General features: G+C 43.7%; 1 protein-coding gene across 7 annotated transcripts; it reads left to right on the forward strand.

Annotated features, from left to right (window-relative positions):
* The first annotated feature begins 17,012 nt into the window (after positions 1-17,012).
* Dcp1b (decapping mRNA 1B) lies at positions 17,013-60,167 on the forward strand. Of its 7 annotated transcripts, none has more exons than XR_008214641.1 (10): positions 17,013-17,181; positions 21,749-21,789; positions 25,628-25,755; positions 41,633-41,699; positions 43,555-43,690; positions 49,565-49,693; positions 51,699-52,553; positions 54,671-54,913; positions 56,993-57,363; positions 57,406-60,167. XR_008214641.1 is itself a non-coding variant. In XM_052722003.1 (10 exons), exons 4-10 carry the CDS (start codon positions 25,659-25,661, stop codon positions 57,071-57,073), a joined length of 1,608 nt encoding a protein of 535 aa, XP_052577963.1. In that variant the 5' UTR covers positions 17,082-17,181; positions 19,520-19,707; positions 21,749-21,789; positions 25,628-25,658; the 3' UTR covers positions 57,074-60,167. The 7 variants fall into 7 exon arrangements, 6 of the variants coding, with proteins under 6 accessions (XP_052577960.1, XP_052577961.1, XP_052577964.1 ...); XM_052722003.1 differs by adding an exon at positions 19,520-19,707 and having other exon boundaries at positions 17,082-17,181; positions 56,993-60,167; XM_052722000.1 differs by having other exon boundaries at positions 56,993-60,167.
* Positions 60,168-60,948: the final 781 nt, after the last annotated feature.

Raw genomic sequence — 60,948 nt, forward strand, 5'->3', positions numbered from 1 at the left:
TGTCTTGTCCTCAAGTTCTCTCTCTCCAATTCTCCTCCAAGTCTCCTTATGCCTCTCCTTATACCTCCTAGTTCCCCCCAAGTCTCTCAGGAATCCAGTTTATAAATGCAAGCAATAGCAATCCTCTGGCAGAGCAAGGTCATCAGGCTTGAATTCTTGCAGGGTCATAAAAGCAGACAAGAGTTTCCCTCAGGCAGTGACCATCAGGCTTTCTTTTACAACCCACAAAGGGAGTGGTAAAGGAGGAGGTCAACTGAGAGCTAATATTGGTTAGTATATCAAAAAGGAATTTATGTACTCAATCTACATTCCTAGAAGTGGTTAGGTAAGAAGTTAGGAGTCTATAATGTTAGTAAGGCTGTATAAGATAAGGAGGGTCTCACCTTAAATTGTGCAAAAAATTAAGCTATCCACCTGACCTAGGAGACAGGTGTTGTTTCCATAAAGGTGTTACTTTAGTTCAGGAGATCATTTGGCTTTGGATGCTTGATGGGAATTTTAGATAAATACACTGTTAGGGGTTCTTGGAAGCACACAAGAAAATCATTTTAGGAACCAGCTAATATATATACAAAAGCTAAAATATCACCAAGACTTCTTAAGCCATGGCTTAACTTTTGGAAAAGTCCTTGACTTTTCCAAGTAGTAGCTTTTGTGATAGTAGCTGGGTTCCATTACATTTTCCTGTGGCTTGCAGCACCCTAGCCTCAGGTCCAAGAAGATAGGGGCTCCTGGAGCTCCATCTGTGGCTCAGTCAGCATTTCTTACAGCCTCTAGGAGAGAGAACTTGGGACTGTGATAAGCTAACACTGTCTCGTTTTGTGATGTTTTATCGCTAACTGAAGCAAAAGTCACACCATTCCTTTGTTAGCAAAGGACTGCATATGGCTCCACAGACAGTATGCCATGTTGGTTCTACCGGATGGTGACTTTCCATCTTAAGGTGAGGGGACAGAGTATACCAGATGCAACCAGCCTTTCCTAGACTGACCTAGGCTTCTACTCACTGCCTTGGAGTGGCAGGTGTGAAGAAGTGGACAGTCCAGTCTGTTCTCTGAGGAAGGGAACAAGAGAAAGCTAGGCAGGTGAAACCAAAGCAGTCCAAGCAGGTACTCATCATGTAGGGAGACACTGGGGCTAGACCTGAAGTCTCTGAGAAGAAACTCCCCCTAATTCCAGATGCTTCTGAGACATCCTTTCCTAGTCTAATGTGTCCCAACACCAGTGGGGACCACGGTGCCTTTAAGATGGCACCTATGACATTACTCAGACAAGTCTCTAGATCCTCTATGAGGCCTACGTCCCAAACCAGATGGGAAGAGTCTAACATCACGGAATAACTAGGCCCAGCCTGTGGCCGTCAGGACTTCTCCACTGTGGTCTGGGCACAAAGATAGGATACAGTGTCTTCATTGTGTTACCCTCCACAATTCATGTCGAGTAACTGAAGCCTCTCGTGCTTCTGCTGTTCTCCCAGGGAACCCCAAACTTTTGACAAAGCCCCCACCTCAACTTTATCATGATTACCTGTTCATATGTGAGTGTCTAAAGAGGTGCTGAGCTACAAGAGGGTAGGTAGGGTTGTACCTATGTCACTCACAGAAGTATTCGCCACTCCCAGCCTGGCATCCTTCCCAACATAAAGCCGTAGCATCGGACAAGCAGGCAATTAAACAGAGAGGTTACCTGGCATACAAGTAACTACTTCCTCTTTCACAGAGGAATGACCAGGATGGGTTTCCCTCTCAATTTAGATTAAACACAGCCCATTTATATTAAAAAAAAAAAAGATATTTGCCTTCCTGACAGCTCCTATCTTCTTTTATAAGTCCATACAATTCTTCAGAAAAGCAAATAAACTCAAACAGCAGTGTCTGAGATTTTTAATAGGCACATTAATGCCAGAGGTCTTAGCAATAGCCCTGCCAGTACCCTGGGCCTTGGGGTGGAGTTTCAGCCACCACTCTTGGAAGTCTCCATTACACAGCCAGGGTCAAAGTACTAACTGGGAGAGAATAGTTTAGTATCACCCGGAAATGTGGGAACACTCTGCCCTTTCATCCTCACACCACCTCAAAGAAGACAAAGAACAATACCTCCATCAGACGTTACCTGTCGAGAAAGCTCAGCTGCCTCCAGACGCTCCTCCTTGGAAAGCCTCATATTTTATGACTATATCAAAACACTTAAAGTGTGCCAAAGAGCTCTTTCAGCAATCCTCACAATAGCCACAAAAATAAATGTTGTTGTCTTCTTATCGCAGATAAGAACTAGTGTGGTTTCTACATTCCTTCCACGAGAGCAGAGCCAAAAACTCCTGAGGCTGTGTCCCCACCAACAGCCGTACCTCCAAATTCAGCCACCACCATTCCTGAAAATGCCAGAGTCTTGCGGCAACACATTGATGCAGATCATTATTTTGTACTTTTTGTGTCACACTCCCTGACCCAGGGTACCTAAGGATGTCACAGACACAGCAGAGCCTGGAGATGGTAATCATAGAAAACCACAACCATTAATAAACTAAGAATATGGTGTGGAGCAATGCCTCGGCACATTACCTTTGTATATTTCAAATACTATCAATAAACTGCTCATTTTTATTCTGGAAGCCATGCTGCCCTCTTGCCCAGGATATAAATCTTGCTATTATCGAGGGCAGTGGTCCACAGCTTAATGAGTGTGGAGACCTAGCTTTGTAGTGGGCTCTTACATTCTAAACACTTCACAGATGTTGTGCCTCTTAGTTCTCATAACAGCTCACGAAGTTGGCACTATCAATAGCTCTGTTTTATACTGAGGAAACTGAGGGCCAGTGTTTGCAGAGCCCTCCCCAGGTTACACAACTGGGAGATAGAGCCAAGATTTAGACGTGGGTCCCTTAGGGTTCGAAGATCGTTTGTGGAGATTGTCTCCAAAGAAGAACATTAAACTCTATGAGTAAATTCTCTGTAGTTTGAGGAGCTTGAAGGAATTCCAAACCCCAGACCAATCAGTCAACTGAGGTAACTCAGAAATATTTCTGGTCAGTAAGGTATCTCCCAATCACAAGACCCAAAATAGCAGTAACTTAAATGGTACTAGAGTAGAAATACAGGGCAGACAAATGGCAGCATCTCGGCCGGGCAGTGGTGGCGCACGCCTTTAATTCCAGCACTCAGGAGGCAGAGGCAGGTGGATCTCTGTGAGTTCAAGGCCAGCCTGGTCTACAGAGCGAGATCCAGGAAAGGTGCAATGCTACACAGAGAAACCCTGTCTCAAAAAAAAAAATTACAGCATCTCTCCAGGGAGGATCTAGACTCGCCTGTCCTGGAACTCAATCATAGCAAACACAACCTTCTCTTACCACCAGTCGTGTCCCTGCCCACACTTCCTCCTCTCCAAATTCTGGTACTTGCGTATGTATCAAGCTAAATTTCTAATTTCATATTGTGGGGTTTTTGTTTGTTTGTTTTACATGTGAGCTAGTCTTTGTCATCTCAATTAGATTTTAAATTCCTTGAGAATAGAAACTGGGAATTTATTTTGTCACCCTTTCTGATATATTATTTGTTCAGAATACACACAGATTGTATGTCTACTGGGAAGGTACAATATTATCAGCATAATGTCTTCATTGATTTGTTTAAGTGATAGAGACCAAAAACTTCTTCTGTAAAGGCCCAGATAATAAATGTCATTGTTGTGAGGTGAAAGCAGGCATAGACAACACAGTGCTGTGACTGTGTCCCCGTAAAATTTGAATTACAAAACAGAAAAAAGCCAGATTTGGTCTGTGGGCTCTTATAAGGTGAACCCAACATAGACTATTGATAATGGGCTTAGAGGACTAACCAGGGACATAGTCTCCACTCACAATGTATCAGGCAGATTTTCTACCTGCCTGTTAGCCCTTTGGCCCCCAAATTCTCAATGTTTTCAGGTCCTAACTTCAGATAAAACATGTCATTTTTTAAAGCCTCTCGCCTTGGACTTAAGATCAGTTCAATACAATCTTTCCACCTCCTCTTCTGAAAAGAAGCCTGAGCCCTGAGGGGAGGGGTAAAGATAACCCACTTAAGACTGCATGCTCCAAAGTCTCTCACTCTTTGCACATTGTCTCGTTGTGAATCTCTTCATTAATTCCCATCTACTGCAAGAAGAAGCTTCTCTGATGAGGGCTGAACTATGCTCTGATCTATGGGTATAGGGATGTATCATTAGGAGTCATTTTATTGTTATGTTCCTTTAGGAAAATAGTAATAGTAGGTTCTCTCCTAGGCCCATGGCCCATCTAGTCTCAGGTTTTCAACTACTTTAGCAGTGTCAGGTATGGGTCCTATCTGATGAACTGCACCTTAAATCTGATCAAAAGTGGTTGGTTACATTTATAAAATCTGTGCCACTATTACACCAATGTGCTGTGAGATGTCTTTCTGTATGCTGTGAATATGTGTTGCTCTGATTGGTTGATAAATAAAGCTGTATTGGCCTATGGCAAGTCAGCTTAGAGGCAGGCAGGAAATACAAGCAGATAGGCAGGAAGAAGAAAGGCAGAAGAGAAGAGACACGAGCCAGCCACCCAAGGAGCAACATGTAATGGGACACAGGTAAAGCCACAGAACACATGGTGATACATAGATTAATAGTTATGGGTTAATTTAAGATGTAAGAGCTAGCTAGCAAGAGGCCTGCCATAGAGTATACAGTTTGTAAATAATATAAGATTCTGTGTAAGATTCTGTGTGTTTACTTGGGTCTGAGCAACTGTGGGACCAGGCGGGACACAGGAAAACTTCTGACTACACCAGTGTATCTTGCAGGCAGGTCTCTGTTGTAGATTGCAGGGTTTGTATGTAAAAGAGGAGGTAGAAAGATTGTAAGAGCTTGAGGTAGTAGATGACTCTAAGTAAACAGTGTCTTTCAGATAAAACAGGACTGATACACATATGAACTCACACAGACTATGACAAAATGAACAAGATCTGTACAGGTTCAAAACAAAGTCCCAGCACCGAGAAGAGGAAGTAGACACAAAATCCCTAACCAATAAACTATTGGCAATTGATATATACTGGGAAAATCAGTTTTCTCCAATGGAGTGACACTGTGTATCAACCACACTCTTGGTTCCCTGTGCCTAGGAGTAATTGGCCAACACAAAACAAAGTTCCATGTTCTTTGTGGGTTTTTTCCTAGTTGTTGTTGGTGTGTGTGTGTGTGTGTGTGTGTGTGTGTGTGTGTGTGTGTGTGTGTGTTATTTTGATTTGGTATGTTTGTCTTCTTGATCTTCTTCATGTATTTTTTTGTCTGTTTTTATTTTTGTTTTTGTTTTTTTCTTTTTTGAAAGAGAGAACATGAAGTTGATGGATAGGGTGGTGAGAAAGATCTAGGAGGTTGGGGAAGGGATTATATTATGAAAATATAATCAAAATATATGAAAAAATTTTAAAGTAAAATGTATTTAAGAGTTCAGTTCAGTACATACAATTCTGTAAGTTCAATTTCCTTCAGTCTGTACACATCCATTTAAAAAGAGAGAGATTAAGTGTCAGAGAAAGCTACCACAGTAGGCTGTTACTGCATGTGGTAATTAGGAAACTTGCCCACAGTCTCTGCTACTCTTTCCTAATGCTCTTACAGATTGCAGGCCAGTTGGAATATGTGCTCACCTGGATTGACCATCTGGAGAGGAGGTGGGTCTCTCTGTCGTCAGCCACTCAGTGCATGGCAAAAGTAAACATTTCTTCCTCTCCACAGTATCTGTTTTCCTTGAGAATAAGGGAACACTTTTTTTTGTGTGGGGGGGGGGAGTTCAAGACAGGGTCTCTCTGTATAGCTTTGTGCCTATCCTGGAACTCACTCTGTAGCCCAGGCTGAACTCACAGCGATCTGCCTGCCTCTGCCTCCCGAGTGCTGGGATTAAAGTTGTACACCACCACCGCAAAAAGTAAAAGAAGAGTGTCTCTTCTTGTCCAAAGCCCACAGCTTCAGTTCTGGATGGCAGTAAGACATCTTTAACAGGTTGCTGTCTTAACCTGATTTCACTGCTCACAGAAAGTGAGCAGATTGTTCGGCCTTGTTTCTAGACTTGGATACACGTCTGTAAAAATTTGATATGCATTTGATATGCTCAGAAGGCATGTAATAGGAAACCACAGAATTGGAAGCTGGGAAGCAGACATTGAACTTTTTTATCTGCTGTGGATATCGCTCTGTATAAATAAACACTGATTGGCCAATAGCCAGACAGGAAGTATAGGCGGGACTAACAGAGAGGAGAATTGAGGAAACAGGAAGGGAAGGGGGAGATTGCCTGGAGCTGCCACCAGGACAAGAAAGATGTAAGGTACCAATAAGCCACGAGCCAAGTGGCAAAGTATAGATTAATACAAATGGGCTAAATATAAGAGTAAGAGCTAGACAATGATAGGCCTGAGCTAATGGCCAAGCAGTTTAAATAATGTAAGAGTCTGTGTGTTTATTTTATAAGTGGGCTCTGGGATTGGCGGGACTTGGTAGGAGCTGGAGAGAAATTCTCCAGCTACATTTATCCCACACAGAAACAAGCTGACATGCCCAGAACTGTATTTACTCAAACCAGATAGTCATTTGGAAGATCCCTACATGGTGCTATAATAACAAAGCAGTGTAAAGAACAGTTTAGTAACAACCTTCCATCCAGGACAAGACTCCTACATGCAAAACCAGCCACGTCCTCAATGACATGACACATGTGATTTCTCAGGCACAGCAGGCTACCTGGAGACATATTCCATTAGTTCCTCCATGGTACACTAAGCAAAAGGCAGGAAGACGTGTCTCCTGAGGTCTCAGCTACCACCCCCCTTTCCACACCATTTCCTCCTTCTTGGTAATCAAGTAGCTAGTCAACTGAAACCAAAACCAAGAGTATGAATTGCCACCATTTTGTATTACCATTTCAAGACAATTATCTCTTCCTGTAGAATTAAAGATACTTCCTCACACCTCAGAACTCAAAGGATGTTATGGTAGAGATTCTGTGCCCCACCAAATCTTCACTTTACTCCCTAAGCATGGCATTAAAACTGTTGGAGTTTATGAGGCTGGTGAAGAGGCCAAGGGATATTCAAACAGAGTCTGTGGCCAGCAAGATGGATCAGCAAGGAGAGGTTCTTCCGCACAAGTGTGACTGCCTGTGTTCCGTCCAAGGATGGATCTCAGATCTTAAGGTAGCAGAAAAGAATGGACTCCCAGGAGATGTCCCCTGACCTCCACACTGCTTGTGAGTTTCTGTACTTACACAGACACAGACACACACACACACACACACACACACACACACACACACACACACTGTGGGGAGGAGAATAAATATAAATAAACAAGCAAATTTTAAAGAAAGTGTGTGTGTGTCTGGTTTCTCCACCCTACTGCTTACATCTTCAACCCTTCTCCAGCTTAGGTTAGCAGAGGTCTAGTCTAGAGAGCTGCTGAGACTGACTAGACAAGTTCTGGCCCTTTCACAGGTTACCTCCTTCCCTGCCCGAAGTCCACCTAACAAGTCTCTTTCTTCCTCGAATCCCTAGTTTTCACCTCGCTTCTGTCGCTTTTCTCTGATATGCCTTCCAAATGACTAGCTCCTAGTGCTCAGGGATCACTGCAGAAGAGGGGTGGAAATGTTCTAAGAGCCAGAGGATCAGGGAGTGTGCTGTGAGGTTGTGTCTCCTAGAAAGATCAGACAAGTTACACCCACGAAGCTTCACCAACATGGCTGTGTGGTGGTATTGTGTTCCCCAAAATATTATGCACCCTAATAAACTTATCTGGTGTCAGAGACAGAACAGCCACTAGATACAAAGGCTAGAAAATGGTGGCACTCATACCTTTAATCCTAGCACTCCAGAGGTAGAAATCCATCTGGATCTCTGTGAGTTCAAGGCCACATTGGAAACGGCCAGGCATGGTGACACATGCCTTTAATCCCAGAAAGCAAGCCTTTAATCCCAGGGAGTGGTAGTAGAAAGCAGAAAAGTATATAAGCCGTGAGGACCAGAAACTAGAAGCATTTCGCTGGTTAAGCTTTCAGGCTTCTAGCAGCACAGTTCATCTGAGAGCCATTCGGATATGAGGACACAGAGGCTTCCAGTCTGAGGAAACAAGACCAGCTGAGAAATTGGCCAGGTGAGGTTAGCTGTGGTTTGTTCTGTCTCTCTGACTATCCAGCATTTCACCCCAATAACTTGCCTCAGGTTTGATTTTATTAATAAGACTCTTTGAGATTCCTGCTACATGGCTGCCTAAACTAGACCTGAACAAGGACACCACCAATGGCCATGCTGACATAGAAGGGGAAATCCCATGGGGCCTCAACCCTAGACACAGAACTACAGGCAGCTAAGGAATGCTGAGAGCAGGGGAAATCACCTTCTCCAGGGAAGAGCACACCAACTGGTTCTCCAATAGCAAATGTTTGGCCCTGAAAACATGTACATACAAGTAATACCATACAGAAGACACAGGTTGTACTCGTATATCTAGAAATACATGTACTTATCAGTAATTAAAGAAAAAGCAGCCATGCATTTCAGAGAGAGCAAGGGGGTACATGGGGAGAGGTTGGAGGGAGGAAAGGGAGGTGAGAAATGAGGTAATTACATTATAATCTCAAATGTTTTTTAATGAAAGGAAGAGATTAAACTATGCTTTCTTTTGAAGGGTGGGTTGCGTTCTGCTGTGCTAAGCTGCCTAAGAAATAAGTGAGCCACGCATTGAAAACAACCAATAACCCATTTCTTCAAACTGTTTCTCTCTCTACCATTGTTTGGAATAAAATTCCCAGCAGGCTGGGGTAAAGCTACTTTATAATACCCAGTTCTCAAAGCAGTCTTGAATCGCCTCTTTTCCACTACAGCCTAACTTACAGGTCAACTACAGAACAAAGAAGAGAACAAGAAAGCAGGTTGTGTATTTGTATTTTTAAATTATTATGAAAAATAAGGCTGGTCACATTTGTATGCAAACATTCATACATGCTACAAAGACCATTTTTTTGTATATTGTATTTGCAAGCACATTTTGCATTTTGTATTTACAGTTACCTTGTTGAATTATGTGGCCAATTTTGTCCTGTCATCACACTAGTATAAATATCCCAGACACAGACAGTCTCTTTCATCATTCTACATACTTATTTTGAATTGCAGTATCTAACCCCATAGAACAAAGTTCTGGCACATATTTCTATCATAATGTCAATTACAAAATAATCATGAGCCCTGAAGGCACGCTGTTAGCCTGCAGCATCAGGCTGAGGACTATGGGGACACTGTGGAATCCTGCCGTTCTGTGGAGCTGATGGAAGCAGAAGGGATACGGATTAAAAAACCTTTGTCTGTTCGAAGTTGTCCTTTGCCGATCTTAAACCTACAGTATAGACAGGAGCAGTGATAAACCAATTCTAAACACACAGATTATTCCAACAGAAATGCACAGACTCCTGGCACCACCCTGGGAGACCAGACTTCGGGCATTTAGGGGCAACAAAGAGAAAGAATGATATTCTGTGGGCCAGAGAGATGAGCAACCTGCCAATGCTGAAGTCATTTCAACCTCATTTGTGCTTTTCTCTTGCCAAGTGTGGTTTCTGATCTTTAGGGCTTAAAAATTATTTGAAAAAAAATTATAAGTAAAAATAAACAAAAACCCTTTCCATCTCTCCTTATATCCCTTATAATTTAACTCTGAAAGATCAGAATTCACTACTGTGTGCTCCTTTATCTCAGCTTGGATTTGAATATGCTGTAAATCCAGGGCTCTTTAAAAACAGATGTTTAATGTCGAAAGTCAACTGATTCAGGTTTTGTTCAATAGGGTGAGCATTTTCTAAATTTCCATTATGCACAAGGCTTGGAGCAAGTGGTGCAGAGACAACAAAGGGCATAAAAAAACAAACCTATGAAATAAAAATGTTATTATATAAAACTAGTAGTTATTTGCTCCATCTGCTTATTTGTAAAGAAACTCTAAGCAAGGTTTGTGCAAGTGCAAAAACGGCCTTAAGCTTTCTGTAATGATTCTCTTTTATCGTGGTAATTCCTATCGTAGCCTCTTTAGAATTAGAATTATATATATATATCATGTAAATATGTTAATAGCTCTAATTCAGGGCCTGCTAAGTTAAGTGCCACAAGAAAAGTGACAATGGAGGACATGCGGCTTTCAAAGGCAGGAAGAGTTCTGCAGAGAAGCAGGCAGTGTGTGAGCATTCTGGGGAAAGGTCATTCAAGGGGAAGGTGAGGAACACAGATGGGAATGTGTGAGGTACTCGGGTGCAAACTGCCAAGCACAGGGCTGTTGAACAGAGATGGGGTGCCACCTTCATTAATCCCAGCACCAGACAAAGACAAGAAACAAATCCTTCACTAAGATTTACCTGTGTGAATCTGTAAGCAGGTGGCAGGATGCTCTTTTTATCTCTCGTGAGCTCAGGCCTGGGAACAGCATGGTGCTGAACAAGTCATGGAGACGGAATGGATAGATTTCATGCAGTGTGCTCTCTGTAGGAACCCTGTGACTGTGGCCATCTTGGTCACTCAGGTGATAAGGCCTGGATGTTTTTATGAATATTTCTGGTATGATAATGCAATGATTCTTAACTGGTGGGTCGGGGCGGGGGGGGGGTGTCGAACAACCCTTTCATGGGGGTTGCCTAAGACCACTCACTGGAAAACATATGAAGTAGCAACAAAATAATGTTATGGTTGGGGGTCACCACAACATGAGGGACTGTATTAAAGGGCCGCAGCATTAGGAAGGTTGAGAACCACTGCCATATTGGCTCCTGTATTGCCTGACTTCTCTGTTGAGCTCAGAGCAGTCTGTTCTTTGGAAAGCAGGATTTATTCATCTCACTTTCAACATGGAAAGACTGAAAAATTAAGAGACAAATGGTCTGTTGGGCGATGGAGAAAAGCTAAGGAAAAACACTGTCCTCAGTGAGGAAAACACACCAGAATCTGTGTGCTCCTCCAAGTGAACAGAAGCAGAAGAACTGAGGAAGGGCTCCGGAGTTGACCAGGAAACTCTACTTTGCCCATACGACAAATAAAACTTTGCTGCCCAGTGCTATCCTCCAAGGAAAACAGCCACGGTTTCAAGAGTGTTTCAAGGTGCACCTACTTGTGAGAGTCCATCAGCTGGGCCTGTGGACTACTGACATTCCCTCCAGGTAGAAGGGTCAGGGTAGATCACTGGACCTCCACCTACTCACATTCAGCCATTGCTCACAGTCATTTACATGCAATTTTGTCCTAGTGCGTATGGCCTTAGGGTCTAGTGAAGGGACTATAGCATACAGACAGGGGATGAATAAGTGAGAGGGCTTCATCTAGTTGACAATGAGGATGACCCAACAGCATCAATGCTGGGTAACAACTTTGCAATGTTACTGCTTCAGGGTCACCCACGCTCCTGCCAGTAACCCCTCGCCTGTGTTCTGTAACCAAGCCCAGTAAACTCATTGGTTCTCCAAGGTGGACTTTGGCAGACTCAAACTTTGGCCTATTGTTGGGACCTTAGGAGTAGGATGTAGATGTTGTTTGTCTCCAAGAGGAAGGAAGTTTAGTGACAAGCTTACTTTTAGAAGCATGTGACCAGAAGCACACAGCTGAGTAGAATCAGCAGTGAGTTAATGGGCTAACCTGAGACAGTGTCTAGTCAGCTTTGTTTGGCTGCTGAAAGGGAATAAAAGGCCATAAGGACCAAATAATGTGTAGACAACATAGTTTCATTCTTCTCAAACTGCAAGTCACAGTCCTTCAGTGGATCATGAAATCAGCTTTACAGAGTCACAGCCAACATGTTTAAATGAAAACAGTGTATGTGTGTGTGTGTGTGTGTGTGTGTGTGTGTGTGTGTGTGTGTGTCCAGCTATCTAACTCTATATGTATTTATTTATAACAGTTAATATTAGTGATGGTTGGTTTTGATGTCAATTTGCCACAAATTACAATCACCTGAGTAGGGAGCCTCACCTGAAGAAATTTCCTGATTGCCTTGGTTGATTAATCGATTGATTGGTGTGGAAAGATCTGCCCCAAGTGTGGGCAGCACCTTCTAAATGCAGCCCAGATAAAAAGAGGGTGTGGCAGAAGGAGATTACTCCTTTTTCTTGCTGGCCTCCCCTATTCCCATAGAGTTGATTTGCTGTGGTAGTGCTATGAGAACCAGTGTTTCCAGGCTTCCATTGTTGAGTAAGGAACAGCGGCTGCCCAGGTACCCAGGTATTCAGTGCCATATTGGGACCCATGAGGCAGTCAGCTCCGTGCACTGAGCAACCACCAGGTTCTCAGCCTTCCAAGTGTGAGACAACTGTTATTACTGCTTCATGTAATCTGACTTAATAAATCACACACACACACACACACACACACACACACACACACACACGCACACACACATGCACACACGCACTCATCCTGTCCTATCAGTTCTATCCCTCTAGAGAACTAATACAATATTATTTCATGAAATTTTTAGCTCATATCAGATACCAGTTATCTCAACTTCCTTTCCTGTGACTATGACAAAAGAAACTCAAGGGGAAGAGGGTTTAGTTCACTTCACAGTTCAAAGATAAATCAAGGCACCAGGAGGCTGGAGTAGTCCGTTATAGCTCACATAAAGTCAGGGAGCAGAGAGAAATGAAGATTTACCATCTCCATCTTCTGTAGTCCAGGATCTCAGCCTGACGGAATAATACCACCTGACGGCTCTTCTCACCCCAACTTACCTCATCAAGCTAATTCCCCAGCTGACTAACCTAGCTAACAGTGCACAGGTGTGCTCAGAAGTGACTCTCCTGGGTGATTCTAAAACCTGTCAAGTAGACAATTAACACTAACCTTTACACTAATATATGAATGTACATCCTGGGTTAGACTGCCAATGAGCCTCAGGCCCAGTTTTAAAATGTCTGGAAGGTCCTGCTGTACTCTCCTGCACTGGGAGGCTAAACTTATATTTGATAGGGCTGACAATTCAAAATAGAGTTTAACCAAGAATGTCAATAAAAAGAAAATTGTGGGGCTGGAGAGATGGCTCAGTGGTTAAGAGCACTGGCTGTTCTTCCAAAGGTCCTGAGTTCAATTCCCAGCAACCACATGGTGGCTCACAACCATCTGTGATGAGATCATGCAGGCAGAATACTGTATACATAATAAATAAATAAATCTTTTAAAAAAAGAAAATTATAACTATAAAGATTATATTGTCATTATTACCTTGAGAGGCCACTTATGCTCCTATTTCTGCCAATTAGGTCAGAATTCATAAATGTGGGTTTAGGGTTTCTTAATGCAAAACAAATGGTTTATATCAGTGGTTCTCAACCCTTTAGTCTCAAGACTTAATACTTTATAAATTAAGAATTCTCTCCAAGAAGTTATGCCATTGTACTGTGACTAAAGCTGTTAACTGCAAAGAATTCATTCATTTGTAATAAAGGTAGAATGGTTTGGCGAGATGGTTCAGTGGAAAAAAAGTGTTAACCACACAGCTTGGAGGACCTGAGTTCAGATCCCCAGAATCACACAGTCGGATGTGGAAATGCCTCTCTGTAATCCCAGCACTCTGATGGTGAGATGGGAAGCAGAGGCAGAAAAATCCCTAGTAACTTGTGGGCAAGCTAGCCTAGTGTATACAGTGGTGAACAAGCTAGCCTGGTGTATGCAGTGGTGACAAGCTAGCCTGGTGTATACAGTGGTGAACAAGCTAGCCTAGTGTATACAGTTGTGAACAAACTAGCCTGGTGTATACAATGGTGAACAAGCTAGCCTGTTGTATGCAGTGGTGAACAAGCTAGCCTGGTGTATGCAGTGGTGAACAAGCTAGCCTGGTGTATGCAGTGGTGAACAAGCTAGCCTGGTGTATGCAGTGGTGAACAAGCTAGCCTGGTGTATGCAGTGGTGACAAGCTATCCTGGTGTATACAGTGGTGAACCAGAAATCGTGCCTACAACAAGGTAGAAGGCAAGGGCTGACAGTGAGGTTGTCCTTTGATCTATACATGCGGGCCATGCACAATCCCATGTCTGTGCTCACACACACTTACACACATGAACAGGCACACATACACACTACACACACAGCATACACACACACACACACACACACACACACACACACACACACACACCATACTAATTTAAAGCGTTCTTTTTAGTTTGTGGGTATTTGTGTATGTACATTCACTGCACACCTGGTGCTTAGAGGCCAGAAAAAGGCTTGAGATCCCCTGCAATTGGAGACAGAGACTGTTGTGAGCCTCTAAATGTAGATGCCTGAAATCAGACACAAGTCCTCTGCAAAAGCAAAAGTGAGCTCAACTGCATGCCAGCCCCATGCCTTCATTTGTCTCTGCATCCCAAGCGCTTGTATTAAAGGCATTGCTATAAATTTTTAAAAATAAAAACAAGGGCCCTAGCTCAGAGAGAGACCCCATCTCAAAAGACAAGGCAGCAAGCAGTGAAGGAAGGTACCCAATGTCAGCCTTTGCCTTCCCCACACATTCATTTGTACCTGCACACACACATGTGAATACATAATCACACTTAAACAAGTACATGAAAAATAGTAAGCTGGGGGTGGTTGTGAGATGGAGACAGGAGGATCAAGAGTGCAAGGTCAACCTTGGCGATAGAGTGAGTCTTAGGTTAGCGCTGGCTACATAAGCCCATCTTTAAAAAACACAAAATAAAACAAACATAAAGCTATTAAATAAGATATGAGTCACAAAAAATAATTATCTTCTCATAACAAAATGAGACATTTTTTAAAATTATCTTTCATGTCTGGCCTACTAGACAATGAAATTGTATTCGTTTCTACCTACAATCTGCGGCCATATATATCTTCTTTCACATATATGAACAAGCCCTGGCCTCCGAGGCAATGTAACTGTACAAGGGATACACCATTAATGCCATTTTCAGGTAACTATGAGTATTCTTTGATGACTGTCTTAGATAGGGTTTCTATTGCTGTGAAGAGACACCGTGACCACGACAATTCTTATAAAGGAGAACATTTAATTGGATTATCTTACATTTTCAGAGGTTTAGTCCATTATCATCACGGCAGGAAGCAAGGCAGAATGCAAGCAGCCATGGTGCTGGAGCTGAGAGCCCTTACTTACATTTTGATCCAAAGACAACAGGAAGTGAACTGAGACACTGGGTGGTATCTTCAGTATACATGAGACCTCAAAGCTGGCCTCCACAGTGACACACTTCCTTCAACAAGACCACACCTATTCCAACAAAACATACCTCCTAATAGTGCCACTCCCTTTGGGGGCCATTTTCTTTCAGATCACCACCATGATTTATCAAAAATTGACAAATTGCAGTTTCTTGAAGGTTAGTTATTTGGAATCCCATCTATCAACTTTTCATATTTTGTGGCATATTGAAATCTATTGGTCTGCCTTGACCTTGAATGGATCTCTTACCCTATACATGATTTTGTGACACAATTTTATTATCTGAAAAACATTGAGTCACTGAGCTAAGAGAGAGATATCTTTCAAATGTCAACAGTTTCCATTAGATGGCAATTTTTTAAAGTGCACTCATTAGTATCACCATTGATCTCATCAGAAAAGATTTAAGTATTGACACTGTCAAGGTCCTAGCCCGTTTCTTAAAATTAATCTCAGAAATTATCATTGGCAACAATAAGTATCCCTTGTTTTCTTGGAAGTGACAGGAAAATCTTACTTTTGAAAAAGGCTGCCCAGAGCCAGGTGGTGGTGGCACACACCTTTAATCAGAAGCAGGCGGATCTCTGAATTTGAGGCCAGCCCAGTCTACAGAGTAAGTTCCAGGACAGCCAGAGCTACTCAGAGAAACCCTGTCTTGAAAAAATAATATAAATACTTTTTTTTTTTTTTTTTGGTTTTTCGAGACAGGGTTTCTCTGTGTAGCTTTGCGCCTTTCCTGGAACTCGCTTGGAGACCAGGCTGGCCTCGAACTCACAGAGATCCGCCTGGCTCTGCCTCCCGAGTGCTGGGATTAAAGGCGTGCGCCACCACCACTTTTTTTTTAAAGAAGCCTTTCCAGTATCTATCTGAATAACCAGTGCGTCCATCTTACTTTCGTGTTAAACTAATGTACTGTGGAAGTAAAAATAAACCCCTTGGGCTGGGTGGTGCACACCCCGGTAATCCTAGTACTGGAGACCCTAAGGCAGGAGTAGGGGTAGGTTGAAACCCGCCATCACTACATAGCTAGACTCTGTCTCAAGAAACAAGCCTCCTCCCAAAGCCAACAAAGACCAACAATGCAACCACAAATTCAGCCCAACTCAAACACAGAACATTTTTCCTAGAGGCAAATATGGCCTGCAACGGCTCTGTTTTACCCACACTTTCTACTCCCCCCCCCCCATTATTTTAAAAAGCATGCCCGGGGAATGAATTTTAACAAAATTAGTAATTTTATCAAGTGGCACCTGGCTTTAGCTGCTTGTCAGGTTTTCCAGTGAATGCACAGCAGCAAAAATACACTGACTGGTGGGACACTTTGGGGCCTGCCTTGGTTCAGTGTCTGTGCACCGTCTTCAGTGTGCACACATCACACAGGTCTCAGCATTGTCATGGACAGTCCTAATATTGCAGGCTTCTGAGAGCCTCAAGGAATCCCTCATGGATTTTGGGGTGCACCCTTTAAGGATCCCCAGAGTTCTTTTTTTTGGAGTTATTATGTTTGATTGGGTTTGGTATCGAAGGGCCAAAGAAGAGCTATGCCAAGGCGTGGACCACATCCAAGAAGGAAATGTACACTACTCAAAAGCTCCTGTAGGAAGAAATAGCAGGAAAAAAACCCGCTCCAGAAAGCAGGCCTGGGCTTCTCGTTGCCAAGGCGACGATCCTCTGGGAGAAGGCCCGGCCGTCGATTGGCGAAGCCTAGCCTGGGTCCCCAAGAGCCGGAAAATCGCCCAACTGCGGTCGCTCGCTCGGCGGTCGATTGAGGGGGCTTCCTGGAGGCCCGGCAAGAGGGCGGGTGGGAAGATGGCGGCCGCGGCTGCTGGCGGGCCGCCTGGGAAGGGACACGATATCAGCCTGGCGGCCCTGCGACGCCACGACCCCTACATTAGTCGCATCGTGGATGTGGCCAGCCAGGTGGCTCTGTACACTTTCTTCCATCGGGCCAACAAGTGGGTGCGTGCGGGCGCGCGGACGGCGGGGCGGGGCGGGGACGGGGCGGGGGCTGCAGGGCATGGATGCAGGGCGGGCGGGGCCCGATCCCGGTGCTGGGCGGTCTGCGCGACCCACCGCCCAGGTAGGGAAGACGGATAAAGGTGTGGGCGGCACCGCTAAGAGCCCGGCCCCAGGCCTCGAGGCCGACAACAGAAGCGCTCCGGCAGCTGAGGGCGGAGCGGAGCCCCAAGTCCAGCCTCGCCGAGGTGGAGATGCCAGAGTCAGAAATGTAGGGCAGGGAACCCCCTAAGAGCACGCTTGGGGGAATCAAGAGGAAATGGGTATGCGTGGGACGCTCCGGACTTTGATGCAGAGTCCATGGTTGGTAGCCTAACCATTTCAGTGCATTTCAAAAGACCGAACCCCAGCCTACAGTAGTAACTGGATGAAGTTTAGTTTCCCTCACATCTAGAATGGAATTGGAACGGGAGACAAATAAGTTCCGGCCCAGGTATTGATTCATAGAATTTATAAACCATACCTTTGCATATAAAGGTGCCATTTCCCCCTTTTTTTGTGACTTTTGTACCAAATATTATTCACCAGTATACAACCATTGGTCTTAATACGGTTCAGTGGGGTATGAAGAACAGCTTACAAGGATTTCAAATGATTTTTTTTTCTGTGTTCGCCAAGTCCGAAACAAACATCAAAATTTATGCAAGGAAAACTTTGATTATTGAGGAAATTCAGCTTTAGGTAGGCTGTTATAAGAACGATCCGGAAACCAGAAACAAAAAGGATGAAGACGGAAATGGAGATGGAGCTTGGGACAGCACCTGGTTCCATACCCAGCACTCCTGGAAAAAGGCCAGGAATTATTAAGATAGTTGCAAAGAATATTTGTCTGTTCTCCTAGTAGCCAAACCCGAAGGAGAAATGTGCAGAGTTCTAATGTTCAGGGTTCTGAGTATTCCTGGCTCGATTAACTAAGGCTGCTTTTCACGGTCACCAGAGGAAATTACCATTTGGGTCTTTAAATAGGTGCTTTACTTCTCTCTAGAGCAGTGGTTTCCAACTTTCCCAATGCTGCGCCCCTTTAATACAGTTCCTCATGCTGTGGTGACCCCCAACCATAAAATTATTTTCGTTGCTAATTCATAACTGTAATTTTGCTACGGTTATGACCGTAATGAAAATAATTTTGGAGATAGATGTGTGTCAGGTCGCAACCACGTCTCTAGAGCTGCATAATGTTATTTGGAAGTAATTCTGTAGTATAGAGTAGGGCCCAATAAAAGTTAATGGTGTAAGTTGACTCAGCGGGAGGCTCCGTACAGAAGATCAGAAGCTGTTCAAATGTACAGTGGAGCATGCCCCCTTGGGTGGCCCGCTTCCTAAAGCCCCTTCACAGTTCTGTATGACAGAGACCTTTAAAAGGTCTTTTTACCTTACCTAAGCGTACCAGATACTCAGCGAGGTCCGGCATCAGAGGTGTCCCAATGCATTATTTACAGGAGTTTTGTTTTCCTGCCTCCTGGATTTGTTTTCTCCAGATGGGGCATAATTCATTCAGTAAAAGGTCATTCTTTCAAAGTACTAATCTTCTAGGCTGTGTGGTTGCCTGGCAAAGGAGAAAGACCTAGTTCAACAACAGAGCAGTCAGTGGGGACAATCAGATTGTCCCTGCTGTTCCCCTGTGCTATCACTCCGATCTCTGGAGGGGAGCCTTTCGAATGTCAGCTTAATCAGAAGTGTAAGAATATTCTTAAGAATGAAAGAGAAAGTATTGCAAGAAGGCAGGTTGGGTATGAGCAGAGGAGTCCTCCTTACATTAGAAATCAACGTCAGGTGAGGAATGGCGGGTGCAGAGGATGAGTTCCTGTAAAAAAAAGATCAAGGTACTGCAGATAGAGCACAGTGGTAGAGCATGTGCTTAGCATGTGCACAGCTCTGGTTTTATCCCCAAGGCACACACATACTCACACAAAGGATTAAGAGTTTTGCCATGACTAGAATAGGAATTTTAGAATGATATTTACTCCTTTTTGCCAGGAAAGACTCCTTCCCTGAAATACTCTATGTGTCGACAAAAGACTATTGCTGGTACTGTTTTTACTTTGCAGTCAGACCATGTGTTCTCAACTGGATTTGATTACCACCCTCCCCGCACACACACACACACACCCTGGTGACATTTGACAGTATCAGGAAACTTTGAGGATGAGGGTGTTGGTGATGAGGGCATTGCCAAATGCCTTGCAGTGAGCAGGCGTTGTATAGCGAGTCCTGAACATGAGCAAGGTGAAGCTGGCGCCATGGTTTAGAACCACAGGTGTCCCTTGTTTCTGGTTAACAGCCCTGAGGTCCCTGTGCAGCACAGTAGCGGTTGAGAGGGGCGATTGAGAGGACGGTGCCACAGATTGGAGCTCTGGATAAGACCTAGACGTCGGGAAAGAGACAAGCTGCCTGGATAAGACCTAGACGGCGGGAAAGAGACAAGCTGCCGAGGTGGCTTTGCTGTCACGTGTGCAGTGGAGAGAGAAAGTAGACCCACTTTTTATTATCTTAGAATATTCCGTAAAATAGAAATTGCTTTCAATTGTTCCAGATGTAGCAATGTATTTACTTCTAATAATTTATGAAACAGCATTATTTATACTCTTCATTATTTCAAACACTGAACTGTGTGTGTGTGTGTGTGACACCTTTATTTTTAGAGTTTAGGCTAAAATACTCCAGAACTGTGTACTTACATTTTTACTTGAAGGATTTGAGGAGAGCTCCTGTTTTACTATTTGCCATACCCTAAATTCACTGCTTTGTACAGAAAGTAAAAAAAAACAACAACAACAAAAAACAAAACAAAACAAAACAAAAACAAAACCAGTTTGAGCCAGCACAGCTCCAACAGCAAATACCTTTCCAGAGCTCCTTTTAGCCAAGTGAGAGCTCTTAAAATGTTTTGTTTTGTTTTAATTGAAAGACTTGAGTTGAGGGTGAGACAGGAAAGTCAGTGAATTATCTCAGTGTGAGCTGGCAGAAACCTCACTCCTGCCTCATATTGTAATCACTGAGCCATAGTTCCTTCCCATGAGCAACTCCAAACACAACTCAAGTTTGAGAATTGTTTTTGTGAGTTATAGTTACAATTCTGATTTTGGATTATTCTAAACTAAAATAAGGGATTAAAGTTTTTTGGTTTTGAAGTAAAGAAAATTTTTGTTGCGGCAAAAAAATCAGTTGGAAGCAGTTAGCATATATGTGCTGATAATATGAATGATCTGATTTGCATTCCAAGGAGAACAGGCCCAGGTCAAATACTGCAGAGTCGGAAACTGTTTGGTCTTGGTCCCTGCACAAGGAGCCTGGCCGTGTGTGCGCAGAGGTCCCTGCACGTCTCTGCTTCAGTTCCCGTCAGTGTGACTCAGAGTACCAGATGCTTGACCTGGACAGCTTCCTTTTAAAGTGTTGTCGAGTACCTAAGCACTACCAGCTATGCCAGTTCAGCTCTGAAGGGGTGTGCGCCGAGGCCTAGGAATGTGCATTTCTAAGGGCTCCCACATGACGATGCTGCTTCTCATCTGGAGACTTCTCTCCAAAACCCACTGCACTAAGTCTCTGAGAAAACAGCTGTACTCAGGTAGATTACTTGAAAAGATCATGCTTTCGATTCTGTGCCTTTAAAAAAACATCATTCTAACTTTACATCTTTTTCTTAAAGTGTATATCTTGCATCCAAATTATACAGTACTTAGTTTTAAATAATTTGAGTAATAAATATTTTAAAATATTGGGGCCTTAAATAGGATACTAGAATGCTAAAATTAAGTGATGTAAATACCAAAAGCACATATTAAATTCTGAGTTACAATAATCTGATTACTAGTTAAACAGAAGAGCCGCGTGTGCATTGTGTGGGTGAGCAGGATCCCTCCTGTCTTGGAGATGTGGAAGGGATGCCAAAGAAGTCAAGCTCTCCCTATAACTGGACTACCTCAGATTTTCTCTGGCAGTTCTTGAGTCCTAACTTGGTAATATTTCTGTGTAATGTTATTTCAAGTCTTTGGCCAAAGTGACTCTGCACATTTCATGCCAAGAAGGTATTTGTTCACTTGAAGACTCTAGCATAATCCTTGTCTGTCTAGCAGTCAGAGCACAGGTTTTGACAGATCACCTGGTCTCCTAGTGACACAATATGACAATGAACACAAGATGAAGTGAAGGGTAATGACGGACAGGTAACAGTTAATTTGACAGCTTGTGGGCATGCAGTTAGGTGGATGGAGGAGAAGGCTACACACTTACCATCTCCTTCTGATGAAGTCTGGAACACACTTCTCCACTCCAGCCAGGCGGGCCACTCCGTGTGTGTTTGGGAAAGAGAAGAGTGACCAAGTGCTGCTCACTCAGCAGGCCCTGGTCATGTCAAACCCATGCCTCCCCTTCCTGGTAGCCCCTCTGTTGTGTCCCGGCACTTCGCCTACTTGAAATTGCATGTGGTTTCCTGGTATTCTGTAAGAAGTTCATGCTTTCTGCCAGAGAATGAAGAGAGAATACATATGGTATGTGTTTGCTTTATTTTTAGGAGAAGACTGATGTGGAAGGAACCTTATTTGTTTATACAAGGTAAGAATATTTTATTTTTAAAAAAAACCATTTTTGAAATAATGTTTTAGCTTAGTTTTGTCATATATTAAAGGGCAGTTTTATTTCAAAGAAGTACAACAACCAAATCTATCTGAAATTACTAGTTGGCAAGAGGAATAAAATAACATATAATGTGACCTGGTACATTCTGATGGTACTAATTTCAGGATGTATTTCCAACTTAAATCTTAATATTTGGTTTAGCGGTACATATCCATCGTCTGATTCCAGTGAATGGCACACAGTTTGGGAACACTATGCGCTGCCAAGAGATTAGAGGTCCACTGTTAGCTAAATTAGGCAGTGGTTGGAAAGGGCTGTGTGGCTCACCTTCCCTCACCCTTAACTGCTTAAAAAAGCATGCCCCAGGGTTGAATCTGTCTCTCAGTCTTCCATTGTCTAGTTAATAATGTTTCAGAATTAATTTCATTAATAAGCTCATGCTTTTAATAATTTCTTTTTTATCAATACCATTAGCATCACACATGCACGCAGACACACAGTATATATATTGTCTTAATGACTACATTTTATTCATGCAAATTTCCACATAAGTATCTTACTTGAATTCTGTTACCTAGGGGGAGTACATAGATGAAATACAAAACTAGTATACACCCTGATTGAGGTAACAATTTTACTGGAGGAAAAAGTATACAAACATATTTACCCATATTCAAGTTTAAGATAAACACAATGCAAGATAAACCACCCCAAGAACTGGTGGCTGTAAAAGCTGCACTGGGCTGCTGTGCTTGTGGGAGCATTGCAGAATGACAGGTCTTGGGTTGGGCTTCAGGGCAGGAAGTCCCAACAGAAAGAAAGGCAAAAGTAGACACAGCCTCCTGTTTAAAGGGACAGTGGGGATTTGCTCTGGTGTAGAGGGTTTATATTAGCCTAAGTGATGCCATTAGCATAGAATGGCAGACTAAGGATTCTGAAGTTTATTTTTCCAGCAGTAGGGAGTAACTGAAGGCTTGTGAACATGAGGATGCTTAATAAGCTGTGAGAAAATGTGTGGAGAGTCAGTGTGTCAGCATCATGAGGAGGCACTTGTTCTAAAAGAAACTGGAGTTGGGCAGGATGTTAGGAGGATGACTGCAATGAAGTAGCTTGGCGTTGGGACCAAATTAACTGAAGCTGAAATGGAAGTGCATGGCTAGAGAGCACGGTGACATTGACACATAAGCCTCTAGGTACATGGCGGTGACTGATCTGAATGACAAAATCTTTAGTAGAACCGAAGCAGCCCGGGTGGTGGGGGTGGTCAAGGATCTGGGGCCTTCAACTTGATCTCTTCGTGAAGTTCACCCCCCGACACCCAGGCCTTTGCTCTTCAGGGTTTTGAAGTAACACTTTTGCAATCGTCTCGTTGAGTTCAGGTTAAGGAATCTTGGCACTTGGTCATCTTTGGAGAGTTTGGCATTGTCTAAGAGGAGTATCAAAGGGAAATAGATATGCAATTGATGGTTGAATTTAAGGCCCATAGGGCCATAGACAGCAGAACTAGAATAGCCTTAAGAGGCCAGTGGGGGCGTAGTACAGGAACAGTGGAGGGAGGGTGTCAGCTGCCCTGTCATCAAGGGGGAGGGCGTGCAAAGGATGAATGGCTAGCCAGGCTACAGGCAACAAGTAAGTCAGATGTTTGGGGTTCTGAATCTCCAAGAGTATTAGCATATTAGTCCGTGTTATATTCCAGATCATTCCAGAAGCACCCAGTGGATTTGTTCAGCATGAGTACTCCAGAAAGAAAAACTAAAGCACAATGTGTATTCTTTCTCATTTCTGAGAAGGATTATTTTGAGGAGAGAGATAGATTAATATATATTAGTGATGGTTTTAAAGACTTTTCTGCTGAATTATACATTTATTTTCTCTTTTGTACCCAAACCAAATATAGCTTTGTATTTTCGGGTATTTTATTTTTGAGATGGTGTCTCATGTAGACCAGGTTGGCCTCAAACTAACTAACCATATAGCAAAAGATAGCTTTGAACTTGTGAATTACAGCCATGTGCCAGTTTTATGTAATGCTGGGAATGGAACCCAGGGCTTTGAGCATGCTAGGCAACTACTCTACCCACTGAACTACAACCCAGCACTTAAGTACTTCTTAATGTACTCCACATTGCTAACAGAATGATAAGTTACACCATTGAACTGAGAAAAATAATCCTTCCCTGTTTCTTTATCTGGTTCCCCAAACTGTCTCATTGAGATAACCTCTGCAGCTTCCTCCCCTTCCACACAGGCATGGGTGCCTGGTCTAGAGAGGTCTTTTTCCCAGTGTGGAATGACAGCAGTTTGAGCTAAGTTAACAAAGCTGTCTATGGTACACCTGTGCTTGTCTTTCAGAAGTGTTTAGTGTACCTGACATCTTTGTTTCTGGGCCTGTTGAATAAACTGTGCTGTAGTCCCATACCGTTTATGCCATAAGATGTTATGCTATTGAAATACATGAAGATATTTCATCCCGCATCAAGAAGTATTTCTCCTGCCTCCCCATGTCTTCCTCTTTGTGATAGAGTTCGTGGAGACATAGTCACTAGAATTTCTGAATTTCATGTCCAGGGCCCTCTGTCAGTCTTCCAAGTGCATTTTCCTCTCCTCTTAAGTTTAAATAGAAATGACTGTTTGGGGAATTGAGGCTATGCCTGTCAGTGCTTTACCTCTTTGTAGAATAAGCTCATCAAAGATTGCCTTCCATCAATTCAAAGGTTGGGGCTTTAAAAATAAAATCCTTTAAGTGGTAAAGTAGCAATGTTGTACTTTATCAGTATAAAGGAGTTAAAAGAGAAATAAAACTGATTTTCTTCCTGTTTGTTACTGCTAACCCCAGCAGCCTAGCTTAACTTGAATGAATGAGTGCTGCTTGCTTTTGTTAAATGAGGATGTTGTACTTAGGTGTCACCAGAAGTTTCTTGGTTGAATTATGATGTGGCTGTCACCTCAGCACAGGCAAATGGACACATGATTGTTAGTTTACACTGTGTATAACATGGGTCCCTGTGCCTGACAGATGGGGCATTCAAGATTTATTGAATGAATGAAAAATGAAACTCACTAAAGGTCACTTTTTCACTGAGAGAAGTTTTATAGTAGCTTGTCCAGGAAGCGGTTGGCTTTGTATTGAAGAGAATGCAGCGTCCGCCCTGCAGGCTGTTACATGACCTTAGTTTGTACCTCGTCTCACAGGTTCGTTGACAGAGTTGCCTCATTTTCCTGAAGTTCTCAATTCCAAACTAGCATTTACACTTTCAATGAAAATTATCTTTTTGTAATGATGTATATGCTTTTAATTCTGAAACCCTTTGAAAGTATCTAGGTTTTGTAAAGATTTATTTGTGTATTTTATGTATTTGAGTGCTCTGTCTTCATGCACACCAGAAAAGAGAATCAGATCCCATTACAGATGTTGTGAGCCACCACATGGTTTCTGGGAATTGAGCTCAGAAACTCTAAAAAAGCAGTCAAGTGCTCTTAACCACTGAGCCAACCCTCCAGCCCCTGCCACTGAGATTTTTAAAAGCAATTACCGTCTTTGTCTTAAAGGAATGTACAGTATAGGCAGGGAGATAAGATATACACACGAAATATGCACAGCCTCGCGTACAGTTAAAAACAATGACCTTAAGGACAGTCTGTGGTGCATAGATGTTGGTATGAGATCCCAGGAGTAAAGCAGTGGTGCTTCCTATGTGTGCAGACTGCTTGTGAGAAACAATGTACACAGCAAAGTTAACAGACACGTCAGAATGTGGCTATACTGCAGGTATGCTATGCTTAGCAATGTCTTTCCCTGCTCCGTGATTTCCAGGTCTGCCTCTCCAAAGCACGGATTCACCATTATGAATAGGCTCAGCATGGAAAACAGAACAGAACCCATTACTAAAGACCTGGACTTCCAGCTCCAGGACCCTTTCCTTCTCTACAGAAATGCCACATGTGAGTCTCTCAATACAGTGGTAGTCATTATTTCTGAAGTCCAGCCAAATGTTGAAAGCTGTGTTTAGTATCAACAGCTAGGGGGTTAGCATTTATTAGCTTGGAAGTGACTTTTTTCTTAGAAAAGTTCAAGTGAGAGTTTCCTTAAGCCCTGTCTTGAGCAGCTCTTCTGCCTATAGAATGAACCAGTCATTGACTTCAATCCTAATCAGGAATTGGGGGAGGTGAGTACTTGGTCAGGAGACAGGAGAGGGACAAATGGGTGGCATCACTGAACACAGAATTAATTAATAATTTGGTAGGTGCCAGTTTTCCCTCATGTGTCACCCCTGACCAAGCACAGTAAAGAGTGATTGAGGAAGAGGGTCTGTATTTTTGAATATGTAATCATTAAAAAATCAAAGTCCAAGGAATTTTGTTCTTTTGAGTCTCTTAACTGTTTGTAATGGTGAGATAGTGGTAGGTAACTGAATGGTCCTTGATGGACTTGAGATGAAGTAGCAGTTGCTTGTATAGAATTCTGTCCTCATCTCAACCTTGGGTCTTATCTGACACCTGTGTCAGACTAGAGAGAGACCAATGAAGCTGTCAGCTTCAGGGCATCTTCACCATAGGACCATACTGCTTGAAAGGTAAGTATGCACCTGCTCTTCGGCTTTGTGGGTAACTTTCAAAGAGACTTTGCAATCTAGTAATGGTTTCAACTCTTTGAGTTTAAGATACAGGAAGTTGATACTAGGGAGATGGTTCAATTGGTAAAGAGCTTGAAACATGAGGACCTGAGTTCAACACGCTAGCGTGAGCATACACACACACACACACACACACACACACACACACACACACACACGCAAAGCCAGGGGTTGCTGTGTATATTTGTAATTCCAGTGCTGGGAGGCATAGTCAAATGAGTCCCCAGAGCTTGCTGACCTGCCAGGCTAGCTGAGACTGGGAGCTTTAGGTTCAGTGAGAGACCCTACCTCAAAAACTAAGGCAGCCAACAAAATGATACAGCAGGCAAAGACCTTTGCTGCCAAGCCTGACAGCATAAGTTTGATCCCTGGAATCCACATAAAGAGTTGTCCTCTGACCTACACACACACACACACACACACACACACACACACACACACACACACACACACACACGCATACAACACACAAACACAAAAGAGGCTAAGGAGATGGCTTGGTATTTAAAGTGTTTACACACATGGGACCTGAGTCTGGATCCCTAGCACCCAAATACTAGTCCAGTGTGGTGATATGTGTCTGTTGCCCCAGTACTGGGGGGCAGAGACAGACAGGTCCTGGGTCTTGTGCCCATTCAGTCTAGCCTAAATGGTTAGCTGCAGGTTCAGTGAGAGAACCTGTCTTTAAAAAAAAAAAAAGTGGAAATGTAGAGGAAGGCATCTGACATCGGCCTCTAGCCTCTATACACTCCTGCATTGGTGAGCACACTTGAACACATGTGCACACACATACACTACACACCTCCTTACACACACAGAACTTGCCTGCTGTATACTACTCAAAATTTTAATAATGTGATTCAAGTAATACTCAGTGATAATCCCAGTGAATAGTTTAAAACTAAATGTAATGAGCCGGGCGGTGGAAGCGCATGCCTTTAATCCCAGCACTGGGGAGGCAGAGCCAGGTGGATCTCTGTGAGTTTGAGGCCAGCCTCGTCTACAGAATGAGATCCAGGACAGGCACCAAAACTACACAGAGAAACCCTGCCTCAAAAAACAAAACAAAACAAACTAAACTAAATGTAACACTACATTAAATATGATGCTATATTTAATTGTACATAATTAGATTGTCATGATAAATGTCTAATCCTTAAATATTTATGAGAAAAAAAGAGCTATTAAAACTGCAACAATGAAAAAAAAACCTGCAACATGACTTACCAGTAGTATGCCCTATGAAAAGAAAGGTTTTGCAATATTTTTAAAAAATGGTTTGTTGCTGTTTCTTCACTGTGTGCTTACAGTTATGTCAAAATTTACATTCTTTCTTTAAAGCATATCATTTGGCTAAGGAGCTATCTCAGTTAGTAAAGTGTGTGCTGTGTAAACATTATCACCTGAGTTTGATTCCCCAGAACCCACTGAAAAAGCTGGGTGTAGTGATGTGTGTGTGAAATCCTAGGAAGCTGGGACAGGAGGCTCCCTGGGGCTCACTGGCCAGTCAGCCTAGCTTGTAAGGTGGTGAGCTCCAAGCCAGAGAGCCAGTCTCAAAAAACAAGGTGGCCAGCTTCTTAGAAAAAATGACACTAGCTCCAGGACACCCAGGGGTACACAGAGAAACCCTGAAGACGCTAACAGTAGATGTCTGGCTCGGACACACCAAAACACTATGTCCTGTGTCAAATTAGCTTATTGAAATGCTAATAATGAAGCCACAAAAATGAGTGTAGATAGATGGCTCTGCAGTTTAAGAGCATTGGCTGTTTTTCCACAAGTCCCAGGTTCAATTCCCAGCACCCACATGGCAGCTCACAACTGTCTATAACTACAGTTTCCGGGGATCCAACACCCTCTTCTAGCCTCCATATGGACCAGACATGAAGTGGTGTGTGTGTGTGTGTGTGTGTGTGTGTGTGTGTGTGTGTGTGTGTGTGTGTATGTATGTAAAATAAACCTTTAAAAGTGAATATAGAATAAATGAGTACTAGTGACCTATCTTAATCATTCCTGGTCACTCTTATTTTTGGACAAATAATTGATCTAGTCACTATAGATATTTTGAGTTCTTATATATTGCATTATGTCATAGACAATACCAAAAATAGAAAATTTCTTTAATACATTGATTTTAAAAAATACCTTTCCTATGTCTCCCAGGGCCTGTGTGACAGAAAATGCTGTGTGGAGTTAGTGAGCACACAGGAAGCTAGGTATGTCCAGGACAGTGATGAACAGCCACCTGGGACTGTTGACCTTGAAGTGTAGCTTGTCTGAAGGAACAGGATTGTGTGTTTAAAGCACACATTTTCAGAGTCTTAGCACAAAAAGGGAGAAAGAAAGAATTTTTAGAAATCTTATAATTTTATATTGATTAGCATTTTGAAATGATACTATTTTGGATAATAGGGCTAAATAAAGTGTGTTATTAAATTTACCTTTACCTGCTTTTTTGTCATTTCTAATGTAAAATATCAGGCATGGTTCGTACCTGTGGGTCTTGTACTGATGAGCCAGCTCTGTTCTCACTGGCATTTTACAGATGAGAAAAGCGAAGTTTGGGGAAGTGAGAGCAGCCCAGCATGTGTAGCTACAGCCTGACCCTGGCTGCTATTCCACACCCTTGCTCTGCCTCCCCTGCAGTTAAGCATGACTGTGAATGGAAGTCAGTCTTTGGAATGAATGTGTGCTTGTTTCTAACAAGCCCTTATACAGAAAAATGAAATCAGTTGAGCAGAGATTTGAAGGCAATGTCTTGGCCCTCTCCTGCATTCATTTTGCTCCATTTTGTTCTCCTCGACATTGGGTGCTGATTGCCTTTGAGTCCAGTTGTTTGATCTTGGCTTATTTATCAGAGTTTCTCAGTCTCTGACATCCAGTCCACAGAAGGTTTATCATGTCGGCCATCAGGGTCTGGGTACCTCTCAAATGTTTCTTACAGCTCAGATGATTATGTGCAGTTGTATATGGCTTTCTAATCCTCTGATAATGCCCCTTTGGCCAGGCAGCCTCGCTTCATGCAAGGTTGTTTTCATGGTGACTGCCTCCTTGGGGTCCATATGTACCTCCAGAGGCCCTTGGCCTTCTGCTAGCCGCACAGCTCATGAGTAATATCTGCCATTGCAGTAGAGTAGAGCTGGACTGCTTCATGGTGAGTTTTCTCAGATAATTTTTTTAGACTCATCAGAGGAAGAAAAAAGTCAATTAGGTGAATCTAGAAGAGCAAAATAAGAAAATAGAAAAAAAAATCCCAAACTCTCTTCATTTAATTAGTAAAAAAAAAAATTTGATAAATAATTTTGAATTTTAATCAAACAGATAATAAATTACTTTATTGTAGAAAAAGGTTTATAATCTGAGCTTTATTGGAGTTTATTGAATGATATTTGACCTAAGTGAGCTTTCATGTGTGTGTGTGTGTGTGACATATGGATGTGCAGGGCTGTACACCTGTGAATGTATGCAGAGACCAGAGGAAGATGTCAGAAATCTTCCTCTATTTTTTCTGCCCTCTTCCTTTGAGACAGGGTCTCTCACTGTACTGGAAGCTTGCTGTTTTCTTTAGGATGGCTGGCCCACCAGCTCCTGGAATGTGCCTGTCTTTAATACCTCCCCTCCTCCCTCCTTGGGTTATATTCATGCACAGCCATGCACAGCTTTTTAAAATAAGATGTAAAAAGCAAATAAGATAGTTATTAAATCAGAAGTGAAATTGTGTGCATTCATTCATTCAACAAACATTTACTAACTGCTAGGCACTGTATTGGATTTTATATGGGTTATCCTATGAAATTCTTGTAACTTTTTCTTGGAAATTCTCTGTTTTCTGTTTTATCAATGAGGATAATGGGTATGGAGAGACAGCTCAGCAGCTAAGAGCACTAGCTGCTCTTCTAGAGGACCTAGTTAATTCCCAGTACCCACATGGTGGCTCACAGTAGTCTGTAACTTCAAGGGGCTCCAACTTTCTCTTCTGGCGTCTGTGGGCACCAGGCATACAAGTGGTGCACAGATCCACATGGAGGCAAAACAGCCATACACTTACATTTTTAAAAATTATAAAAAGTCCAAAATATTTTGAATGCTGAAATGACAGTCTAAAGGTTTAGATTTGAGATTTTCAGTTCTTCTCAGCTGGGCTAAGATCAAGTGTAGATTTTGGGTTTTCAGGTTGGAGATGAGTAACAGGTTCTAACAAATGTTCTAACATGAAAAAACAAAACAAAACTGAAATCTGAGAAACTCTGGTCTCAAGTATTTCCCATAAGGAGCATACAGCCACACTACCAGCGTGAGTCCAGCATTAATTCAGAAATGTAAAAAAAAAGATCTATGCTCTGAAAAATCTCCCCTCCCTTCTCTCCCCCTCTGATCCCTTCTGCCTTCTCCCCTCTCTCCCCTCCTCCCACTTCTTCTCCCCCTCTTCTTTCCCTCTCCTTTGAACCTCAGGGCCTTGGGTGTGATGGACAAGCACCGTCACACTTAACCACATCCCAGCCCCTTGTTAAACGTCTCTTGTATTAACCACCTAGTAATGCTCATGTGCTAGGGTTAGGAAGTCCGAGAGCCAGTGAGACCCACGTCTGCCCTTAGCATCTGCAGTGATTCTTTGTTTTTGTCACAGAATTTACCTTTTAAATAGCCAGTTTTCTAGCAGAGATGCAATTTTCTAACTTCTTTTTTACAGTCCTTTTCCCAACACAATATATAATAAGTAATCAATAGTTTTAAAATAGAATTTCAAGCATTTTCTTGATGGCTGTTATAAAGAACATATTTAATTTATTCCAGAGCTTCAGCTAAATTGTACCTGTATATATAAAAATAAATAACAGCAGTATGAAAGTCAAATTGACAAATAAAGGTTGGGCATAATTTGGAAGGAGCATTGCTCACTATACTTAGGATGTGTTCTGAAAAACCTTTGCTCTGCCATTATACTACCATAAATCAATAAGTTACTATGTAGGCATGAGTAGTAAGTTTCAGGTCCCTTGTGGACAGACTGTATCTTATATTTTAATTGTGTTCTGTGATTCCACATGGGCCTAGAAAATAAATGGATCAGGATAAGGAATAGACATGCACAGTAGACTAGAAGTAATTCCCAGATCATTTGTACCAATGCCAGAATTGGTGGTGTGTGTGGGGGGGTGATGTCTAATGATTTTGTCTCGAGTTCTAATCATCAGTGTGCTTAAAATAAAGCTTTGAAGATATTCTGCTTGGAGTGATTGATTTATAATAGCCACAAGGTTGTCCATCGTTCAGAAATTTTCCCTATTCCCCACCTCACAGTCAGTGTGACAGTCCTGCCTCTCAGACTCATACAAAGCAGTGACCAAGGCTGAACTGTGTGATTCCCTCATGGATCTGGGCTTTTCCTTGGGTTTTGTTTTGTTGTTTTAGACAGGGTTTCCCTGTCTAACCCTGGCTGGAACCTGCTATGTAGGCCATGCTGGCCTGAAACTCACAGAGATCCACCTTCCTCTACCTCTCGGATGGCATTTAGCCTTCTTAAGCCTCCTAGATTTCAAAATATTTAGAGGAATAAAAGTCTTCTAGCTCAGCAGGTTCTAATGCCCTGAGATTTGATACCTCTAACCTTAGAATCACTCAGACAGTTAGTATAAAAAACAGCTGACAGGGTAAAAGCAAAGCCTATGGGAACGCACTGCAGAGCAAGTGAACGCCTCATTATCTGCCCATAGACAACTGAGCTTATGTTGTCCATTATAGGATATCCACTGGTATATTGATATTCTCGAGTAGTACATTTTTAATTTTTAGATTTATTTATTTTAATGTGTATGAATGTCTTGCCTGCGTGTATGTCTGTGCACCATGTGCAAGCCTGGTATGTACAGAGGTCAGAAGAGGGCTTTGGATCACAGATGGTTGTGAGCCACCATGAGGGTGTTGGGAAATGAACCTGGGTCCTCTGTAAGAGCAATAAGTGCTCTTAGCCACTGAGCCATCTCTCCAGCCCTCTCAAGTAGTAATTTCTAATCCTGTTGGGGCCATAGAATCTGGTGATTCTTCTTCACTTCTCTCCCTTTCTCCCTCCCATCCTCCCTCCCTCCCTCCCTCCTGCCCTCCTCCTTCCCCTCTTCAGGTATGTTTTTGATTGCCTTCCATGTACCAGGCTTTGGGCTCCATCCTCGGAATGTCTATGCACACCATTTTACAGACTTAAATTCTAGGAATGCAAATGAGCTCCTCAAACCATTGAAGGGCAACACACATCTTTAAAGTAATTAGATAGCTAAAAGTCCTTGACATTCTTTTTAGACAGAAACTTGATATTTGCAAGAATAACAATAGCATGCTTTTCTCTTCCAGACCTGCCCAGTAAGTAATATAAGATCCTCATGGGAAACTCATCCAAGCCACAAATAACGCAGAGCAGGAGACAAAGACCTTGACTTTTCACATTCACTCTGAACAGGCATCTATACAAATTGAGGCTCTTATTGTATGTGGTAGGTGTGATTGCTGCCCTTGGTAACCTTTAAGGCCTCTAGTGTGCTTCTTGATAAGAGAGGAAGAAGGTCTCTGAAAGTCAAAACTTATTATATGGTCAGTGTCTTATTTAGGGTGTCTATTGCCGTGAAGAGACACCATGACCATGACAACTCTTATAAAGAAAAATACTTAATTGAGGTGGCAGCTTACAGTTCAGAGGTTCAGTCCATTATCATCATGGCAGGGAGCATGTCTGCATGCAGGCAGACATGGTGCTGGAGAAGTAGCTGAGAGTCCTGCATCTTACAGGCAACAGGCAATCAACTGACACACTGGGCGGTATCCTGAGCATAGGAAACCTCAAAGCCCACCCCCACAGTGACACATTTCCTCCAACAAGACCACACCTCCCATTAGTGCCACTCCCTATGAGGGCCGTTTTCTTTCAGACCACCCCACTGAGTGAATCTCAGTTTGTGTGAAAAGCTGGCTTCTTTGTTATGGCCCTGTGCACAGAGAGCTGACACGCTGTAACAAGTGATTAAGGATTGCACACCTCCTACAACTCGAGTGATAAAACTTGTCACTCTAGCCTTAAATCCGGAATTACCGCTGATTCTGTTAGTACTCTGCTCATGCTGAAAGGATCTAAACTAAAGGAGACGACTTATGTAAAAACTGGCATTCTGTCAGTTACAGAAAGCTCCAGAAGACGTCAGGTAAGGCAGTATTTCACTTTGAGTACTGGCTGTCATGATTTTGGTTTCCACGCATCGTAGCTCCTGAAACAGGTTCCCATCAGCACCCCACACCACCTGGGCAAGCCATACTCCTTTCCCAGAGCACCCAGCCTAAGGATGGTGCACTTCCACTGTAGAATGTTAGGGCACTCACGGGTGGGACTTTTGCGAATTTAATTTACACACACACACACACACACACACACACACACACACACACATCTTGAAGCTCACCCAGTGGAATAATATTGGCGTGCTTGGGTAAGGAAGAATCTGTGAGGCACAGTGATACATTACAGGTAATATGCAGCTACTGTGGAGTAAAATCTAAGAAATCACTTCTGCTTTGTCCTCAGCCATACAGATGCAAGATTCTTGGCATTACAAGGAAATAAGCATTCACATAGTGATGATGTTTCCATTCATATGCTGCATTTGTGGCTTGTGGTTGTACAGTCTTTTATATTTTGTTTGAGAGAGCCAAATTTGCTGTGATAAAAAGCCTAAATCTTGGCAGAGAAAAACTGTATTCCAGAACATTCCCCTCCATGCTTTCTGAGAGAAGCCTTGTTCACTCGCCCTGCCTCAACATACAGGGAGTAGGCAGGATAGCAGCACAGTGTTGGTGTACATTTTGCATTCTATTTTTATACTGCTGGTTTTTGTTCAAAAATCCTAAGATAGTTTCAGATAATCATGTTCTGGAATCAAGGTTAGTTGATTCCAGAAGGAATCTTAGGTTAAGGGTCCAGGAGGAAGAGTGTAATTAGGCCATGAGCTGGTATTGGAATCATTCCGTACACAACCCCTAGTTCTCTTCTCGGACCAGAACCGAAACATGACTTGTTTTCAACATGAAGAGCTTTGGGAACACTCAGTATCTCCTGTGTCCACAGCAGATAAAGGTCAGAATGACTGAAGTACAGAGCCCCTGGTTCACTCCTCTCCTCACTGGCTACAGAGCCTCTGCCCCAAACCTTAGCAGCTTCTTAGTGATCTGCTTCAGTGAAGCTGCTCTGTCCTCATCAAACGCTGCCTTAAATCATCTGACTCAAATATGAGGAAGTCTGTGCTTTGGGGGCTTTCGTTTTGAGGAGAACAATTTTTGACCTATAAAAATGTTGTTTTATGTTTAGCTCTAAGCATCGCAAACTCTAATTATGGGACAGGATTTATTTCCCTTTGTTGATGCTCATTTATGATAATAGCATTTCAGAGTGTTGTTGGAATAATTAAGGTAACTTAGGTGCTTATAAGCTCAAGGTTACGTTATCACAGGTGACTAGCATGTGAGAATCATAATTGTTTGCTGCACCGAGTCCTGTGATCATCTGTAAGGAAGAGAAATGTGTTCTTTGTCTCCCAGTTGCCGATGGGAGTAGTAGTCAGGCAAGCAGAATGATGGGGTAGAAGTGTTGTGATCATAAACACTCGTAAAATAAGTACATTAGTGTCTGCCGAGCGCCAAGTCAATGGAATACGTGGTTTCTGGAAACTCACATCTGAATGGCCAAGTCCTAGCACTGAGACTTATACCTAAGACTGTGAAATACTTGAAGCAAAGTCGGCTCTCAGCAACGTTAGAAGAATATACAGGTCTTAGGCGAACAGCTGCCTGCTGTCTGGTAGAGTGGATCATTTGGCAGAGGACTCCAGCCTATCTGGTCCATGATGGTTAATTAAGCCAGAACTGATACTAACTGTGGCAAGGGTTATCGGTAACAGCCTTTGGCTAGAGACACTTGCCGACTGACTGCACGTGCTGCTGTCTGTGTGCGTTGTTGGAGTCCTCCCGGAGCTGTGGTCTGATGCAGGGAGGAGATGTGTAAATGTGTAAGTAGTAGAACGTTTTCAGTACAAGGGTACCCAAAAAGACTGGGGGCGAAGAACCCACCGAAGTTTATCCCAGGACGAGTGCACACAGTGGGACTCAAGGGTAGATAGGAGCTCAGAGATGCAGAGGAGCGTCTTAGGGCATCCATTTGATATTTGTGGCCCAGATTTTGAAATTTACCAGCAAAATTATGAACTAAATGGAGATAAACAAGTGGTCAGCCAAACAGATTGTTCCTGTTTCTATTACTATTAATCTAGGGTTTTCCTGATTCTTAATTTTCTTTTTTTTTTTTTTTTTTTTTTGGCATTTCTTTACTCTGTTGAACTTCTTAGAGTAAATAAAGTAACTTTCCCCTGAGAGAAATAAAATGAGGAATTTAGTGTACGGTGAAGATTGCTTTGACTTTGACAGGATGTCAAGTGTCCCCAGTGAGGAGGACAGTGACTCTGAGATCGGGAAGTCTAATGACACATGTGATCTTTGTTATAAATGAAACTTTCTAAAAGCAGAATACATCTTTTACTTTTAAAGTAACACGTTCTCATTGATGATTGGAAATGCATATTGATTCAAATTAACATACTGCTTTGGCTGTCAGGTTTGGAGCTATTTAGTTTTAATGGCATCAGCATTCTAAAACAGTTGGTTTATTTGGAATGGACAGTTTGTTTTTACGGCTCAGGTTTTCTCCTCTTTGCTCCCAGTGCCATTAAATAGCAACCGCTTCTCGTCAGCTGTGAACCTTCCAGTATCCCAAGATCATGGGATCAGGACTGCTGATTTGTGAGGTGCAGTAAAACTATGTCATATGAAAAGAACCAGACCCAGGGCCAAAGATAACAATGCTATGTAGCTGCTCTGGGGCCAGTGAAGATTTTGTTTTACAAGACGTGTCCGTGTTTGGTCAGTAAAGCCAGAGCGGAAGGTGAATGAAAGAACATTACTTTAAAGGCATGAAAGAGCATGCCAAAAGGAAGCAGAGTTTTGTAGAACAGGACTGATGCAGAGCCTGCCAGCCATGGCCTCGCTTCCCCATCTATGGAGCCAGGACACAGCCCTCAGGTGCCACTCTAGACATTGCAACTGATGCAAGTCTCTCCAGCTTCCCTCCCTCCCCCAGAGTCATTTCCTTCCTAATTCTGAAAGTCCTGGCCAACTCTGATTTAAAAAATACAAATTTCAGGTAATCCACAAAGTAAGATGACTATGAGGTCAAGGCCAGCCTGGACTACATAGCGAGTAGCTTTCCAGCGTAGGCTACATAGCAAAACCCCGTCTCAGAGCAGAGGGCTGGTGGGATGGCTCATTAGGTGAAGGTACTGTTGTCAGGATTGCTGACCTGAGTTCAATCCCCAGAGCATGCACATCTGAAGGAGAGAACTGACTCTGGCTGGTTGTCCTCTGACCTCCACGCACACGCGGTGGCACCTTCGTGCCCACACACATATACACACAAATAAACAAAATGTGATCAAATCCAGACAAACCCAAACACAGACTGAATCCAGTCTTTCGTAGCCAAGCTTGGAAATCAAATCAAAGCATGTAAACGTTTTTTTGAGACTTTGTGTATCATATTTGGAGAACTGTCAGGAGCATATTTTAGAGAAAATAAGTAAAACTGGGAAAGTCATTTGGCTGGCTCATGGAACCTGGTGTGGCCACAGAGGCTCCTGGGAGGGGGAGTCCCTGAGCTGCACACTCCTCATGACTGCAGCTCCTTCGTGAGTGACTTTCTCCTTCTAAAATGTGTTAAGACTTTCAGATGGGTGGGTACTATATGTGCTTCTGCTGGCCTCTAGGAAGCAGACATCTTCAGCATGGCCAGATAACAGCTTGAACTGGGTAAATGGGACAGTAAAAAAAAACAAAAAACAAAAAAACGTGTTTGAACCAAGTCCACCAAACAGGTGTTTACACCAATTATACACTGGGGTAGAGATTACTTTTCCACTCATTTGAGGAAGACCAGAGCCTAAGTGGGGTCTGAAGAAACTTACATTTTTTTTTTTTTTTTAGTTATTTTCAAATGCCCATAGTTTGCAGAACTGATTTCTGCCAGGTTCCCAGTAAAGAGAGAACTGAGAGCTTTCATGGGCAAACGAATGGCCCGACCCTTTTACAGGAGTAAGTGAAGAGGAGGAAGAAAAAAAGGAGAGAGGGAGGGAGGGAAAGGAGGAGACTTTTGGATGAGAAAGCCTAATCAAACCGGAGCTCCCATTTAAAGTTTGCTGTACATCCCTTAACGCATTTATATACCGCTCACTAGCTATGTAGGTATATGCTATCTTTTAAAATTTTAGCCCAAATCCTTATTAAATGGTTTTGAGTTGAAAAGTACTTGGCATGAAATAGAGAATGAATGGTAAATGTCTCAAAGGGTCATATTAAATAAAAACATTTATTAGGAGCATAAACAGGATGAGGCGGGTCCTATTTTCATTCATCCAGAATGAACTGCTGTGCTCTACTAATGGGAGCCAGTGGGTGCAAGTGAAAATGCGCATTTAAGTGACATTTGATACTGCCTCTAATAACCATTTAATTGGCCCATTGAGACTTGATTGGCTTTCAGGCTTCCTGCTGAAGAAACTAAAGAATTGGTGTCATCATCAAGAGCAGTCAGCTTGCTCACCCTTGTCTGTGTGTTCCCACAAAACCCAGACATGGACTAATGTGGACATTTTGCACTCCTCAATCTCTTAAGGAGTTGGAAGCACAACGGGAGACAGGTATTTTACCACAGAAAGGCTGTTTTCTGTGGAGAACCGTTCAAGCATGGCATCAGGAAAGGGCAGTTCAAGCTGAACTTCCCCACAGTGTGGTGAGAAGTCCCAATAAAACAAGGGATTGCCTAGACATTTGGGAGCATGTGCTGGAGAACCTTCTAGGATCCTCCTTCCTAGTGGCGCTCTCAACATGCTTCCCTTCTCTCTGCTCCGCTCTGGGTTTCTTACCTCCAGGAGAGATGTAGAAACAGTTGAGTTGAGCTTCATGTACCACCTTGCCCTTGAACTTGCCCTCTGTTTCCTCAGACAGGTGACTGGAAAGCGGCTGGTATGGGGGTGTGGACGGCTGAACGAAGGCGCGAATCATGGTGACTTCCAGTTGGGTGCTAACAGCTAATTCCACAACTAAACAGTCATCCCTCTTGTAGTTTTCCTTGTACTCTAGAAACTCAGAACTGCTTTCTGGGGCCACCTCTGAGGGCCATAAAGCGCATAGGGGCCTAGCACTCAGCCTGGAATTCAGGCGTTTACTTTCAGGTTAGAGCTCTAAAAGCACACTCCTTTCTTGGTTCTTCTCTGCCGAACCCTTCTGCCTTTGCGGCTGCCTTCAGATCTGTGCAGAGACAAGCCCTTCCCCCGTGGAGCCCTTGGATGGAAATGTGAAGCAAATGGCTTCTGTCAGCCTGTCAGCTCATCACCTCCTGAAGGCCTGATGAGTCCTGGTCTTTGTATATCACCACGAGCTGTCTGGCACAGCCTCTTGTGTGGACGGATGATAGGCCTGGTGGGGGTGGAGGCCTGGGCCCACGACGCGGAGAACTTGAGCTGGAATGTGGACGTCCATGGATTCACAGTGCCGCTGAGCTGCAAAACTATTTTAAGGAGAGGGAAGCACAGGCCCGGTCCTCTATCTTGGTGCTCCTTTTAGTAGCCAGGAATGCTGGTAAATTTCTGTTTTATCTTCCTCTCCCCTTGCCTATTTAAACCTTATGTTCAAGCTAAATATTAACCGGGTAAAGAGTTGTTTCAAATGATCCCATGTGAATGTTAAAAACCATGTTGCCTCAGGTAAATCTTCATGAGGTACTAGATAACGGCAAACCCAGTATTTCCTTCATAGTGCTTTAACGGTTGAGGGTTTTCTGGTTTTCTGTCCGAAACCTGTTTGTCAGTGTCTCGTGGTGATGAAGACGTCAGAAGGGTTTTGTTCGAGCCAACAGTTTCCTTGGCATCCTGCCCTCGTGGAACTGTAGTTCTGTGTATCAAGTGTCACACCGGAGGAAGAGTGGCACCTGGAGTGCTTGTTAGTGTAGTCCCAGTAAGACGCCCATTGCCATCTTCTCTGCCACTGGGCTTTAGTGTCTGATTGCACCATGAGTTCCTGACTTGCCATTTGGGAAAACTTAGTCTCAAAAAAGGCAAGATTTCACTGCAGCAAATGGTCCTATTATAACTGAGACCTATTAGAACTGAGACAAAGAAGCCAGGCTCATGGGGCTGAGTGCCAGTGAGCCATGTAGATTCCTCTTCCTCACAGACTGAGTGCTAGTGATCCATGGCGATTCCTCACGGACTGAGTACTAGTGATCTGTGTAGATTCCTCATGGGTTCTGAGTGCTAGTAATCTATGTAGATTCCTCACGGACTAAGTACTAGTGATCCGTATAGATTCCTTATGGAGTGAGTACTAGTGATCCGTGTAGATTCCTCATGGGGACTGAGTGCCAGTGATCCAGCCTGACTTACAAGGACAAGAGGACAGGAGTCTAGGGGGTCTGAGTGGGGAGCGACTTCTGGTAGGTGGGAAGTAGCCTGGAACCTCAGTTTCCAGAATCACATTTAATCTTGACACAAAGGTTTTATTTTGGTGTGAAAGCATACAGCACATTGATTTGAGAACACTGATGTTCTCAATATTCTTAGGTTTGTCATAGTGCTGTGGATGGGTGTGTGTGTTTCTGTCTCAGAGAGTGCCCTGGATGAGAAAACCTGAGGTGTCATCTCCTTGCCCCTTCCATATGTAGGTGTCTGAGGTAAACGTTCTGCGTGCATGGGCTAGAGAGATGTCTTGGGGTAAGAGCACTTTCTGCTTTTCTAGAGGACCAGATTTGGTTCCTAGCACCCACATCTGGAAGCTCAGCTACCTGCAACTCCAGTGCCAATGGATCTGACACCCTTTCTGGACGGACACACACACACACACACACACACACACACACACACACACACACACACAAATAAATCTTTTTTTCAGAAGATTCTGTCTGTACTCAGTCAGTATAAAAATGAAGTTTAATGTCTCAACTTTTGGCAAGTTAGTGATTTGGATTCATAAAGCTTTTTTTTTTTATATATCTGCTTAAAATAGCATTAAAAAGACATTTCCTGTGCCTTTGGATATTTATATCAGTACTGCCCTGGGGCAGACAGTTCATGTCTGCACATGGTGAGATGAATGAACAGAAAAAGATGTTTTTAGACAATCAATAGCTATCTTCATACAAAATAATTAAATGCTTTGAAAGTTCATATTTTTTGAATTTTTTGTTTTCCTTTAAAATACTTTTTGCTAATTTTCATTCCTCTATCATAATATTGCTGCTGTTTTCAATGTCCATGTAGTTGATGTATTATTTATAGGATTATTTGCATATATTACCAGGACCTCAACTAGATATTTACAAATGTATCCTGCAACTATTTTAGCCTCCACTACAAAAGTGATGGAGCTAGATACATACTAAATTTAATAGATAACTTATTTGAAAATTATTAAATGAATCAATCACAGTTATACTACATTTCTGTTCATTGCTAAATGGTTACACCATAGTCGTACCTAACCTTCCAACATTTGTAAATTTTCTATATGGACATTTTAAAATGAAATTTATTTTTAAAATATATTTTTTCTAGTTCCCTATCCTAATAACTCACTGCCAATTTTTCAGTTAACATATTCTTTGGAGAAGGAGCGGGAAGGAGGTTTCTAGGCATAATTTGAGCATCAGGTTTCTGAATATTTAAAAATAAAGATGAAATGTGTTTATGAAATGTGCAAATGGAATATAGAAACAATGAAGTCTCAAAGCCAAGAAGTTTAGAAATCCTGGTCTCGTTTTCAATCTGTAGCCACTTGTGTAAGAAGCATTTACCAACTGCCTGTCGAGCTAGAGGCTGCACCGTTAGGGAAGCAGGCTTCAGTGTGTGCACAAACTCCTCAGCACTTCCAGTATAGATGCTTTCCTTTGACATGCAACTCCAGTGACTGGCTTCATTTATTTAGTAATAAATCGAACAAATTCATTCCACAACTAACTATTATATATGTTCCTCTAAGATAGAAAGGGAATTTCTTTCATTGTGTGACTTTGAAGATGCTTATGGCTTGTTTGATGTGTTTTTTCCCAGTGTCCATTTATGGAATTTGGTTTTATGATAAGGAAGAGTGCCAAAGAATTGCAAAACTGATGAAAAAGTAAGTATTAAAAGGCCGAGTGTCTCCTAGTACCGGGCCTTTGACTCACATTTCCAAGTGTGTGGAGCAACACTAACTTTACCAGGAAGTGTTTCTCAGCCATCATCTTCAACGGGACCCCAAAAACACTGGATGCTGCTTACTAAATGAAAACGGAGAAAGAAACGGCTTCTGTGTTTCTCTAGGTCCACTGTCTGCATGACGTGCCTTGTTCTGCCCCGAGTGCTGTGGGTGGTTCGGTCCATGGGGGGTTTCTTTGGTGTTTTCTTCATTTGTAAATAAGTAGTATTTTCTCTGGATGTGTCCATCAGTAAAAAGAACATGCAGAGTCATCCTGAAAGGGTGCCCCCGAGGCTTTAATACTCCACTTCCTGCCTACCCTTTAACAGCTTCCTAAACTGTGTTCAGGACTCAGAATCCCCAGTGCCTCAAACACCAAGTGCTTAAAATTGTCTTTAGTTCTCCTCTGTGGGAAGGTCAGAATCCGTGTTAGTTTAGCAGTCAGTGCTCTCTCTCGCTCTCGCTCCCCCCCCCCCCCCCCCCCCCCCCCCCCCCCCCCCCGTTGTCTCTTTCTCACTTGCTGGTTCTGAGCTGCTTCTACATTGCCATCCAACCTTCCTCCTCTCAGCTTCCCTAGTTTGCATCGAAACGAGGCCCAGGTGAGGCTGGTGGACTCTGCCCAGTTATAGGCTTGGCTCTTCAGTTTTGCTGCTGTTTATGCAAATAGCCAAGAGCCTCAGGTTGAAGTGAGTTCATGAAGCTGGGTCTCTGCCTAGGCTAGCTGCCCCACCCCGGATGTGATGTTCTGTCTGTAAAGAACCAGTATTCATTTCTAAATCCAGGGGCACTGAAATGAAAAAGTGACCCTCCTCCCAAGGGAATGAGAACCAGGGAACACATTCTTATAAATAAAATTGACTCCTGAAATTCTCACTTGTGAGAGCTAATTTTAGGCCACCCTCTCAAGTCCCAGATGGTGATTAAGTGTGTTCAAACTGGTATTTACCACCATAACAACTAGTTCCTTAAACATTTCATGTTGTTGTAAATTGTTCAAGGGATAATAACAGCGGGCTTCATATGGATTGAAAATACCCCACGGCTCAGCCAAGAGGCCACGGTAAAGCTGGTAGCATTCTGCAGTGACTGCCTAACAGTGCAGGCAGGAAAATGATTGTTACTAGCAATGAGCAGTTGATTAGTAAGGATTCAGATCCCTTCTCTAGTTAGAATAAAATCTCTTGGTAACTTCACAGGTCTTGCTTTACCGTTAACTTCATGGCTTTACCAAAAGAATTTGGGCTGAAATTCAAAGCAAGCCAAAGAAGAGTTTTGTTTTGTTTTTTAATGTTTCCACGCAGCATTTAGGACCGTGTGGTCAGTGTTAGGATGTGACCTTTTTGGTACCTCCAAATTGCCAGAAAGCTGCCAGATCTGAGGTGGTCCTCTCCACCTTGCATGACCTTGAGGTATTTGGGAAGGAGGGGGATCTCTCTGTCATGCCTGTCATTCCTGTTGAATGTCTGTTCTTTGGAAGGCTTCCTCCATGTCAGCGACAGTTCTGCTGCTACAGTGTAAAAGCAGCTGTGGCTGATGTGCCTAACAGTGAGCAGTCTGTTATTCTCTTTACAAAAACAGGTTGGGTAGGCTGCCACCCACAGGTCATAGCTTGCTGACTCATACCCTGGATTTGCATATGTGGCCAGTTGACTCAAGACCTCATCTCTCATTCTCTGTTTCAAATGCCTGAGCAGTCTTTCTAAGATGGCTCTAATGGGATGAAAACCCTTGGGAGAGAACTGGAGTGATGGCATTGGTTTGGACTAGTTCCCGGATATTTCCCTTGTTTTCCTAGCCTCACTCAGTGTGAACAGTTGAAAGCCTGTCATGGAGCTGGAGCAGGATCCTCCCCAGTGACCCTGAGTTCAGGAGAGGGCAGAGAAGTAGATATCTTACAGATGCTCACCAAGGCCAAAGATGAGTACACCAAGGTGAGTCTCTCTCTGTTCTTCCTATGGTCGCACTTAACCACAGTGACAAGATCATCACTGAGAAAGACTTAAGGATCTTTGAAAGCCAATTGGGGCAAATCAAGATCTCTTTGCTTTTAGTAGACTGTAGACTCTTTTCTGCAGTGACTTAAAAGATAGCCTAAGAAATCAATAGCCTTCCTACAAACATCGTATTCGGTTAGAGGACTTACTACCCTTACAGTGGTAACATGCAGATAAATCATGTCTTCATTGGTGGGGCAGGCCTGCAATCCCAGAATTTGGAAGCTGAAGCAGGGGATGGTAAGTTTCAGACCAGCCTGGACTACATACTGAGACTTGTCTCAAAAACTCAAAGCATGGGCCCAGCAACAGGGCCCAGTGGGTAAGGGCACCTGCCACCAAACCTCATGACCTGAGCTTGATCCTTAGGACCCACATGGTAGAAGGAGAGAGCCGACTTCCACAGGTTGTCCTCTTTTGACCTCCATACATGTGCTGTGGTACCCCTCCCCGGTGAATAAATAAAAGATAATAAAAATTGTAAATCAAAATAAAAAGCATAAAAGTAGACTTGAAGAGACGGAAGTGTGTGTCCTGTTCTTAGCTAAGGAGTAAGAAGACTGGATGTAAAGTTGTCATTCTCCTTCAGCCTCTAAGTCTGAGGTGATTTCTAAAGAAATACTGCTGTTTTCTTTTCTTCTCCTTCTCCTGGAACAGACAAGCTGACTGTAGGGGAAATAGACAACTCCCCAGCGTAGTGGGGAGGGGGGAGAGGCTGTAAAAACCAGCAGTATCGACTGGAGGTAGAATAGGGGCCATGAAGCAGGCTCTGCTTGATGCTAAAAATTGGTTATGAATGTGTAGGGTACTGTAGATTGTTGGTATTCATACATAGTAGCCAGATAGGCCAACAGGATAGCTGAAGCCAGAATTAGATGCAATTATAGATCCAGTTTATGATATGATAAATAACTGTTTCAGGTCAGTTTTATGAATGGATTCTTTGTGTTTTTGTTTGTTTGTTAGTTTTTCGAGACAGGGTTTCTCTGTGTAGTTTTGATACCTTTCCTGGAACTCGGTCTATAGACCAGGCTGTCCTCGAACTCACAGAGATGCACCTGCCTCTGCCTCCCGAGTGCTGGGATTAAAGGCGTGCACCATCGCCCAGCTGAATGAATGGATTCTTAAGTAACAGTGCTGAGGCACCTGGTACTCATTTGGAAAAGTACAGAATTCAAACTGTGCCTCAAACCACAGCCCAAGATAAATCTCAAATGTTAGAAAATTCAAGTTCCGGAGGAAAACTTATTTGGATATCTTTGCAATCTAGGAAAAAAGAATCCTTCTTAACTGTGCCTTAAAACTCAAAACCAGTTAATTTCAACTATATAGAAAATTAACATTTTGCAAACTTCAAAAAAATAAAAAACAACAACAAAACAAAACAAAAACCTGGACAGTAGTGGCTCACACCTTTAATCCCAGCACTCAGAGGCAGAGGCAGGTGGATCTCTGTGAGTTCAAGGACAGCCTAGTCTACCGATGGAGTTCCAGAACAGCCAGAGCTGTTACACAAAGAAACCATGTCTACAAAAACAAAAAACAAAAAAAATGAAATGTAACAACTGAGAAGAAATATTCACACCTAAAAACTAGGAACTGGGTTAAGTCCCCTAAAAATTGAAATATAAAAGATTAACACTCTCTAGAGAAATGGGCAAAATAAAATAAAAATTAAGGAAAAAATAATCTTAGAATTTGGAAAATGAGTAAAAAAAATATAAGGAAATGTAACTGAATATTACATTGTGGCATCATTAGGAAAATCATGACTTCAAGCCACAATGTTTGAACTAAACAGTCTTTGCAGATTATACTTCAAGGGTGAAAAGAACAACAAATTAGAAGCTTAATTCAGTGGTCTTATTATTAGTAGGAATATTGACCTTATAATTTTTCAGCTGTTACAGATTCAATAATTGAGAAATTACATTAGTGTGTCTAGAACCAATCCTTGACATAAGAGAAGAAAATCAAACTAAGTTGAAGTTGGCATCTTAAGTGGAGACATCAAACTTAGTTCATGTTTTGTTTCTTATCTATGGAAACAAAAACTGAAAGCTCCTAGCTCCCTGAAAAGACTCATAAATGATTGACAGCCAGTAGCAGTTAGCACCCTCGTTGCCCAGGGTCATTTCCTCCTAAAAAGTGTCAGAGTGCCAGTGGCGCACGCCTTTAATCCCAGCACTCGGGAGGCAGAGCCAAGCAGATCTCTGTGAGTTCGAGGCCACCCTGGTCTACAGAGCAAGATCCAGGACAGGAACCAAAACTACATGGAGAAACCCTGTCTCAAAAAAAAAAAAAAAACAACAAAAAAAGTGTCAGAGCTCTTTGACGAAGTTCCTGATTGTGGGGCAAATGGGATCCTACTCAGTGGCCACTGCTGGCAGCTTACGAGAGCACCAACCAGAACACAGCAGCAGTGTGGACTGAGTGCAGGACATATAATCATGAATCATGTGGATCATGGTGATGGGTGGGAGAGACAGTGTGGACGAAATTCAACCAAACCCAAACTGGTAATGGCCTTTCCTTTGAAAGTGCTCAGACACCAGTTCCTGCCTCTGACACTGATATTTGGGGTGTGTGTGTGTGTGTGTGTGTGTGTGTGTGTGTGTGTGCGTGTGCAGTCACAGACAAGCCACAGTTCACATGTGGAGGTCAGAGGACAGCTTTCAGAAGTCAGCTCCCTCTTTCTGTCATGTAGGCTGTGGGTTCTAGGAACAAACTCAGGTCATTGGAGGTCCAGGAATTAAACTCAGGTTCCAGGCCCCTTTTTCTCACTAGCCATCTCATAGGCCTCACACTGGTAATAGTCTATCTCTAATCTTGCTATGTGAACTCTTGGACTCTTCCAACTTTCCATTACATGGTCTTCTTGGTATTCTATAAGCATTTGAAACTGACTTCTGCTTCCTGAAGGTGCCTTCCTGCCTTTCCTCCCCTTCCTCACCCACCCAGACAAGGTCAGACTTTGAAGGTCCATTTCAAGTCCTTCCTGTCACATGAGTCATGCCTGACCTCCCCCGAGCCCCAGCTAATGTAAATGTTAGTTAGCGTCAGTCACATAGAGAGGCCATCTCCTGTCAGCTGTTGCCTGTCATGTATGCATGTAGGCAGGCGTTTTAACATACACAGACAAGGTACAGATCATCAGTAGAATGGGTCTGGTATGATGAAGTGGAAAATGGAAACAGTAATAAAGGACAAGGATTTTCCCCTCAGAATTCTTCTTGTGAAGAGTATCTCCATTTTTGGACATGTTTAAGAAGACATAGTGGAGTTGGTATGAAAGAATTTCATGTCTCTTGATAAGGATTAAATGAAAACTTCTGAGATCCCTTCTGTCTCTGGAATCTGGTGGGGAATTCAGTCTGATTTTTAAATTAATTTTTTAATTTAATTGAAAAGTAAAATTTGTATAAATTAAGGCACACAACATGATGTTTTGATACCTATATACATTGTGGAATGGCTAAATCAAGCTAATTAATGTATGTATTACATACATAGCATTTTTGTGGTGAGAACATTAAAATCTACTCTGAGTGCCTTTCATATATGCAGTTTTTAGCTGTAGTCACTGTGATGTGCGGTAGGTCCTTTGGCTTTCTCCTGTCTGATGTCTTATGAACATGCTCACAATAGCCTGTACCCTAAGCCTCTGCTAGCCACCATTCTCTCTGCCCTTGTGAGTTCTTCTTTTCTAGATCCACGTGTAAGTGACGTTGTGTGGGATTTGCTGTTCTGTGACGTGTTGACTTCACTGAACACATTTTCCTCGGCTTTTATCCTTGTGATCACAAACGGCAGGCTACTTTTTTCTTTCTTGAAAATTGAATATCGTGTGTGTGTGTGTGTGTGTGTGTGTGTGTGTGTGTGTGATTTATCCATTGCTCTGTTGACACACATTTAATTGATCCATGTTTTTGCTGTTAATAAATGGTCCTGCAGTGAACAGGGAAGTACAAATGTCTCTTGGACATACGGCTTCATACTCTCTAGTTATGTGCCCAGTAGTTGGATTGGTAGGTCTTCTGGTAGTTATGTTTTTTTATTTTCTTAGGAACTTTGGTACTGTTTTCTGCAGATTGCCAGCAATACTGTACCAGGATTCCCTTTGCTCCATAGCCCCATCAACACTTTACTATCTTTTGTAAAATTATTTTTATTTTATGTGTATGCACCATGTGTGTGCCTGGTGCCCATAGAAGTCAGAGAGGGCATCAGATCTCCTGGAACTAGTGTTATGGATGGTTGTGAGTGCTGGGAACAAACCTGTGTTCTCTGGGAGAGCAACAAGTGTTTCTAACCTCTGAGCCAACTCTCCAGCCCCTCTTTTGCCTTTTTGAGCTTAAGTATTCTACCTGGAATGATGTGAGGTCTCATTGTAACTTTGATTAGCATTTCCCTATGATTAGGGTTGTCATTTTGAGTCCAGACTGGGCTATATAGCAAGGCCCTGTCTCAAAAAGAAAAGGGAGAAAAGATCGAAGGAGTAATGTATAATGGCAGGCAAAGCTACCTCAGTGTATAGGAAAGCAGGGGCGGGGGTGGGGGGGGTCTGTTTTCTTTGTTTAAAATAAAGAGTCATTCTGTAGAATTAACACACCTCTTTGTAAGTGGTAAGAGGGGCTAGCGACTCCTCTGGCCAGCACTTTCTAAGTCGGTGTCTTGTGTGGCTTTGCCTTGCCTTACTTGCCTTGCTCTTAGGAAGACAGCAGTTGACCCATGCAGCAACACCACCAATCACTGTCACTCACTTGACAAGAATGTAAAAATAACACTTTATGACTTAAAAGCAATTCCGCACTCTATTCAGTACTAATGCCTAATGGCCAAAAAATTGACAGGACTCTTGGAAAATGTAGTTAGACCTTTGTGTGGTTGATTTGACAGACAGGTGCACACAGTGGCACCCAAGCCCAGGCCTGTGTCTTAGAATAAGAGATTATGCCCCAATAACTAGAAAACCCTTGAGAACTGTGGGCTCCTGAGATGACATGGTGCCTGTCACTCATGCTTTGTCAGATGTGACGACTGTTTCCAGGCAGGAGGCATTGACTGGTCAGCTGAAGCAAATGCTACAGAGAGAAGGCCCTGTGTATTGTTCTACTTGATGTTTTAACAAAATGAACCACAGCCTTATTGCCAGGCTTTTGTCATGAATCCTACTGTTGGCGATGGCACGGTTGGTTAGGTTAACAGGTGATAATGAGTCAGGATTTGAAATGATGAGGCTTGTCTCGTCTGTTTATGAAATTCTAATCTGTAGTGAGTGGCTCAGAACACTTCATTTAAATTATCCTGTTTATGCAAGAAGTCATCTATTAAATAAAGGTGGTGTTAGCAATTTTTAAATCAGTGGTTTGAGACAGCATTACTTTTTAGTTTGTGGACCAAGCAGGTTTAGATGCTTGGGTTAAGTATTTGTAGCAGCTCCCTGTATTCTACTCTGTATTATTTCTGTGATTGCTCACTATCAAAACCTATTAGACTGCTTGTTTGGAAACTATTTCTTCTTAAGCAAACATATAGCCTTCCAACTATCCACGAGCATGTGGGTCCTTAGGGCTAACTGATGTAGGTGGTAATATTTTAGGACACTGAATTACACACACCAAAAAAATTGTAGTTGATTCTACCCAAATATAGTTCCCATCAGAAAAGTAGAAGAGATTATCCTTCATGCATGAAAACTTATTTAAAGACTAGCCATCTACCAATTAGATAAGCAAGAAAGGCTGTAAACACACTAGAGCTTCTTTTATTTCCATCAAAAATGAAGTATTTGGTTTTTTTCCATTCCAGTGTAAGACCTGCTCTGAGCCCAAACAGATAACCAGTTCTTCTGCCATCTGTGACAACCCTAAGCTTATCAAACCTGTCCCTGTGAGACCCAGTGGCAGCCAGAGGCTACAAGAACCCCCTCCCAACAAGGTATGAGTGGACTGTTTTTTTTTGTTTTGTTCAAAACATAGTTTTCATCTTTTGGAATTAAAATATAATTCTATCACTTTCTCCCTCTCTTCCCTCCAACCCTCCCTTGTAAACGCCCTTTGCCTTCTCTCAAATTCATGGCCATTATTTCTTTAATTCCTAAATATTATATGTTCCTAAATATAGAAATAAAACCTGTTCAGTACAGGTTATTTGTTACATATATGTGTACGGTGTTACTCGTATGTACATGTTTTCAGGGCTTACCATTTGGTATTGGAGAACCAGTTAGTGTGCTCTTTCCTGGGGGATACTATTTCTCCTATTCTCAGCATTTCTTAGTTCCTATAGTTCTTCGTCTAGGAAGGAGGCTCCATGAAATCTCCCCTTCCATGTCAGCATGCCTTCTGTTGGGTGTCATGGTCCTTTATTCACAATAGCTAGGAAAAGGAAACATCCTAATGTCCTTCAACTGATGAATGGATAATGAAAATGTGGTACATATACGCTATGAAATACTGTTCAGCTGTAAAGAAAACTGAAATTATGAAATTTTTAGATAAATGTGTAAAACTAGAAAAGATAATATTGAGTGAGGTAACCCAGACCCAGAAAGACAAATGGTATATGTTCTCTCTCATCTGAGGCTCCTAGACCCAGATCTCCCAATATGAGATTATAGCCTGGAGTCACTACACAAACCAGGGAAATCCTCTGCTTTCATCTATGGCCTCTGGGATTCTCAAAGAGCTTTACCCGTGCACTGCAGGGGAGGGCCTGGCCCTGCTGAAGGATACCTAAGGTCGGTGGAGAAAGGCAGGGTCTTGCTGCACTGTGCATCTGAACTATGGAGCACGGGTTCTCTTCCTCAGGGATTGTCCAGGTGACCACACGCTGTGCTTGTGTGCTTCGAAGATCCTACACTGTTCAAAGAACAAGTGTCAGGGGAGACAGAAGCATACACCTTCTGGGAGAGGTCCCTCCTCAGGCCACTGGAGGAGCAGCCATCATAACAGTACAATAAAACGTGACATTTCTCAGCATCACTGTGTCCCCTGAGCAATGCCAGGCTCTGGGCGTGCGTCAGAGTGCCTGTTCTGGATTAGCTCTGGGCCAGGGAGTAGTGGAAGGCCCACAGGCCTGGGGCGGTATGTGTGTTGTGTGCTATGCACAGCAGTACAGCGGAGACAAAATTTGCTGATCAGCAGGCCCATTGTTGATTGTAAAAGAAACGTATCTGTTCTTTCATCATAGTTATTCCTAAGTAAAGAGATGTTTTGCAGGGAATTAATTTAAATCAGTTCTGAAAATGAGCATGAGCCAAAGACAGAAAATGACTTGACGAATGAAAATCTTGTTTTGAATTTTTCAAAAAAGAAGTATTTTCTAACTTATTTTAGCTTTTCATTAGTTTCCATGAGAATTTCTCTTATTTGAGTAGATAAACCAAGATACATTGACTTTAGAGTGGGAAGGAGGACCAGCTCAGGGGCAGGAGTGGTGTAGCAGCCAGGCATTGTATACGCCTGGTCCTTGCACGTTAGATTAAAATACTCATTTCTTTCTAGCCTGGCTCTCTCTAATTCTGTGAAAAGCTGCCAGGAACCTGGGGCTCTTACGTCCTGCTTATTTCCAGTACAGTTTGTTCTCAGCAACCCTAGATGGACCCTGGCTGTAGAGATGGGTTTCCATGAAGTATGTGCAGTCTTATACTATAGAGTGTAATTTTGTCCTCTAATCTGGGAGCTGCAGACCCCTCAAGGATCACATGCATGTCTTATCAAGTGACCAGATACTATGATGTAACAACAGCCTTGGGGGCAGGGAGGAGAATGCTGTGAAGATATTAGACATTTCAGAGGTCTCGGGCTTTTCAGGTTGATAAATTTCACCCGTCACTGATCCTTTGTAAATAGAACTCATCAGTTAACTGAGTTCTGCTTCACAGCCCCCCTGCCATAACCAAACTATGTGAACCTATTTGTGGCTATCTTTTCTCCCCCAGACCTTGGACCCTGAGCCCCAACACTTATCTTTGACAGCTCTATTTGGGAAACAAGACAAAGCTCCCTGTCACGAAATTCTGAAACCCTCCCGGCCCTTTGCCCACCACCACCACCACCACCACCACCACCACCACTACCACCAGCAAGAGCAGCTTCCAGTTCATCAAGGAGTTGGATGCTTCCTGTCCTATGAAGAACCCAGAATGCTGTCACTGCCTGTGGAGAAGCAACTTTGCCCAGCCATTCAGAAACTCATGGTGGGGAGCACAGGGCTGCACCCACTGCCACAGCACCCTGAGCAGTGGCCCTGTGAAAGTGGCAGCCCCAGTCCTGCAGAGGCAGTTCTCCCTGCCCCTGTCCAGCTGGGGTCCCCCTGGAACGGTGGGACTACACACTGTTCACAGAGCACTTGCAGAAACCACAAGCTATTCGAGCAGCTTCAAGGTGCCTCAGGGGCAGCGCATAAATATAAGCCCTGTGCACCTGCCAGCCCGGCTGTGGCCACTCAGGTGGCTCCGTGCCACAGCGTGGCCCAGTCACAGCTGGTGTATTTCAGTGGCCCTCTTCCTCCCCCCACACCAGGACATCAAGTTCTCAGGAAGGAGCAGTGTGCACTACCAGCACAAACACTGCCCCTCTCTGGCAGCCAGGAGAACAGCCCCAGTGTGCTCCCTACTCAGGAGCTGCTAAGAAAGCTCCAGGTGGTACATCAGGAGCAACAGCTACAGGTGGCCTCCCGGCCAGCCCTGGCAGCCAGGTTCCCCGTGTCAGCCCAGAGCCCAGGGACAGAAAAGCCTTTGGAAGCCTGGGCCAACAAGACAGGCAGCATGGACAAACAGGCTCCTGTAATGCAGGTAAATACGTCCTGGGAGAACGATGCTATAGTAGTGCAGTAGGATTTACTCTGCTACAGGGAACGTGTGTCACGTGAGCTTCCATTTAAACAGCTACCCAAAGCCCCCTCAGTGTGTCTCTTTGTCTTTCACCTTGCCTTTCTGTCTGGAAAGAGAAGCTTCTCTCTGCTTACAGTCTGGTGTCCTCTGCCATTTAGAGGTGGCGTGTAAAGTTAAATCTTTACCATGTCATGAAGCCTGAAGAGCAGCCCAGATGTGGGAAAACACCTAGTCTTTGACTATGAAGAAGACCATGGCAGTTGGCTCTAACATTTTAAACATCTGGCTGATTCTCGGCCTTCATCCTGTGGGTGGTTATTGCTTGCTTGTTGGCTCCATGTGTGATTGTAGGTGTTTCCTACGTGTTAGTAGCCACTTCCTGACATAGTGGTGGAGAAAGCGGACTCCGCATCCCACAGCCGGCAACCGTGTGGGTTCCTGAAGTAAACAGACACAGCAGTAAAGATGCTGCTGTTTTATTACCTTCTAGGTGATCGTATTATGAGGACAGGCAGAAACAAGTGTACCACCCACAAACTGCCGGAGAAGGCAGCACAGTGTCATTTCTGGACTTAGTGTGTCTTTCTGGGAGACAGCTGTCTGTACCCATCAGCAACTGGGACCGTCGGAAGCCGGGGTCTGTGGATTGTCTGCCTGTAGTGGCATCTGAGGGTCCGGCATAGAGTCCCTGAAACCGTGCTGACGTTAAAGATCGGATAGTTACCCTTACTCACTTTATATATATGACACTGTTGGTCTTTCTCACATGTTTTAGCACACAGTAGCTCCTCAGAAATTCTTCCCATTTTTTAAAGCAAAGGCCCAGGGCACAAACCGTGTGTGTTCAGGAGTGTGACCCGAGTCAAGGTGTTCGTTTTGAATAAATCCCAGATGCAGGTGCTTTCTGTTGCCAACTGGGGCTTTGTCCTCCTTCTTACAGCAGGGCAGAGTGTTGACCCCTTTGTAAATGTCTGCTTTCATTTCTCTTTGATGATTTAGAATGAGAAAATCAGGGCTAATAATCAGACTAAATGTCTGCGTATACAGTTCTCTTTGTTTTTAGTTCTCACAAATGTCAGGATCCAAATAAGGAAAGTGTACATTCTGCCAGCCCACGCCATGCTCCTCCTGACGCCGACCCCTCCCTTAGGAGCATCAGCTCTCAACACCTCTCCTTGGGGTATCAAATAGGGAAAGCTAAAAGAAACAAGAACCTGTCTTCCTCTAGGCCGTTTTCTGCCCCCAAAGATGCCAAGGGAGTGACAGTAAAATTACAGCCACATCTAAATTGCTGCTTCTCTGCTTCCTTCTCATGAGTGGTGGAGGGCTTTGAGGCTGAGAAGTAAGATACTTTCGTTACCTGACTTAGAGACACACGGTAGCTGTAGGAGTCAGTCAGACCCAGTTCAAAATGTCACTTGCATAATTGGGAAAGCCATTTGAATACTTGGCTTTAGACCTGACAGCCAAGGGCATTAGATCGACTCAGCAGACAGGTGGGTCATGGTGCTCCAAGCTCCATGTGCCCAGACCTTGCTCTTCATCCCATGATCTACCCCCTTATCCTCTCCCTGTCCCTACCCCCATGCCAGCCAGGAGAAGCAGAAGGCATGCTCTCTGTAGATAAGCAGAGAAGGGCCAGAGGGGGCAAACCCACAAATCACAGTTCCTCCTAGTCACAGTCTCCTTGAAGAGCTAGGCTTGAGAGCTGTGTGTGCATCTGACAAGTACATGCTGCCACTCCCACTGGTGACAGGACCTCAGGGCAGAGCAGTGGACAGCTAGTGCTGAGTAAAGCCAGCAATCCTAAATGCATGTTATCTGAAAAGTAACTTCTCACCAGGGGTCTAACTGCATACACAGAGGTCATGGCGTCACGGGTGATTTCAGAGCTGTGTAGTGGCCATTGAGAGTAGAACAGGAACAGATCTGTCAGCCTTTCTCACCCACAGCATCTGGGATGATTCCCACTGAGCACCCCTCTGCCACCATTGTGAGCAGGGCCTTTCATCTCTGGAGTGACATTTTGTGGGTTGTTTCCTAACTCTGCTTTGTGTGCATGTCTTTGCTGTGAGCAGATCACCTCATGTCAGTGTGTTCCTGCTCCAGTGGCTTCTCTGCTGATGCCCCCTGGGGTTTTCACACAGTCCACCTGTGCCCTACTGAAGGAGACTGATAATGGGCTCATGCCTCTAGGAAGCCAAGAACTTCCTACTGCCTCCTCCAGCCTCCTGCCCCTGCAGAACTGGGAATCCTCCACTATGGCCAGCAGGCCCCTCACCAGGCTGCAGCTCCAGGAGGCACTGCTGAACCTCATCCAGGTAAGACTGTTGACCTAACTAACAGTGGGCACCATGGCAGACGAAGTTGGCTGATGCCTTCTTTGGATGCCATAAGAGTAACCCCACCATCACCACCACCAAATAGCTTCTAAGCACAGTTAACTGGATGATATTTAGAACACTACTTGTGGCCTGAGATGTCTCAAGCCTTCAAGAGATTTGTGACTTGGAGGAATGAGCAAGGCCTCCTAGCTACCAGCTGCAGACAAGAAGGGAGCACGTGATGAATGATGAACTAGCCAGGGCACTCTGGGAGCTCACTGTTGGGAATAGTCCCAGAGTTATTGCAGATAAGTTGCAGTTGTAAGCCTCACCAGCTATGACCGCTGTGAACGTGGTTCAGCTATGCTTCTAAAACTGACTGCTCAGAAGAGGGTGGGATGATAGGATGCCTTGTCAGCCCTGCCTTGCGTGTCTCCTCTATACTGTGGTAGTGACTCATACCGAACTGTGTGCTGTGCACTATTTTAAGTTTAATAATTCACTCGATGCTTATAGGAAACCCTATTAGTATGGGCCAACCAGATCAGATAAAGGTGTTTGCCACCAAGCCTGATGACCCACAGAATGGAAGAAGACAGAATATTGTCTTCTGATCACATCTGTGTTGTGGCATATCCATGCCTACACACATACTCTATACACAGAAAAAAAATAAACAAGTATAAAAAATTTTAAACCCGTTTTTGTCTGATTCTACAGACAAGGAAGCTGAGGCTTAGGTTGGTCTGGTGTTACACTGAGCCTGGTTGCAATGTTCATGCCCCCTGTTGTGTGGACCATGTAAATTAATGTTTCAAGACTAGACCTCCACGTAGTGGAGCACACTCCCGAGTGAATGATAGGCCTTGGAAAGGGTGATGCTTGAAACCACACAGAAGCAGACACCTCAACTAATGTGTTTAGGAATCCTCTTAGCTTAGGTAGTCTTGAAAGTGTTTGTAGCACTCGGTCCATCACCGGACAGCTGCAGGAGAGCAGGCCAGCCTCTGGTTGTCTGCTTCTCCTGTTGATTCTCACCCCTAGTGAAAACATTTCTAAGGTAACGTGTTTTAGAGAACAAAAGGGATGGGACTGGAAGCAAGCCTCTGAGTTGGGGTAGAATGGCAGTCCAGGGTGACTGAGCCTTCCTAATTAGAGTATGTCACTGACCTTAAATACACACCACAGTAGAAATACAGTCCACCTCTTCACAATAAGTTCATGAGAATTTAGAACAAGTATCTGCACACTTACTTACCAGAACAATAAGGAAAACCTTAGATCTTAAGGATTCTTGCTTTTCTGACTCATTGCATCTGATCACTTACCCCAGGCTGTGTGTTGTGACTTAGCTGTTTCACGCCTCTCCGTGTTGTGGAGTTTGTCTTCCTGATACATTGCTAAAAGTCACTCGGGCATCTTTGTAGGAAAAGCAGAAATAACATCTCTTTATCCGTGGTGTGAGAATGACACTGACTGTGGGATAGGGAGGGAGTAACCGGGGAGGGGGATGGAGTGACTGCAGAGACTTGGTTGATTCGAGTGGGAGGGGACAGCCTCCAGCATTAATCAGGAGAAGCACTGCCTATACCCAGAGTTCTCCCCATCTTAGACAGAGAGCTCAGAGACTTCCCACAGGTCATGGGAACAACCATGCTGCCTTTGGGGAGGTACAGTGAGCCATGCTGTGGGTAAAATCCCTATGAATGTCCCAAACAGTGCACAGACATTGGGGCAACCTAGAGAATTTTTAGGAGGGACCAACCAACTCCTGAGCCGTTGCCAAGGCACTGTGACTCATTCCTCCTGGCCCATCCTCCACACAGCACAGCTGGCCTCCGCATGGCGGGGTTGCTGTCTGTGTCAGGTGTTAGGAGCAGCACATGGACTTCACATACGGGCTGTAAAGTCCAGCAGCTCTGGCCCAACCTTGCCTCAGCCCCTTCACATCCACACACATAGGCTGACCCGGCCAGCTGTCAGTATAAACAGCAGAGGTAGTTCAGCTCCAGGCAGGAAGCCTTGGCTTCTGCTGCTCAAGTAATGCTCCCCTGGCCTGTTGGCTTTGTTTTCCAGAATGATGACAACTTCTTAAGCATAATCTATGAAGCCTATCTCTTCAGTGTGACACAAGCAGCCATGAGAAAAGCCACGTAAGCAACTCCATGAGAGCAGAGACTGGGAGAATTGGCTTTCCAGGTCCTTCACGTGAACTGGGTGACCAAACATGTTTCTACCTTTTTGACAAAGTATAGTAATACAAAGTAAAATGGTTTTGGACTGTCGAATATCTTGGGGGGTTTTTATTTCTTGTTCTTGAAGAATCCCATCCTCCGGTATACAAATTGAGTGGGTAGATGCTTTGGGCTCCGGTCATATAAGATTAAATTTTTTCCTACATTTATGAGGCCATTTTAAGAAGAATTGGGCTCCTCATGGGAGGGGATGTTCTCTCGGAGCTATTTATTAATAGCTGAAGCTAAAGAGAGCAATTTCCTAGTGTTGGGCTCTGTGTGCCATGGTGCTTGATAACCACCAGAGGGCAATATTACCCCACAAGTTACCTACTAAGGGTTTCATGAGCTCTTGAAAGCAATGTTGACTTTGTTTTAACAAAGTCAGTCTTTCATTTGTAAGGCTCCACTTGGCATGTTTGATCTGAGTCTTTGTAGAAAGACTTTCTGAAGACATTTCTAGCCAGTTTCTATCTAGAAGGTTTCAACAGTGGCCCAAGACTTGAAGCAACACTCTCATTTCTCAATCCAGGGTGCTTCTTGAGACCCAAACAGTAGGATCAGCCTGCTCTCGCTTCCAGACAGACAGTCTCATTTAGAAAATGTGCTGGGGGGGCGGGTCCCATGAGAATAGGTTGTAGCTATTCAGGACCAGAAGGTCGAAGATTCTCCAAGCTCTGTAGCAGTCCTGTTGCTGCGTCATGTGCAAAGAGATAAGAAGCACAATCCTAGAGGGAGGCGAAGAGCCTTGCAGTCCCCAGAGGGAGCATGTGGAAACTGACCCCTGCAGAGCATGCACAGTGACTGAAGCTGCATGGTTTTACCATCGTAGTTATTCCTGGACCACGAAAAGATCGTTAGCTTAGTGCTTCCTAGAAGAATCTCATTCTGTCTGTGGAGAATTTAAAATGGAGGCTGGGGTGGGGGTGAAGACTTCCTTACAGCTTCTGATGCTGGGACCAGAAGTGTCGGAGCTTTGTTCATCCTCCTAGCAGCAGGGAAACAGCGCCTGTCCTGAATGCGGGCACGCTTTCCCTAAGGAAGAACGGAGGGGCGGGAGCTGCTGAAGAGGAGCTGACCTCTGCTCACCCTCGCTGTGCACTGGGCTTTACCTGCATCTACTGTGCCAGCCTCTGGGAGGGATGCCTCCCATGCCATCCAGCACTGCTAGGAACCCATGTAAATCTCTCAACTACTTGGCAGTAATTATACATGTCTCCATAGTCCTATAAGCAGGAGGAAGCAAGAGGGACAGCCATGGTCCTGTGGTCCCCAGTCAGTCAAAACAGCATCACTTTGTTAACTTGTCTACTAAAATTGGAGCTATATTAGGCTGGGGGTGTACCTCCATCATAGAGCACTTGCCTACATAAGGTTCTGGGTTCAGTCCCTAGCACTTAAAAAGGCTATTTGACCAATGACCAGTCTTTAAAAATGTGGTTTGGTGATACAAATAAAATAAAATAATGGAAAACATTTAAAAACTCTATAATTGCATGTTTAAAGATGCTTCTGTAGCCAGGGAAAGATTAATTTTGTTCTTAGCATTTCTAATATATTGTGTCAATGAATAGCTTTATTTTATGAAATAGTTTCCCTTTCTTCACATGAATAAGTAAAACTGTAGCGGCAGCTGTTGCCACCCAACAGAGCAAGCCAGGACGGGAGTTTAGAGGACATGCAGCCTTTGTAGGCCAGTGCTACAGTGATCTGTTTTGACAAAATGGTACATTCTCCATCATCCACTCTAGTAGATCACCTTAAAAGCAAAGATGGCCACCTGCAGGACAGTCAGGATGGGTGCTTACCTCCTTACCTCAGCAGGCAAGAGTTGCCTTCTACAGAGCTCCATGGACACTTGAGCACAGGAAAAAATGGATCTAGGCATCCAGGACTGAACTTCCTATGTAAATTTCCATTTCATCTTCCCATGCTCCTCCTGAACTCAAGTTCAGCTTCCACTTAGAGGTCTCTGCCCCAGCAGAGTTTTAACCTCCTTGGATTTCAGGTAGAGCCTGTAATACTGTGGCTAAAGGCAGCTTTATCCAGTGCAGCGAATGGCACCTTGCAGCGCCAAGGGAGTCAGGTGGCCAGGAGTAGAGGGTGGAGCATGAGTGGAGTCCCTTGGTCCTGCCTTCAGCTCCTGGACAAGTCTCTTTACAAGGCACCTTATTGATGAATTGAGAGACCTCACAGAGTTCAGAGGACTAAACTGTCATGGTCCAGGGCTGCATGCCAGCCATTGGGAAGGACCTACAGCTACGGGGGAGGGGGGAGCTTCCTGCCATTGCCCCGACAGTGTGTGCCTGAGGGCCACCTTGTTATGCCCCCCCCCCCCCCACTTCATTGGTGCAATGGAAGCAGTCATGTCCCTTCTTTATGAAGGAACTCGTGGGCTGCAACACTGCTAGCATGGTAACCCTGCGCCTGCCCCGGACTTGCAGGGAAAGTTCTGTGTTAAGTTCCTGTCATTGTGACAACAAACCTGAGTAAATCCACTTCACGGGTGAATGTTTTGCTGTGGGACACAGTTTCAAGGGTTTTAGTGTATGTTGATGTGGGATCTGTTGATGTGAGGCAGAAAGCCATGGTGGAACAAAGCTGTTTGCCTTGGAGCAGCCAGGAAGCAAAGAGGAAGAGAAAGGAGGTCTGTGCTGGCTAGATTTATGTCACCTTGACACAAGCTGGAGTCATCGGAGAAGAGAGAACCTCAATTGAGAAAATGGCTCCATAAGATAAGGCTGTTGACAAACCTGTAGAACATTTACTAATTAGTGATTGATGGGGGAGAGCCCAGCCCATTGTGGGTGGAGCCACCCCTGGGCTGTGCTTCTGTGTGATATAAGAAAGCAGGCTGAGCAAGCCATGTGGAACAAGCCCATAAACAGCACCCCTCTATGGCCTCTGTATCAGTTCCTGCCCCCAGGTTCTGGGCCTGCTTGAGTTCCTGTCTTGGCTTTCTTCAGTGACGAACTATACCGTGGACATGTAAGCTAAATAAACTGTTTCCTCCCCAACTTGCTTTTGGTCATGGTGTTTCATTGCAGGAGTAGTAACCTTAACTAGAACGGGGTCCCAGTATTCCCTTCAAGGGCCTGCCTCCAAAGGCCTCACTTCCTTTCACACTGTCCACTGCCTCCCAGTAACATCACACATTGGGGACCAAAGCCTTTAACACATAGGTCTTAGGGGGACATTTCAAATTAAAACTACAGCAAGCAGCATTTTACTTGCTGAGTCAGAGAAGGCAGTGCTGTTCAACAATATATGTAGGCTCCACACATTCTGGAGACACACCACTCCATCTCCCCACTTAGACCTGGCAAGGTGGCCACTGCAGTGGGAGGGAACCTGTGTTTGCATCTTCAAGAACCATCTAGCATGATAGCCAGCCCTACTGCTGTTTAGTCACGTGGAACCTGCTGTTTCCAGCCCTTTCAAAAGCTAGGCCTGTAGCTCCAAACAAGACATACTACCACCCGTAAGGCTCCGGGAACATGTGGAAGAGGGGCTAGAAGTATGTAAGAGCCACAGAGTAGAGTGAAGGGCCACAGAATGCCACTGTCTGGAATTGATGACTGTTGCGGCCATTCAGTCACCGCTGTAGGTACCCACACTGGCCCACACAGGACTTCCCTGTCAACAGGTCAAGGAAGGAGAGGAGCTCCTGGGGGCCACCCTTTATCAGAAATACTAGCTGTGATTGGTAGACTCTGGGAGAGGGAAACCACTTTAGTTATCTTTAGATATAGACCCACTGCAGAGCCCACCAGAGTCTAACAGATAGTTCCAAATCCA

The sequence above is a fragment of the Peromyscus californicus genome, unplaced genomic scaffold, assembly GCF_007827085.1.
Source record: "Peromyscus californicus insignis strain IS unplaced genomic scaffold, ASM782708v3 Scaffold_6__1_contigs__length_162567912, whole genome shotgun sequence".
Lineage (NCBI taxonomy): Eukaryota > Metazoa > Chordata > Mammalia > Rodentia > Cricetidae > Peromyscus > Peromyscus californicus.

Coding starts and splice junctions, on each gene's coding strand:
- Dcp1b (XM_052722000.1), top strand. CDS start 17,032: ATGGCGGCCGCGGCTGCTGGCGGGCCGCCTGGGAAGGGACACGATATC. Junction 49,694..51,698: donor AAGAACCCCCTCCCAACAAG/GTATGAGTGGAC, acceptor TTTCTCCCCCAG/ACCTTGGACCCTGAGCCCCA. Junction 54,914..56,992: donor CACTGCTGAACCTCATCCAG/GTAAGACTGTTG, acceptor TTTGTTTTCCAG/AATGATGACAACTTCTTAAG.